The sequence below is a fragment of the Embiotoca jacksoni genome, unplaced genomic scaffold (assembly GCF_022577435.1).
Source record: "Embiotoca jacksoni isolate LCO1_2020_lvr unplaced genomic scaffold, fEmbJac1.0.p SCAF_22, whole genome shotgun sequence".
Classification (NCBI taxonomy): Eukaryota; Metazoa; Chordata; class Actinopteri; family Embiotocidae; genus Embiotoca; species Embiotoca jacksoni.
In genome coordinates, this window is record NW_027185363.1 from 8,978,367 (window position 1) to 9,032,531 (window position 54,165).

The 54,165-nt window shown below is 42.1% G+C and overlaps 3 protein-coding genes across 6 annotated transcripts; 1 reads left to right on the plus strand and 2 right to left on the minus strand.

The window, feature by feature from the left end:
* Positions 1-4,908: 4,908 nt before the first annotated feature.
* On the minus strand, positions 4,909-32,919 carry prkci (protein kinase C, iota). The gene is made up of 18 exons (XM_069157778.1): positions 32,602-32,919; positions 24,564-24,685; positions 21,712-21,801; positions 19,739-19,789; positions 18,346-18,431; positions 17,439-17,576; positions 17,270-17,324; positions 15,795-15,850; positions 14,654-14,830; positions 13,338-13,435; positions 12,008-12,094; positions 11,750-11,885; positions 11,525-11,612; positions 8,859-8,984; positions 8,273-8,352; positions 7,853-7,942; positions 5,444-5,559; positions 4,909-5,359 (listed from the first exon to the last, which is right to left on the minus strand). Exons 1-18 carry the CDS (start codon positions 32,682-32,684, stop codon positions 5,272-5,274), a joined length of 1,767 nt encoding a protein of 588 aa, XP_069013879.1. The 5' UTR covers positions 32,685-32,919; the 3' UTR covers positions 4,909-5,271.
* A 1,701-nt stretch (positions 32,920-34,620) lies between these two features.
* On the plus strand, positions 34,621-45,878 carry phc3 (polyhomeotic homolog 3 (Drosophila)). Of its 3 annotated transcripts, none has more exons than XM_069157780.1 (15): positions 34,621-34,706; positions 36,001-36,187; positions 36,930-37,085; positions 37,168-37,245; positions 37,336-37,488; positions 37,659-37,748; positions 37,915-38,137; positions 38,452-39,083; positions 39,168-39,285; positions 40,188-40,474; positions 40,708-40,870; positions 41,033-41,150; positions 41,791-41,920; positions 42,883-43,174; positions 44,696-45,878. In XM_069157780.1, exons 2-15 carry the CDS (start codon positions 36,032-36,034, stop codon positions 44,848-44,850), a joined length of 2,751 nt encoding a protein of 916 aa, XP_069013881.1. In that variant the 5' UTR covers positions 34,621-34,706; positions 36,001-36,031; the 3' UTR covers positions 44,851-45,878. The 3 variants fall into 3 exon arrangements, with proteins under 3 accessions (XP_069013881.1, XP_069013880.1, XP_069013882.1); XM_069157779.1 differs by having other exon boundaries at positions 34,621-34,702; XM_069157781.1 differs by having other exon boundaries at positions 34,621-34,702; positions 40,714-40,870.
* Positions 45,879-46,697: 819 nt separating this feature from the next.
* On the minus strand, positions 46,698-53,942 carry dapk3 (death-associated protein kinase 3). 2 transcript variants are annotated; one of them, XM_069157783.1, is made up of 10 exons: positions 53,819-53,942; positions 53,161-53,312; positions 52,915-53,016; positions 51,215-51,575; positions 50,023-50,152; positions 49,824-49,872; positions 49,694-49,720; positions 49,421-49,573; positions 49,095-49,140; positions 46,698-48,797 (listed from the first exon to the last, which is right to left on the minus strand). In XM_069157783.1, the coding sequence occupies exons 3-10, from the start codon at positions 52,974-52,976 to the stop codon at positions 48,261-48,263; spliced, it is 1,365 nt and encodes a 454-aa protein (XP_069013884.1). In that variant the 5' UTR covers positions 52,977-53,016; positions 53,161-53,312; positions 53,819-53,942; the 3' UTR covers positions 46,698-48,260. The 2 variants fall into 2 exon arrangements, with proteins under 2 accessions (XP_069013884.1, XP_069013885.1); XM_069157784.1 differs by lacking the exon at positions 53,161-53,312.
* Between the last annotated feature and the right edge of the window lie 223 nt (positions 53,943-54,165).

A 54,165-nucleotide genomic window follows, 5' to 3' on the forward strand; every position in this document is an offset into this window, starting at 1 on the left:
GGGAGACTGGATTCGTAGACAAAGTGTAGCAGACTGGCACATTGATAAGCATCTCCATTAGCCGAGAGTCTAACTGTTATTGGACCGACTACTAAGTGGACCCTGGGGGCAAACACCTCACAGTCGTTTTCATACATCCTGTCCGGGGATCAATGGGAGATACTGAAATATGTCTGAAGTTGTTCGGTGGATGTAGGTTTAATTTGGGGGTAATGATGCTGACTGAAGTGCTGGTCTGAGGTCACACGCCTTCACCACAGAGTCTGAGGCGTCAGACAGTTTGAGGAGGACACTCAGAAAATCTTCTGCTCTGTGATGTGTGCGTCATCTGGTTGCATCAGGTCCTTATCGTGTAACCACATTTAAAAGCATGTGTCATATTGTCAGCGTCTGGCTCCAGACAATAAATCTGGTTTGTTACTAATTTGAAAGGGTAGTCATCATTTGGCTCTGATAATTAAACAGGAGGTAGACAGAAATGATGCAAAATGTCTGCTGTATTCAGTTATCGGCGCTGCTATGAAGGTGGTTCGTGTTAAATGACAGTGAGTGTGAACTAGTTATTCATGTTTTTTGGCTTCTCCAAAGGGGGTTTTTCTTGTTTTTTTCCCAAAACCATGATATGCTACCTGGAGCACTGATGGAAACTAGGATACTGTGGCACCTTATCCTGGTTTCTGGACAATGATGAGCTGCAACAGACGAACAGCAACGAGGATACCGTTTACAGTAATTAAGATCGTGAATGTTTAGTCGACGATTAATGGTCATACAAATAATTGCGATGAACAATTACATTTTTTTTGTTCATCTTTTTGCTGCAAATGATTTGCATCTGGCTTAAAACCAAAATGTGCCTACAGCAGTATTGTGGTGATCGACTTTGCGACTAAATCATTGTTGTTGATGTCATTAGATGCCCATCGGTCAAAAAAAGAGTAAGTTAATAAACAGTTAACTCTCCGCTCATGTGCTGTTACAATAGCAGAAGGGGGCCCAATGAAATGATGTCATCAAAAGAGCACCAGTCAAATCTTGAACTGTGGAAATTGATGTGTAAATAGTAATGAAAATATGTCATTTCTGTTCACACCAGTGTGGATGTAAACATACTCGCTTAGTAGCGTTTAAGAGCTATTGAATATAAGAACTGTTAAATATAAAAGGTACTCAGTAACAGGTACTTTGAGTCTATAATCAGAATAGGTATTCAGAGATGTTGGCGTATGTGTGCCGTCATGAATATGACTGTAGTGACCGATAGCTGCCTTGACGTACACACAGTGTGCTTTATGTATAAAGGAAAGATGTTTTGCATAAAAAAAAGACAACGCACACTAAAATTACAGTGGAAAAAAAAATGCAGTTGAAAGCAGTCTAAAATGTGACAGACACGTACATCATAGAGGGGATTTCCAAACGCTTCAACCTGTCACGTAGCCTAATATGAGCCACATCTGTGGCTTTATGATCGCACCTTTCACCCAGTGTCCTTGTTGAAGTTTTTATTTTGTATTATCAAGGGTGCATATGTTTGTATTTCTGCTCCCAAAGTGAGATCCCTCTCCCGTTACGCTTTAATAGTCGTGTATTTCACTGCATCGGTGCTCCTTCGTCACTCCACTTGTTAAGTCCCACTCGTTTATCTACATTATGGAGATGTGTCTGAGGTGGTGGTCCTGAAGTGCCGTCTCAAGTGTCTGCTACTCAGTACTGTAGTCAAGAGCACCACTAACTGCGACGTGATAGCGTGCAGACCGTGCCAAGCAGAGCACGAGATGCACCTTAAGTTGCAGTGTGTTTTACAAAGGGAATACGTTTAGCACCAAGTATGATTCTAGTGCTGCTTAATTAATCCCTTCAGGGACGAAATAAAACGCCCAACAAGATAAGTGCAATTAGAACCGGATGTTTTTTTTTTTTCAGAACCTCCACCGTTTTACATCATTAATTATACAAGGTTAGTCTTCCCGGTGTCTTCCACGGGGTGATGTGGTGCCACAGTGCCTGGGGAGGCGCACCCCCATCCTCCACCACAGAGGGCACGGGAACAATGTCAAACATGCCATCATGGGAATACAGAATTATGCAAAGACATTTATCCTCGTCCTGCGCGCGGCAATGATGTATTTGTCTCGTGAAGTCGTACAAGGGGAGTAGTTTTCCACCGAATCTGGTTCAATCGAGACAATATACGATGGTTTAGTGGAGCAGCATGAGGAATAAGCCTCACTCGAAAAGTTTCTATCCACCACTGTGTGAGTTATTGAAGCGCACAAATCAATCCATTATTATTATGATTTTCGACACATCATTTCCATGACCCTTTTTTTTTTTTCTCCACGTATTAACGCTGAGCACTGTGAGGGCATAGGGGAGCTCCACGGTGTCAATGACCTCTTCACCCCTGGGGACGTCAAGGCCCTTCTAAAAAGCCAGGCAGGAGTCGCGCGACCCGCGGAGACGCAAGCAGCTGGAGTGGAGAAGCTAAAGCTTAACATCCTGTGGGTGAGAGATCAGTTTTGGTCCCAGCAAGGAAACTACGAGGACTGCTATGTGCTGAATGAGCCCAACAGTGGACCAAAAAAAAAAACAACAACAACAAAAAAAATTCTCTTTTTTAAGAGTTTGTAAAGCAATTCCAATGCGAGTCACGTCTTTTATATTTCAAAACTTTCCCACCACTTTCAACGGATTTGATTTGAAAGTTAGTACACAGACACATTCATGACCCTAAAGGATGAATCCCAAAGACTTTGTTGATCCTTCAACTTTTCCGCCAAGAAGTTTAATATTCAAATTTTTAGCAACATTTCTCAACAAATAGAGGACGGACTGCCAAGTTTGGCACAAACATTAATATCCCCCTCAGAATAAATTGTAATGACTTTGACAATCTCTTTCGTTTTTATCAAGGCCATCATCAGATCAAAGATTTACCAAAACTAATGACATCCCATCGGCGGCTAATGTTAGCATGCTAAAATTAACGGGATACCCTCTGAGCATGTCGAACATTGACAGCCACAAGTGCAGCTGTGGACCAGTGTTGGGAAAATAGTGACCTGTGGACCAAATGTGGTCCTCCACTAAAACTATTTGCCTCCCCCCCCCCCCCCCAAGCAAAACCTAAAATCCAAAGTTTTTTTTACTTTTCAAAATTCTACTACAGCTAAATAAACTGTAAATCCCCCCAAAACCAAGTAGTGGCCGATTGTAATCAATGACATGCATGTCAAACATATGGTGGAAAGCTGATGAAAAAAAAAAAAAGCAACCGACAGTAGCTATCATGTTTTGTAGTTCAACACGAAGCTCACATTTGTCTCTATAATGACATGAAAACTGGAAGCCGACTAGTTCTCCTCACGGAGGACGAAATGATCCGAGTTCCCTCTGAAAGACAAACCCACTCCGACACAAACACATATTACCACAAGAAGAGAAATAAAATGTTTATTTTACCATCTGTGTTGTTTTTTTTCTTGTTTTTTTTCTTTCTTTCTGAACACTAATAATAAAGTTCACCAGAGTCCTGTGGATGGTAAACATCCTCAAAACACAACAATACAACAAATAAGTGTTTCCATTGGGCTTACCCAGTAACATTTTGGAATCAATGTAGTGATAATAAAAAAAAAAAAAAAAAAAAAAAATGAAAAATTTAATTTGATTCACAAAAAAGTAACAAGAGTTGTAACAGATGAATTTGTTCCTCCGGGCACCACATGAGCCCAAACACATGATCTGAGCAGGGAGATGCTTCGACTGGAAGTTCATGCACCATCACTTAGTGTTGTTACAGTCGGGGAGGGGGACAGAAAGTCAATCTTCAGGGCTTTTATATGATTTAAAGAAGAAACCTAATTCGGAAAATGAACTGCGGGCAACATGTGGTTAAAAAACAGCAGAAGACAAATTACAGATTTAAAGCCACATTTCAGCTGCACTGCACTGCGTCGTGGGGTTTGGACTTCTAACTGAGCTCTCCTTTCAACAATAACTTGTTATTTTGATTTACAAAACAAAACAAAAAGTCACATGGAATGAAGAAAATACAAAAAAAGATATCAAACCATAAGTTTCAGAAAGGCGTAGTATTAAAAATGAGCAAAAAAAACCAAAAAACAGAATATATAAAGTCTGAGTTAGGACAGCACATCCTCCGTGTGTATACTGTACCCTCGAATACGTACCAGCAAACCATTTTTTATTTATTTTTTTTTCCAAAAAAAACGGCTTTTTTTGGTCCTGTGTGAGTGTGTGTGTATTTCATGGATGGCCCGCACAGCAAAATGAAACCTGTGCTCCAGCATTCAGGTATTTTGTGCTATTCTTCCAGCCCATTTCCCGGCCTAGTGAGCGCTTTCATTCACAGTTTGAGAGCATGAACTCCTTATTAGTGTTACACTGCGGTTTAACTTCCTTCATTCTGGGAGAAGGGACCTGAAGCAAGACTCAGTTTTTCCAGATGTTGTGTACACATCTGGTTCTGTTACTCAGGCTTAACACTCAGAACAATATATATATAATGACTGGTATGTTGTTAAATAAAACATGAGAAAAATATATAGATTTTTTTTTATCTTCTTTTAAAAAAAAAAAAGGTTAATGTTATGATTCTTCTTTTCTCCACAGAAGGGGCGTCGCGACAAAGCTAGTTTCAAAATGACGATTAAGATGTCCGTTTTCTGCGACTGTGGCTTGAAGCTAAAAAGGCCTTGTCTAACGTTTATCCTCAATCGTTATTTCATATATATACAAATAAAATATGCTGAAGACACCCTTCCAGCTGGAAGGAGAGGATGCCCAGTCTGTCAGGGACCGTGCCTCAACTCCCCATCCCTCCCCATCCCTCCCCCCTCCCCCCCCCCCCCCTCTCCTCCCCCCTCCCCCCCCGCCCACCCCGTACGGCAACCTTGGAAGAACTCTGTAGCCACTTGGGCTAACGATATGAGAGAATTGATATCAGTGCAGATTGACATGATATAAAAATAATTAAGAAAGAAGGTAGGCTTAAGGGCAAGTGGTTATAAATGGCAGAGTGTGAGACTGGTTTTGGCAAATAAGCGTTCTACTGTGCATGTGCGGCCCTCGAACAGAAGGTTGAGGTCGTCGGGTTGTCTCGTAACCATGCAGCTTGAAGACACTGAGACGCCACGTAAACACGTGCATGAGTGTGTGTGTGTGTGTGTGTGTGTGCGTGTGTGTGCGTGTGTGTGTGCGCGCGTGTGTGTGCGTGAGTGCGGGTGGTGCGCCTGAGCACAGATGTCACACACACTCCTCCGCCGACATCAGCAGAGGGTTGATGTACTCGAAGCCTTCGAACTCAGACTGGTCGATCTTCTTGACCACATCCCTGAAACGAACGGATGGAAACAAGGTTGAGTACATTTACTGAGAATTACAGGTGGAAGTGAGGTGGAACGAAGAGGGAACTCACTCGTCATCAGGCGTGAGCTGGATGGGCTCGTTGGTGAACTGGGCGTCAAAGTTGTCCAGCCCGAATTCCCCTGAGATGTTGGGCTTGAATGGAGGGACCACCTGCTTCTGCTCCAGCTGAAATAACAGCAAAGGAATCAGACAGGAACACAACAAGCTTAAAACACATGAATATTTCACCTGGAGAGTAATGACCTCCAACAAATGATCAATTAGTTGGTTGAAAGAAAAATGAATCTGTAAGTATTTTGGTGATCAATTAACTGTTTCTGTTGTTTTTTTTAATGTAAAAAAAAAAAAAAAAGTTAATATTTTCAGGGACTGGCTTCTCAAAAGTGGACATCTGCAGCTTTTCCTTATCATATATTAGAGTCAATTAAACATCAGGATTGGTTGGACAAAACAAACAATATGAAGACGTCAATTTAGGCTCTGGGAAATTGTAATGTTTTTTTTTTTTTCACATTTCTTTTTTAAATCTTATGGACTAAATGATTGTTCAACTGAGAAAATAATCAGCAGATTGATGAAATAATTGTTTCTTGGTAGGCCTGGAGTAAAAATCTAACTGTAAACTGTCATTTTTTCTTATTTATTTTTTTAAAAACAACCAAAAAACCCAACGAAAACGCAGCAGACAAAGACTTCAAACTTGTTTCTCAACTCTTCAGGTGAGTACCCGACATCAAGTCTTTTTTTAAAACCACTTTAACAGAGACTGCAACCTTTATGAGTCACTTGTACTTCCTCCCACTCCTCTGCCTGATTACATTCATCTCAGTCTATTGGTAACTCACTGGGCCTCATCTGTCTCCTGATTGGTACTGTAGTAGTTTTGCAGCCAACTGCTGCTCCCCCTGCAGGCCAAAGGGTGCACTGCAGGGCAAACTTTTCAGTTGGGGTTGGGAGGGAGAAGGGGAGTCGGGATGGGAGGGGTGTAAAATGATCTGTCCAGACACTCTGACCGACTGCTGGGTGCTCCAGACCAAACAGGGAAAAAGAGGTCATGGTGATCCCTGGTGAGCTGCCCCGTCTGTCCACCAGCACATGTCTGCCTGTTTGGAGATTAAACGAGCCTCATCCTTTCCACGTGAACGAGTGTCGGAAGGTATTCAGCCAAACCTTGACCTTAAGCTGTTTATTTTTCAATGCATTTTGTTTCTGCACAAACTCTTCTCATCTGTCATTTTTTTAATGATCTAAATCTTAAGAAAATAGTTTTCTTGCCAAATGAATAAACATAAAGTGCTACATTAAACCCAACGGTCGTCAGTCTTGAAATGAAATGCAATCTGCTATTTATAGCAGTTTTGATCAAATATATTCCCAGCCTTAACCTGAATGCAATTGGTTTATTCACATATCAATCAGCACTTGAAATTAATTTGAACTACATCTTACTTCAGCCTGTGAGTCTTTTGACTCAACCGGTATCAGTTTCATTTTACGGTTCTGGGTGTCGTAAAACAGGAATCTCATTCACTCCTTAATGAAACCGTGTCCATTGCTGAACCTGAGAACAGGAAGCTTCAGAAATAACCGAGTATTTCCAGTCCGAGTTCAGATTTCACTGGAAATCCTACGAGTGTTTCTGAGATGCCAAACGAGTGACTAAAAGTGTAATTACAGGCCCAGATGTTGATTTCCGGCACTCTGCTCCACATTTGTGATTAAACTCAGATGGTTTTCCAGCATAAACAATATAAATGGATTACGCAGACATAAACGCCAGTCAAAGCAAGACGTAAGAGAGCAGCTGAACATGTGGTTTTCAGTGTCGGTGACCGAAACACAAACCGCAGCTTCACGCAAAGTAACAACAATCGCTGATTACTGGAAACTCGGCGAAGCTTGCAGGTAGTTCAGAGCTTCGCAGGAATTTAGTAATGGCTTCCTTATGAACACGAGTCGTCGTCTGACCACCCGGACATGCAGAGTTCAACATTTCAGCTCTATATACTCCGTCTCTATGATCTAGTTTCCATCCCATCTTTGGCTTCCCGTCTCGGCCCTCGTGTTATAGTCATCCTATCTGCTGTTGTCAGTCTTCTGCTTGGCCTGTTTGTTTTGAACCGCCTGCTTTCCACAAGGACACGATTCTCATCCCGTAGCCAATAACCCTCAGCTCCGACAGAACGTCTACGCCTGCAGGGCAGAGGAGAGAAGGTGACCTCCTGCACTTAGATTTGACCTTCTGCTGTCTGGTAGCAGCTTTCTGTTTTTCCTTCTCTCCGCGATCAATACACTGCATGGATTTATTTTGACCTATTTGGCAACCACCATGCACCGGTACTGATTTCCTTCATTTGACATTATGATGAAAATCTTGATTAAAAGGTGATGAACGAGGCAAGTTAAGAAAAGAAGAAGCTGGAGAGACCGGGAGGGACAGTAAACGTGAAGCACTCACAAGGTCCCAGTCGACGTTTCGGAAGAACGGATGGCCCATGATGTCGGCAAAGCCTGTTTGAGGGTGGCAGCCTAGACGCTCCTTTGGATCCTGTGGGAGTGAAGGTGAGAGGAGGGTGAGAGACAGCGGGAGATGATGGAGGAAGAGAACAAGTGAGATAACCGGCAAAGAAAGGTGGAGACGGTGAGAAGAGGGAGAACATTTACAAGGTGGGAAAAAAAAAAAAAAAGGAGCAGGATTTTGTTGAAGGGAATACAGAGGGATGAAAAAGGTGCCACAAAGACAGACAGTGAGGGAAGGAGGGAGGGAGGGAGGGGGCAGTGAGAGATGGCGGTCGACTCTAACAGAGACCATAATAATGTCACTCTCAGGAGCCAATACTGTTTAAGATTGCTGCAGGCCTGTCTGACCCTTTCTTACCTTGTTGAGGAATCCCTTGAGGACGCTGGCGGCTTTGACTGACAACGAGCGGGGGATTCGGATCTGTTTTTCCAATATTACTACAGAAGGTGAGAGGAGAAGGGGAGAAGGGGCACAAGAAGGGGGAGAGGTTGAGACAAACGGTCCCCTGAGGCTCAGATGACAGAAGATGGCACTGACACTGCTGCAGTTATGTCGGGTACACTTATGTCGAACATACATACAGCAGCCCTTCAATCAAATGTCTTTAAAGATAAGCTGTTCTGAAATCTGACTTTGTCTGTAAATCCAACACTTTGCTGGAAGTAAACAGGCACATTTTGAAACCATATTCACAACGAAATAATAACATGCTTTCACACATTTCCCTGTAACAGATGGCGTGTCCCTGGTACTGAGAGGAGCCATAAGAGAGGTGTCAATACAAAGGCGTCGAATGGCTCCACACAGCAGTTTTTCTTCCAGCTATAAGCCTTGGTGTGTGTGTGTGTGTGAGTGAGTGTGTGTGTGTGTGTGTGTGTGTGTGTGTGTGTGTGTGTGTGTGTGTGTGTGTGTGTGTGCGTGTGCGTGTGTGCGTGCGCGCTACCTTGGAAGAGGTAGTCTTCTGTGTTCTGGTCTGGGTTGTCGGAGCTGCCGACGATGTCGAAGGGCGACCGCCCCGCCATCATCTCGAACATCAGCACACCCAGCGCCCACCAGTCCACGCTGAACCCTGAAACACACATAATGTACGTTACAGCTCATATTTCTGACTGAAAGGCAACACAGACGGACCAAAGACATTTGAAATATGTTCAAAACTGCTATTCAAAACAAACAACACACCTCCTTTTATACAAATGCTTTTGCACGTTTAATTAAACTCGTGTACTTTAACTTACTGCCAACAACTGCACAAAGCATACTGCTGTTTTAGTGTTACTATAGCAACCACCTCCACCTTGAAAGCATCACGCTGTTTTTTTTCTGCATATTATCACAGCTTTACCAGCTATCACAAGCTTCACATTAATGCTACGGATTTTTCTAGGCAAGCCATTAGGGCTCACACGCAGTGAGTGACATGATAAAACGGTTACATTATTTCAACGGCTGCCACTTCAGTTGCGCCGCACCATTTGCAAACACAGAAATTGTGTACTTGTTTTTATTCCCCATCGCATACTTTAAAATGAAAACAGCATATAGGGATGGGGTTCAACGGCATTTTATTATGAATAGGTTCCCCTTGTAACATCTGCAGGTTATTTGTGGATACAATTACAATAACTCAAAGACATGTAATGGCCCTGTGTTGGCTGTTGTTAAGGTCAGCTACATTAATGTTCACACCCTAAAGATGAGGTGAGCTGAATAACATCGATATATTTTCTAAAAGCGACGGGAGATAAGGCTCATTATTGTCGGAGACTGAGGAATCCAGGGGATTTGTTCAACAAGTAAGATGACGTCATTCAAATCCAAATGATTTACAACGACGCTAGCGAACGAAAACACAACCATGTAACAGAGTCTTTTTTTTCTCCAATGACATGTGACCTGCTTCATGTGCTCATACAAGTACAGAAGCTGTTGTTATTAAATTACCAACCATCACTGTTTATTCAGTATTAAAATTTTAACCTGCCTTTAACAAACATTTCCAATAAGCCAAACATATTTGAGGCCTAAACGTCACCAGCTCAACAGAGAAGACGGGTCCATAAGAGTTTATCTACGAGTAGAAAGTCCTAGTTTTATGGACGCAAACAGAACAACGTTACGATTTACATGCTGCTACATTTCCAGTTGTGTTTTGTGGAGGCAGCTGTTTTTTTTTCTCTGCCCACAAAGTGCTCACTGTTCAACTGAAAAGTCACAAAGGTCTCGATCTATTATAATGAGTGTTTTGTTGGATACTAATTAGTCTCAGAATTATGGAAAGAAATGTTTGGGAACACAGTTCAGGTTTTAATGAAGACCGACGGGTTGGGGGGGGGAATCCAGTAGAACAAATGTTAAATCTACTCTACTGAAATCAATAGTACTTGCCTTTTTTTTTTTTTTTTAAATTAAGAGGCAAATTTACACTTTAGGCTTAACTTTTGCTGTTATACGCTAAATACAATAAGTCACCCATCAAACTCATCATTCTCCAAGTGATCGGAAACATACGTGTCGTTAAATGAGACTCAATCATGTCGTACGTCAGGTGAGCTAAACTGTTTGTCCTCAGGATGTGTGATAAATAACGCAAACAATAGCTCGTTTTTCATTTTCTGTGAGGCAATAAAATGGATCATGTGTTGCACCACTGTGGGTTTAATTACTGTGCATCGACCGGGAGTATTGTACATGTCTATTCAGGGATTTTGATGTCGAAACAATATATTTGTTCAGTCCTTTCCCACCGCAGCCACTGTGACATGTGTAAGCGTGAAAAGCCCAGGTGTTACTAAGTGGTGTCCCAGTAAGCCTCGACAGTGTGACAGCTGAGTGAGTCGGTGAATGAAATCCACCTGTCATTAATTTCATTATTTACACGTGTGCTTTTCTTTCAGTAGTCTGTCAAAATGTCTGTTATGAAAAACAGATGTGGTAAGCTTTTCTTTTTTCTTTTTTAAATGGGCACAATACGACTTCTGGTCATCCAGCGAGCAAGTTCTTTTTTTCTAACATTTATTGTATTCTGTGTGTAGATATCTGTTCAGTCAGCACTCAGGTCAGGATGTAGACACTGACATTTGATTGAGCACATGAAACTACACCGAACCTTTATTTTAAATGTCTGCAACACATTCAGTTTCGAGTCATAGATGTAGTCATCCTTCATCACATTGTTTTTAATACACTCTGTACTTTCCATAATGAGAACAGATTGAGCAGTATCTATTCAGAGGATGTTACGAGTGCCTCACTGTGCATATTTTCATGTTTTTTTTCTAATGTATTTGATCATATTTAGCTTTATTTTTTACTGATTTTATAGCTCGTTGGCACATTTTTAGCTCCTGTTTCTCATTTTCTATTCATTTTTCCGCTGTAGTCGCCCTGTATGCACAGAGATAAGTTCAAGCTTCCTCGTTTTTTTGGGTTGTTTTGTAGACTGAGTGTTCCCATTATGCAGATAAACAAGGTTCTGCTCTACTGTAGCATCCATAATCGTAACTGAAAGCGGCATCTCAAATATTCCTACATAATGCCTCGTGTATTTTATTATACCGAATCGTTGGATAGTATTTCTGCTAAGTGCCTCCGTGTTGTAATTCTCACCGTAATCCTCTCCTCTGAGTATTTCGGGGGCGATGTAATTGGGGGTACCACAGAAAGTGCTCGTTGTATCGCCTGGTCTCAAGCCCTCCTGCAAAAACAAAAAGATCATCAGCTGCGAGATCATCTCAGACGGCTGGAAACCCGACACTTCTGCAGCTCCGCAGGTGCGTTCAACCAAAGTGCACTGTGGTGTCGTCAGGACGCGCATGAATCGGTACAACGCACCTTGCACATGCCGTAGTCTGTGAGTTTGATGTGTCCCTCAGAATCGAGCAGTACGTTGTCCAGTTTCAGGTCTCTGTAGATGATTCCCCGCTCGTGGAGGTAGTTGAGCGCCAGACTGATCTCTGCCGAGTAGAATCTGAAAAGGAGAAAGGAAAGTTCAAGTCTTTTCAGAATCAGCCGTAGCTACATAAAGACATCAAATTACATCAATCGTATTCCTTTTAAATGAGACAGATGAGACAGAAAGCGCGACTGTACCTGGCGTGTTCTTCTGGGAGTTTCCTTTGTCTCTGCATGTGGAACATGAGATCTCCTCCGTTCACGTATTCAATAACGAAGAAGAGTCTGTGAAAAGAAGCAAATGTTATCCTGAGTTTATTATTTTCTCTTGAATACATAATGAAAACTTGCTTCATCATCTGTAAGACATCTGTCAGGGGGGCTGGGTGGGTTTAGAAAGCAGTCGTTTTTACAAACTCTGTTTACGTTTACTTGAATTGACCTAAAAACTCTTTTTCAAGGATTTTTCTCATTTCAAATTATATTTATTATTTAAACTCATAATTTAAAAAAAAAAACAACAACATGAAAGCACACAAACATCAACTAACACACTAAATCTAACTCTGGACACAAAATTTCCACGACAAAAAGAGTATCTCATTGATTGACTTGACGAGCACATTAATCAAACCTTTTCAAAACAACAACACTTTGTTCTAAATGTGCACGTTGCCTTTTTCGTCATCGAATGTTTAATGTCATAAAGTAAAGTAAAACTAAAGTTTTCGAGGGCTTTCATAATGACGGGGATTTTCCCTTAACTTTACCAACACCATTTCACTGACCTTAAAAAAGCGTTTTGTTTATCTCCACTTAAGCATACTTTGACCAGAGGAGCCGTAGGTGAGGAAACTTTGAAACACTCATGTATTGCTGTGAAAGGCACCGACGAACTAAAGTACATACAGTATTTAGTCATCTGGGTATGACTTTTTATGACGGCATGGCTTCTGTAAGCATCCTCAATATATACTTAAAAAACTTTTTGTTACATTTTCAGCTATTTCAATACTCATTCGATTTAAAGCATTTCACTCCTCTAACATCGTCAAAACATTTTAAGAAAAAGGATCCAATTTGATGCAGCAGAAGAGATACTTTCTTCTTTGTTCCACATATGAAGTCTTCCTTGTCAAAACCTGATGCCTACATTACCCACGATACCACCCAACTGCTACTAGCAGCTAAAGTGGCCTCGAGCTGTTACCCTTAAGCATAGATGATGAGCGGACTACAGATGTCTGCTGAGCGCAACGTAGTTATTTCTTACATTTTTACTTTACTTCAGTCTCAACCCGCGCTGCCTCCAGTCACATCACATGAGGACATTCATCAAACTTTGCAGAGCTCTGTCTGGAGCTACAAAAGTCTGCATAAATTTTGTAGTTCTAATACCTGTAAACAGTTTTTGTAAAATCTACAGAGATCTCATTTAAAGACGTCAAAATCTCGGTATTTTTCCATATTCCGGCAGAACCCCTGAAAAAACAACAACACGTGACTCATACTAGAGAGAAGCTCTCACCTGCTTTCTGTCTGGAAACAGGAGTGGAGGCCGACCAGAAAGGGATGATTGGAGGCCTGCTCGAAGACGTGCTTCTCTGTTTGGACCCAGTCGATGTCCTGGAAGAGAAACACACAAAGACAGCCGCAGGTGTCAATCAGAGATCACTCTCACCATGCTCTTGAATTATAAAAGCTGAATAAGCACAGAGCTCCATCGACCACGCGACAGAGCTTGAGGTTCTCTGGTGTGTAAGGTGGGGAGAAGAGGGCTGAGGCAGTAGAAGCAGAGGCAGGCCTCCATCGACTGCTGGATGATAATATGTCTGGACACGGATGCTGCTCACGCTGACAGGGCAGGGACACCAGAACACTTCACCATTGATCGAGAGCCACTTGTCAATTTGTCAATCACGCTAAGTGCGTCTAATCAAGGCTAACTACTCCTATTGCCACCGGCTGTGCTGCTACATGTGTTGGCAGAGATCAATTTTTGATGACATGATGGTTTATCTACACCTTCTGAGAAAGACTGATGGCTTCGAGGGGCTCTGTCAACCTGGCTCTAAGTGTTTCAGACAAGATACACAAGATGGATGTTCAGTCGCACGAGACAACCGTTCATTGTGCTGTGAATAACATCTCCCATTGATTGTGCTAATTATATTAATTATACATGGCGGTGACAGAAGACTGATGAGTTCAGTGTTAACCAACCTGCTCGCATCTCGGTAACGAGAGCCGTGGTGTTATTGTCACGCGGGTAAGACTTAAAGGGACATTCTGCTAATGAGATAATGTCTTCACAGAAATGCACCTGGAAACCTCTGAAGATGGCTGGTCTAAATAAAGTACAAGCCATAACATAGTGAGATACTGAGATACTATGATAGGCTAAAGATGTCGTATTTATTTAACTGATACCTGTCTCTGATTTATTTTTCATAACATTTTGTAGTCCGAGAAATTTGTTCAAAAAAAACAATAGGAAAAACAAATAATACAAAATCATCAGTGTTTTCAGTAATAATTCTGTATGTTGTTACGAAAAATATTTTCACTGGGTGGATTCTAATTTCACTCTGTAACACATTCAGACAGCATGTATAGACACAACAAATGCTCTACATCCCAGCACTTAAGAGTTGCGAAGCTTTTTTCAGTCTATCAATTTGATCAATTCTATATTTTTTGTATTCTTACAAGTTTCAATATTTTAAATTTTTTGCCTTTGTGTTTATATCCCTTCAAGTCCTGCTCTCACTGGTCAATCCTGTGAAAATAAACATTCGACAGGTAGGTGCGGTATCGGCATTGTTCACTTTTATTCTGGTGTACCTCGTCGTCATTGACCAGCTCCTTCTTGACGACCTTCATGGCGTAGATGCGCTCCGTCTTCTTCAGCTGCACGAGCAACACTTTGGCGTAGCTGCCTCGGCCGATCACCCGCAGCAGATCGAAGTCTGCCAGGCCGAGGCTGCAGGGCGATTTCCCCGTGTCTCTACTGCTCCGTGCCTGCAGGAGAGACGGAGAAGGAAAGAGGAACCACGGGGATCGAGAGAGCATGAAATACCAAACTACACACAATAAACAACTTAATGTGATGAACACAAAGTCAACAGATTTTTTTTTTTAAGCAGCAACCTTTCTCAAGATCATTTTTCCCTTGAACTATTGATGGAGGCGATGATGTGTTTTGGGAGAGAGGGTGATTTCCTTTGGGTCATTGTGTAAATGAGATTGAGAAAGCCAGCAGCACCACTTTTTGACAATACATCCAAGTAATGAGTTTCTTGTCTTTATTAAATACCATCGAACTGCCTCCATGAGAGTAAACCCTCGTTGTACTGTCGTCCCTCTGTGCAAACCTGACTCCCAGCTTCACTGTTTCCTCACCCATCTTCCTCCATCTTCCCTCCTCTCCTGTAATCTCCTCTGCAGTGACCCCTTTCGACTACCTATCCATCTCGCCTCCCTTCACGTGACAACCCCCATTCCCAGAGTCTGACATGGAAGTGGAGATAAGATCATTTGGCTTGCCCTCTTTTATCTGTCTATCTGTGTCCAACTCAATCCATTCCTTATCCATCTCCAGCTCTCCTGCTTCATCCAACAATCCTCCCCACCGAACCCAAAACTGCATCCCAAGCCATTAATCAGTCTCTGGTGTTAAGAGCTGTGATAAAAGGTTACTTTATTAGCTCCACCAAAGGAAATCAATAGCAACAGCACTGCAAGGGTGCCGACGTCTGCACACACATCACACATGCACAGCAGGTGAAAGCAGGATCAGCCAAATGCAAACTATTTACAAGTCGACAAAAACCTGCTTTCAACTGCAAGTGATCTTATTCTTTCTCCCTCTCGCACGGAGACATTTTCTGTCTCTGAAGAAACATGTACGCAGACGCATCAATCTAGTCGACATGACAGGTTGACAAGACTATGAATCATCAGCGTTTGAAAGGATTTCTCTCACCTCTTTCTCTTCTCCATCGTAAGTCAAGCTTTCTCTGGAGTCTTTATTCTGAGGGCCTGAGAGAGAGCGAGAAAAAGCGGGAGGGGGGGGGGAGAGAAAGTGACAGACAAACAGAAGGAGAGGGGGAGGAAGGAGAGGAAAAAAAAAATAGGAGAGAGGAGAGAAGAAGGAGAGAAAAAAGGTGAGAGACAGTCACAGGCTTTGTTCACAGCTCTGCAGTGCCAGAGTCATTTCTGTCTGCTCGGTTAGAAAAGAAAATACCCAGCTTGTGTAGACCCTCGTTTAACAACAAGATCAGATTACTTTGCAAATACATACATGAAAAAAGCAAATCGTCTTACAGTAGAAATAATTTCAGCTTAAAGTCGTGATATTAGCGCTTTGAATTAAAAATAGACACATTCAAAAGAGAGAAAAAAAAAACAGGCCAAAACAAAGACATCTGCATCCCAGTGTTTCCATGACTGCAAGGCACAACACCCCAGGTGGCCTGCGAGTATCTTTAGCAGGAGTTTTAGCTGCCTCTCTAACAATAGCAACTGGGATCCTAAGCTCTCTCATGCCAGTCAACCTCTCAACCACCTGACTGGACTTAAGTCTGGTGCTGTAGGTAAACACCCGAATGCAGCGGATGCAGCCTGTAGTCGGGGAGGCCGAAGCCACACTGAAGCCTGCAAGCTCCCGAGGTCGGAGTGTTTACTCCTGAAAGCTACGTCAAGTGTTATTCTTTATGTTGTCATTTAGTCAATAAATCCCTTGAAAAGCCTGAGACCAATATCGAAGTATTTCCGATGCATTCAAAGCCTCATGTAGCATTTCCCTCTGTGCCATAAACTGTCCAAACATTCTACAAGTACATCAGTGAGTCACTAGATCAACTGGAAATAACCCTAAATTATCGAAATAATCTTTTAAAAAAAGAAAAATTGATTGCCGTTTCCGTAACATCTTCTAAAAACTACAGTGCTCGGCTGTTTTACACTTTTTTAAGATATACTTACATATATATCTACATTATATATAAATCTTTAAAAACAAAGTGACCTGGGGGGTTTGAGCCACAGAAAAACTGAGAAAGTTGTATACTAACTAAAAGACTAACACACTGCTGGTTTTAGTCTTTCCCAGGTAAAAACAAAATAAAAGTTATCGTCGACATTATTCTTTTTAAGAATTCTTTTTAAGAATAATGGTCAAAGGCTGCTAGCAAATTGAAAAAAAAAAGAAGAAAGAAACACTTGTGCCCATATTTCAGGAGTGTATAAATTAACAGATGCATAGAGCAAGAAATAAACATTTAAGGCAGAGTTTCTCTCTGCGCTTCCAAACTATCAATTCATGCTTTTTTTTATACCACTTGTAAACACTGTGTGTGTGTGTGTGTGTGTGTGTATGTGTGTGTGTGTGTGTGTGTGTGTGTGTGTGTGTGTGTGTGTGTGTGTGTGTGTGTGTGTGTGTGTGTGTGCGCGCGTTACCTTGCTGTTCAGATGGGTCTAACTGGCTCGATTGTGGGCCGGGCATGATTGGTTCCTAGGCAGCAACGTTCACCGTTAAGTTTAATCAGCATAGAAACAGCGAGCAGATTTGTAGCGTCTGTGTGAGTCACGGATGGTGACGATTCACTACATTCGTCACAGATCTCACCTGGATCATCGGTCTGCCGCACTCCACTGTGACCAGTTTATGGCACTTTTTGTGCACCAGCAGCTTGCAGTTGATGCATTTGTAGCCTTGTCTTCCAAGACCCCAGATTCGGTCTGTGCAGATGGCACAGTGGGCTCGCTGCTCGAAAGGGCCGAGGGAGAAAAGTAATTACCATAAACAAACGCATCATATTCCAGAAAATGCTACCGAGGCAACAACGGCTGATGAAACGTGAACCTCTGCCGGTCCAGAATCAGATTCTATCAGCGCCAACTTTTCGTATCTCCTACGTCACGGCTTCTCAAACAAACAATACAAATGCAATTTATGTAAGGGTTGTAGATGTCTTCTTCTCCTTTTGTTACACAGAAAAAAAAGGCAGCTTTCAAATGTGCTTAGATTTACACAACACAGTAGATATGTCCACCATCACAAGAATTCAACAACAGTGATTGGAAAAATATGACGTACATGATAATAAGTCGGGGTCTCCCATACATAGGCTCTAATTGGGAGGCCCGTCCAGGTTGATTAAGTATTAGCACTGTAGTGACTGAGTGGGGACGAGATGCTTCTCTATTCGCAGCAGCTTAGTCTACCGATAGTCCGCCTGAGAGATGTTTAGGGAACATTTGTAAATTGTAGCGTCTATCAATAGCGCACATGTGAGGCATTTAAGGGCCAACTGTAAATTATGGCTACAAAAAAACCTTGGTTACACTCTCCCCCTATAAACTGCATGAGTCTCTGCATGACCATCAGTCACACCCACCACCACAGGTACATTTTCATCCTGTGGGAAACACTGTTGCATTTACGGTAGGAAAATGTTTAAAACCGAGAAAGCGCTTAGTGACGGCTTTACAGTGCAAAATACTGTTAAGTAAAAATCAGCATCATGTCTCACCCTGTTAAAGCGTTTGGCCTGAAACGCGTGACCACTGGCATAGTAGAGTTTCCTCCAGCGTCGGGCTCCACGACGATATATCGACTCTGTGCAGGGAGGAAAAAGGGCACTTGGTCCAGCTTTACTTGCATGAGTGCATTTGCATGTTTTGGTGTATTAAGAATTTAGGGTTAAAACCATTTGATCAAACAGGAAACTCAATTTTCTGCTAGATTTTTCAGGGGGGAATTAACTACCATATTCGAATCATCACCGTCAACACTATCTCTACAGTTTTTACATTAAAACAGATTTGAATAGTGTACACGTGACGTTTGATGGGCTCAGCAATGAGTCAGTAAAATTCTGCCTGCTTTGTGACATATGTTCAGAAATAATTTCAAAGGCTTTGGATTTGAAGTGTATTTTACTTTAACTGAAAAATGACAGGGATCGAATCACTTAATAGCAGCTCTATAAAACAGAAACACTCATATAGAGTATAGAAAGAAAAAAAAAATCTGAGTTTGAGCTTCTCAATCCATTGGTTACACTTGATTACTACATTGATCTGTAAGTGACAGAAGCCAGGCAGTGAAAGGGCCCCATGTACACATACTGTATATTGATCAAGCTTGTTCAGTAGAGATTATGTCATCGTCTAATATGCAGCCAATTTAGCTCATTCTTTGTAAAACAGGGACTTTTTTTTTTTTTTTTTTAATTTTTACTGTCTCTCATATGTTTAGCTGCTGTGAAACCCAAAATAAGAAATGTTCTGCCATAAGAGAAGTCAGAGGCCTGAAGTTTAGTAGTTGAGAAGAAACATGTCCAAAGAAGAATAGAAACATGATTCTGTTGACATCTCCAGAAAATCTAGTATTCGTTTTCATATATGTATCTTCTGTGGTTTCTCTGTATTATTTTCAATTGGATCAACCACACAACCACTCTTAATTGTTTTTTCTTTTGCCTTATGTTCTGATGCTTTTAATGGTTTTGTGTGAAGCACTTTGAATTACCTCGATGTTGAAATATGCTCTACAGATAAACTTGCCTTGCATATTTTTCCACATTGAACTAATGTTACTCAATTATGAATTCCGATCCCCGAGAGAAACGTTAAAATCACACCCAGATATGTTATCTGTTGTTTGTTTTTTTACCCAAGTCGATTAGTTTTTATTTATTTTTTTTTTTTTAACAACCAGAAGCAAGAAACATACTGGACAGGACAGTTTACTCCCTTCACAAACTTAAGATCTAACTGACCCTTATTTGAACCCACTTATCTGAACAACTGCCAGTTTAAAATCTTCCAGAAAAAAAGGCTTATGTGTTTAAAATTTAAAATCAAATGCAGGTTTGTCAAAATTAGGTCAAAATAAAAAAAAAAGGGCCCAGTTTAACTCACTGTCTTCTCCTGGGCAAGGCATGCCGGGTTTCTCTGGTACACATGGGAACACTGGAAAGAAAAAGAAAAAGACACCATTTCCTTTACAAAGGCTTTGATTCATCTATAAAGGCAGCGAGTCTGACAGCGTTGGCGTGAGGATGTTTACATGCTGCCGAGCAACGGTTAAAACTACCTGTAGCAAAGACAACCTCTCCTCAAGAAATTCACAATGAAATAATGAAGTTTTTCGTGAGCGTGTTTGTGTGTGAATCCGACAAGAGAAGTGAGAACAGACAATCTTACAGAAGTCTGTGAGGAACGAGACAGATTAAGCCAGACCGGGGGCAGCGCGAGTCAGAGGCGAGGCGTGGGCTACAGCCGACGAGCTCGTTAATGAGCAGACCTGGCGGCCCCCCGCGGCACCGTCACATCCTCAATACTCCCCTGCACCCCGCCCCCGCACATTCATCCTCTGTCCGTCACACTGGCAACCGCTGCACTCTTGACCCGTCACAGCTGATTTGATTAAAACTTTACATTAACCGCAGCCCTCGCCCCCGCTACCCCCAGGTTACACGCTTATACACACACACACACACACACACACACACACACACACACACACAGCCTGTCAATCAAATCTTCCATATAACTCCGTATATACAGCCCTCACCCTCAACCCCTGCATCTGAGCTAGCCCTGACCCCTGCACTTACGGAGTTGCGTTAAGATTAAGTAGCTTAGAAAGGGAAAGGAACTAGCTCAAGGGCCCACAGACAGACCAACAGACATCAACAGCGGAAGTAACGTTGTTTTCACAGGTCAGCGGAGCGTTAACCGTATGTTTTGATGCTTGTTTGCTGTAGCTAGCCATCTGCGTTCAGAAATGTAAGTGTGCACAGAGACATAGAAAAAGCAAGTCAAAGGAAGCTACAATCAACCAGGAAGATTTGTCGATTGATGGAATACCACATTTAATTATGTAATTTGCATTTTTGTGGCCCAAAAAAAAAAAAGAAAGAAAGAAATACCATTCACTCTGTTTTCAGATAAATAAACAGTTCCAGACTCGGAGTAATCTATGATGGGCCGTCTTGATTAGGTGGACTCTACTTAAAATATATATTTACAGAATGAACAGATACCATTTCTAAATGATGCTTGTTTGTATTTACTTATGAGTTTAAACTGTACAAGGTGGTACCAAGACTGAGATATTTCCTTTTTTTGTGAATTTAAAACGTAAGTTTGGAGCCTGCCTTAAATTCTCTTAAAATCCTTCTTTTAAAATTATGAAATTACACATTAAAATAACAGAATTTCTCACTATTTTCTTGTTTTGGTAGTTAAAACACAAGTTTACATCTGTACTGCTTGTAAACCCAGGAGTTAAGCACAGATATGCAGTATTTTTTCATTTTGACAAGCCAAAGAAAAAAACAAGACAGTAAAATACAAGAATACAGTGAAATAATAAAAAGGACAAATTCTGTAGGTTTCACCAATGCCTCAAAAATATATAGAACTGTCACTGAAGCAACATGACTAATTAATTGTATTTGGCTTTGTAACTAGGTGTTGATACTGGATATTTCTAAAATCAACAGGAAAGAGCGATTACTGGTCCTGGCAGGATGTTAACCACTTAAGTTTTTCAGCTACCCAAAAAAGATGATCTGTGCTGGCGCCGCTCGTCAGCGATGATCTGGGCCGGAGGTCTGACATACTGTCGCTCAACGACCAGAGATGGAACACACAGCAATGCTGCCAACGTGACTCCTCGAAAGGGCGGCGAGTGCACCGGCACAAGGGCAAAGACGGGCAGATAACAGACCTCTCCACTCATCGGCTTGACTTATTACTGCCCAACACACAGGTCTGAACCAACATCTTACAGGCTGCGGTGCACACGAACATCCCGCGAGTCAAATCCTCAAGAGTGTGTACGGTGTGTTAGAAATAAGGTCTGCGCGAAGAGCAGTACGACTCACCGTGGATAATGAGCTCCGAGTCTTTGTTGATTTCATAGAGGCGCAGAGCTTCCTCCAATTCCAGCTGAGACGACACGGTGCAGGGGTCACCTAGCAGCGGAGGACAGACCACATGTCATTTGCCACATTTACACGCGCACAAGAAACCAAGTTGCAGGGAGAAATCAAAGCAGAGAACAATTCCTTTGCGCTAAACGTGCCGTAGAAAAACATCCATTTAGTCATTCGATTTCTCTGCATTAATGTGGAGGCAAACATTTGATGGTTTCGGTACATTACTGAGATACAACGGCGTGGACCTGAAGACAACATTTCTTTTTAAATTTTTGTGACAGAACATCTGGACTCAAAGCACATTTAGAAGAACGGCTATGATGAGAGAGCACGGTTCTTTAGTGTGTCTCAGTTTTACAAATAACACACTAACTGTTCAGCTGTGGTAACAATTATTTTATTTTCAATTTTAGTCCGACCTTGTGTTTATTTACAATGTGAGAGAAGCTGCAAAGATTAGTTGATTAATCAATAAGTTTATAGAAAATGAATCATCAGCAACGATAATATATATTTTTATATATATATATATATATATATATATATATATATATATAAAATAAAGATGGTTTTATGTACATTTTTCTTGCAAAAATGCAAAACATTTGCTCATTGAAACAACTCAGATTTGAGTTCTCTTTTCATGCTCCTCATGCACGAGCTGCTTGTACTTGTGCACATATTGAGCATGATACATCCCACGCTTTTCTGTATTTGACAGCTCTGCTCCTTATTTCTTTCAATAATTACGTTTTTTTAATTTTCCACATGCTGTTAGAAATCTAGAAAGGGGAACCAGGTTTCTCATCTACGTGGCATTTAAGAGGTTACTGTCGCAGATTGAAAATGAGCAGGTTACAGAGACAATGAGGCAGGAAACACTTTGTACTTTCAGTTATCAGCGCAAACGGTTGGGAGAGTGATACAGAAGATCAGCATGACATGTAAAAAAAAAACAACAAAAAAAAAAAACTTGAGTTAAACCTTTATAGGTGTGATAACTTTAAAGTAAACATTGAATTAAGTGTGTGAGAATGAGCATGCGAGAGTCGATGCTGCCATTTCAACCCGTTTCCCTTTAATTGTACATGCCCGAGTTGTACAGCGACCAATAATCAAAATGTCACTCAGACACGGATCTAATTATCTCCTTATCGTTACCAGGAGTCGGCGTGACACTGGTGGAGAGGCGGGGAGAGACGACACTCAGGCCATCGATCCTATTCATAGTGCTCTACCTAACTAGTCACAGTGACTAATTGCTGATAGTATAAATAGAATGACGAGAGAAACTCTTGACACACAGTGCAAATTTGAAATGATACCAATGACTGGAGGTTGATGTTGAACTAGTGGGTGGACTCGGACATTCATCACGTCAATACAAAGTTTACCATCATATAAAACCACATAAATTAGGATATTAATTTATTTGAAAGGCCAAAACAAGCTTTTGTTTTGCATATTTCCTTAAAAAATGCATTGAATGTTAAATCTATTATAAAAACTATAGCTGAGGGATTTTCTGTTAATCAACCACCAATTAATTGCATGATTGTTTAAAGATCTATATGCAGTAAATAACAAAAATATACTGATATTGATGTTTATGCCTGGAACGACATTATTTTCACTGCTGACTTTACTTGAAATAGATTTTTTTTAACGCACATAATTTCCCAAATCTGCTTCTTTTATCGGACAAACAGACTAAAACCGAGATATTGAAACTATAGAAAGATATGTCAGTAGGTTCAGTAGCTCGTTTCCACTACATGGAGTTTTTCCTGTGAGGATGGTATACAAGCCAGCTCGTTTTGTCTTCAGGTACACACCCTGCAGGCGGTGTACTGTGTCCACGAGTCCGACTGAAAGAAGCATCACATCTGACGGAGGGGACACTTGGCCGACTGATTACATCAGTTTAACCCGCGGAAACTAAATGGTAAAAGCAGTTTTTTTGGGGTTTCCATAAAATTGTAGGAAGATGTTCATGACGCTTGACGAGCAGATCTGTGTGATATTCCTCTAACAGGGAAACTCATTTACAAAAGTTGAGCACTTTTGAAATAAATGTCAGCAGCAATAACACTTCATCAATGAATGCAGAGTACATTTTGTAATTATCGGGATAATGACTCGAGTTCACATTGCACAGTTGGTTGTGTGTGTGTGTGTGTGTGTGTGTGTGTGTGTGTGTGTGTGTGTGGTTTCCATGGATGAGGCAGGAGGAGAGACAGCCATCACCGAACAGAGTACTTGGTAACGACCATCAAGCGGCTTTTCTTTCTCATAGAGGCTAATGACTCCAGTGGTCGTATGTGGGTGGCTACCAGCACCAGCTGATCTGAGTCTGATGAGTTTGGGCGCGCTGACCTTATCTTCAGCAGAACAATGTGATGGTTCCATCTCTCCTGTGACAGCATGATTGCTGCCTGATTAACTGTCTGAAAAGGAACTGAGTGGCGGGGCTGTACACTTTCTGGACTGACAAGACGAGACTGAGCGTCACAGTCAAGTCACAAGGTCGCGTGTTGCTCATCTGCGCACATGTTCACTTCAACACGTGGCACCATCATATGCTGGCAAATTCAACAGGCGACCAATGAATGCGTTCCCCTCATGTAATCATGAGACTTTTGTTTAGTATGCCCATTTTTTCTGAAAGGTAAATTAGTAAAAAATAAAACAACAACAACAAAAAAAAAAACAGTAGCTTCTGAGGCTGTTCTCTTACACCTCTATATGGAGTACAGATGGTAGAAACAGTGAAGGGTGCAACGAAAGGAAAAACATACCTTCCTCGTCGATCCACTTCATGGTGAAGAGCTGGTCGTTGTCCATGGAGCACATGTCCCTCACCTCCCCGTACAGCCCCTCGAAGGAGATGGACGGTTCAAAATGTGTGATCATGATGTCCCTGCAGACGGGAAGAAATAAGTCAAGTATTTCCTTTGACTCACACAGCATTAGTGAAGATAAAACATGACAATGTTGTCGTTCTAAAATTGTGTGTCGTACATCGGTTTGTTCATTCAGTCACAACGTGACACCACATCATGTTGCCTGATGTGAAAAAAATGATGTATTCATATTATAAATCTGAAAAAAGGCAGCATCGGTACCGAGGCAGGATGTGATATCAGCAAATATTTTGAGTTAAAGATGGGATTCACTAGTGACAGATAAAAAAAAAGTCTGATTGGTGCATCCTTGTAATGCTTTAAATAGTAGACCAAGACCAAATAAATAAATACAAATACAGCTACCACATAGAAGTACTGTGCATGTTTTACAATTAATGTTGAAGGAACAAATGGCATCACAAACAGAAAAAAAAAAATCTATTGTGTTATCTATTATAGTTTATGTTATTGTCTACAGAACACTGAGTAGACTCAGAGACCAGTGACTATCACTTTACCAAAGTCCAAAGTGACATCAAATTTAATATTTTGTATGGCCAACAGTCACAAAATCCAATAATATTCAAATCAAAATTATATTCAACACAGAAAAACTCAAGAGGCTGAAACCATGACAAGCTTGGTAGTTTCATTTGATTATGTCAGCACTAATCATTATAAACCTTTAGTCAAAACACTCCTCCAGTCTCTGCCGCCCTCTCGCTGATGCACTCAAAGAAATACTCTGGAGAATGCAGACTTTTGATGGAGAGAAAGGAAGTGAGAGAGCGTACTCCCCCCCCAAACACTGCTGTATGTTAGTCACAGTCTTGCAGTCTGTCACATTTGTGTGTGCATTCATCTGCACAGCGTGATTGTGGGTGTGCGAAAGGGAGCAAAAAAAAAAAAAAAAAGGAGAATGAAAAAGGCTGCAAAAGAGTGAGGGAGACAGCCACGAACTAAAAACCAGAATGAATCACAGGCCATACTTGGATGCTGGCCGCTGTGGTGAAGGCTCACCACACTGTCCACCTCTGTGGTGAAGGCCATCAATCAGAGAAAGCCCCAACACTCGGCTTACTGCTCTTAATCAACAAGTACATCACTCTCTGCTTCTTCAAGCCACACACACACACACACACACACACACACACACACACACACACACACACACACACACACACACACACACACACACACACACACACACACACACACACACACACACACACTGCTGTGAGACGTGGATAAGGACTGCAGAGCATCTAACACGGTGGAGGGATCATCTGTCCCTCATAATTTCACGGCAGCGTTGGGACAGATGTCCAAAGACGGAGGATGGAGACGGTACACGGGAGGTTTTACAGGTCTGCAGGCGACAAGGGGTCTGAGCTCAGGCGCCTATATGTGTGCGACTGGGAATAAGAGGCGAGACTGAATGGGTAAACACGAGGGAAGTAGAGCGAACAGACAGGAGTAAAAAGGGGATAATGTGCACAATCTGTTCCACCAGCCAGAGACTGACACGAGAGGACAAAGACCTCTTCCTCCCTTTACTGCCGTCGTCAAAGATGGACGTGGCTTTTCATCAACTTGAGAGCTGTACAGCAGGATGATAAAATCCCAATACTTGGGAGTACGCAACACACTTTCAAGGACATCTACTGTACAAAGTCCTAGGACGGCGTGGAGCGCGTACGGTCCGTGTAGGGTCAATTATTGCCAGTAGCAAACTCAAATATCGAGAAGTCTGTGATTTATAGGCTGATAATTCAGGTTCACGTTAATGTTGAGCATCTGAAGTGACTCGTCATTGCTTCCGCACAGCAGGTACTAAACTGTCTGGACTGAAGATCACGCGTTCGGAGTACGATGCCCACTCCTCCCTCGCTCCCTCTTTTTTTTTCTCACCCTCTTCCTCCATCCCGCTGGTGTTAATCATTGCCCGTGAGAGAGAGAGAGAGAGAGAATGGCAACCACACTCCTACAGTCTCATCTCTCCTCCAGGAGCAGCATGGCAGCTCCACTTCCTGCTGAAAGCCCTGATCGCATCAGAGGACGGAGAGCGCATGAACACAAACGCCGCGCTGCCGTTCTCACACAGGTTGTAGGCGATCCGAGCGCCGTTTCAACGCCAGCAAAGTGACTTTAACTGTGTCACGTGTAACTTGACCCGAGCTGTGGGTGATCATTAAACAGAGTGTGTCTACGCTGCAGTTAAAGTTTAGCCATGTCTCAGGTGCTTCAAACAACTTCCTCTGTAACACAGATAAAAGCTCAGCTAATGGCTACAGCTGATACAGGAAGCTGGCTTACAACAAAGTGATAAAAATATATTCAAAGTAGGGCAGTGAAATACTTTTTTTTTTTTTTTAAAGGCGGCTTTGAGGCTTTTAATTGCTGTAGAGTGGAGCCAAAACAACCCCTTTTTTTTTTTTTTTTGACTAGTCTAGCAACAACAAATTCATTAAAAACTATTTTGATGATTGTTTAAGTTCTAGTTAATTCTTTGATTAGTGGATTTTAAAGCAAAAATACGAGAATTTGAATTAAATAAAAAACTTCCCAGGTTCCAGCAGCTAAAATGTTTTACAATGTTTTATTACACTAAACTAAATACCTCTGAGACTGGGGAAGACAAAACATGCAATTTGAATGCGTCACTGTTGGCTTTGGGAAATGGTGATAGACATCATTCACTATTTCCTGACATGTTACAGACAAAACCAATATGTAATCAAAAAAAACAATATATATATATATATATATATATATATATATATATAAACATATAAACAAGAGATTACAAGACATCTCCTTTAATTCTCAGCTATTCATTTGATTTGAGCTGCTCATTAATTGGGGAAAAAAAAAAAATCAACAGATTGATAATGAATAGAATCATTAGCTCCAGCTATTACTGACATTTTAATCGGTGAATTTAAATGATTGATTGTTGCAGCCTAACAATGACTGTACTGAATTTAACTTAAAATTGAAAGAGACAGGCTGATTAGCTGGCAGCTGTGTGAAGACTTATCTGTTGTGTTTTTTTTTGATTTGGAAACTTGCATTTTTAACATAACACAACGTTGCCTAATACAGTTATGAATTTGTTGTAGTACTGTGTCGAATCTGGTCAAATACATCTCTGTCTGTAAGAAATACACGACTCTGACATGGTCCCCGACTATGTAAATGTCAATTTGAATGTTTAATATGACTAACCTGTGGTAGGCAAAAGAAACACTGCTTTTGGGATTCCTGCGAGTGACTGAGGCAGAAGAATTGTGCAGAAAGCGACTGGGAGTTCATCACTGCTGACGAACAGTGAGGAAGTGGCATTCCACACAGACCTGGCATTCCTCCGCTCCGTACCGGCCTACAGTACAGCTAAATTAGAGGAGGAGGAGGAGGAATTAGCGGAGGGGAGTGCAGGGCTATGCTCCTGGCGTCTTAACTGCCGTGAGTAGGACTCAGCAGCTCCATCTGCCCAACGTGGAGCCATTCGTCACTGCCGAGCGCTCAAGCAGGACGAAGGGTCAGGGTGCCTCTCTGGGCTTCCATGAGCACCCGGGACCATCCATCTCTCTGTCACCACTGCCACGGATGGGTATGACCCACATGCACACACTCAAGACAACCACAACCACAACCATGACCACATGCCATCGCAGACACACGCTAGTGATCTGAAATTAAACCGACACACACTTGAAGCCGCTGCAGCAGGAGACCAGCAGAAGTTAACAGCCACCCAGACGCCGGCGCGGCCCCTGAAAGAAACACCTGAATCCTCCCAGTCCGTTCTCCCACCGTTAGGTCAGGGTGAATGAAACACAGCTTCTGCTGGTCTAGACCGCAGGATGCCGTGGTCTCCAGGCAACATGGCCCACCTGCGGTGCTGAACAAGAGAGAGTTTCACTCCTCGCAGCACACAATAGCACAAACCAACGCTCGCCTGCTGAGCCTGGGTACAAGGTCACTCACAGCGACAGACAGACGCGTGTGCGCCAACACTTGAGCTGTATCGCACACAATGTTCAGGACGAGCAGACATTGCAACAAAGTCAATAAGATGCATTTTAGCGGCAGCTGAGAATCTGAGATACTCAGATTCGTCGGCTACAATCGTGAGCGGAGATGTTGTGTTGGTGGGTGGCTGTACGACTTTGTGGTTCACCGCTTGAGGGGGCTTTCAGAGTGAAAGTAAACAGCAAGACAAGGAACGCTTCCCATATTTTAAACAAAGCTGGGCCTTTGAGCACTGACGCAGACGGCAGAGTCTTTGAAAAAGAAGAGCAACTCCTTTCAAAAGAGGAAAATAACTGAAGTGCTCCGTCAAGCCGGAGTAATCCCAGTTTCCTGCCAAACAACATGCCTTACACAGGAATCTTGAAGTTGATCTAGCAAATAAGAAGCCGTGTGTTAGTTGGTGTTGGCTATTCTGTTAAAAAAAAAAAAAGAAAGGGGGTGGGGGGTGTCTGGCCTGACATGGTGGCAGGAACATACAGAAATTTGTGATTTTTGTTGCGAAAACCAGCTCCAGTGTTGAGCTCCAGTCATTTGGAGACACAGGTCCACTTTTTCTGTAAAAAAAAAAAAGAGACTTGCAAAAAGATTTACTTTTGTGTGACAATACAGGACCAAGATATGCTGACTGATGGAACAAAAAGTGGCAAGTGCGCAAACAAGTGATCCTCTAAAGTGTAAAAATATTTATTTAGAAACCCGACCAACTCCTCAACAAACACACAGCATGCATTCTCTCTGAATCTCCTACTTGGCATAGATTTAAAGAGGAACAGTGTTGCCAAAATAAAATCTTTCATTCAACATATTATGACTAAACACTTGAAAAGAAAAAGTATTGCTTACTTAATTTTAATTACTTAGAGCAATATAGAAAACAAGTCTGCCATTTGTGAGCTGTGACACACACACACTCATACAAATAAAAGACTTCTGGAAACCATACATAATAATCCATTAGGGGGAAAATGTGATGTAGGTTTTATATGTTGTTAAAGGGGAGTTATTAAACTGCAAAAAAAAAAAAAAAAAAATCTATTATAGAAATAGAAAACTAATATAACGTAGTGATTAGTTAAGCGGATACTGTAAGAAATTTTAGGAGAGCTGTAACTAGACTGTAATACAACATACTATCTACATTTTTCTATAGACAGATTATACAAACCTCTTTAAATGTGACAATTTGTTGTTTTACATCATTGCAAAATAAATATCTTAAGGGTTTTAGACAAATGGGCAGAAGAAAAAAACAACCTGCAAGCAATGTCAATGAAATAAAAGCTTGAAAAATAATCATTAGTTGCAGCTCTACTACACTCTGTACTTTTAGTAGCTGTCAATCTACTACCATAGTACAGCCTCAGCATCACTGTCACCTTCTGGTCATGTGGTCAGTGCATTTGTAGGCTGTCTTTAAACTATCAGCCTGAATGAGAGCAACATGAAGACAAGTCGGTGACAGGCTGAGACTGCTACAGGCTGACACCAGTCTGCCGACGCTGGCACTGACTGGCAGCAGACATGCAAATAGGAGAGAATGGAGTCAGAGAGGCTGCTACACTGAAAATAAATGAGCCGAGACATTGCCAGTGAGGTCAATGAAAGAGTCTGGAGACTAGCAGTTCCCTGCAGTCTACATTTTTATGCACCCGGACTACAACCAACAATAATTTTACCATTATTAATGAATTTGCTGTCATCGAAAAAAAGTCCAACACCTCAACTGTATTCGGCGTACTGTTACATATGACAAACAGAAGGAGAAAACCCTGCTTTTTGAGAAGCTGGCATTCATTGCAGGATCGTGGACATTTACAAAATCGTATTTCAGAAGGTGTATAAAAGTTGTGTTGTTACATTTTTTATGAAAAAAAACCAAAAAAAACCTCAGGAAACAGCACTGACATGTCTGCCCGAGTCAATATATTGATTTTGTGCCTTACTAATGCTTCCATCTCTCATTCCTAACTTCTGCAGGATAATAATAACTGCTACGGCCTCCTGGCTTTAATGCATCTCGATAGCAACGCGATGAGCCCATTATACTGCATTCCCTCTTCAACGACATAGCCGAGATTCCTGGGCAGCAATGTCATAAATATTTCAGAGGCTTCGTTGGGTGCGATGACACCTAATGAACGACACACATCACAGAGTTCCTGAGGTGTGTCACAGAGCCAGTGAGAAATACAACAGGTCTGGCCGAAGTGACCTGCACTACATGTTTTTCAAGTCTAGTCTGGCCTCCAATCGCTGGCTCCATCAAACTGAGACGGTGGGGCGGGGAGTGTCGTAGAAACATCAGAGAGATCAATGATTTCCATCACAACAATAAAGTGTGAAACAGACAAACTGCAGCTGTCAGGCTAAAGGGGAACTCACTCCTTTTTACTGTCACAAAAATGCAATGCAGTCTATAGAGGAAACAGTCAATTAACTATATCTACAAGTCATCTATGAAAACACAAAAGGAGTTTGTGTTGACGTATCAGTGGATAACAATCCAAAAATAGAAGGTAATAGGGAAAAAAAAATAAAAACCTAGCTGTACAGGTGATAAAAATACGACTGCCTTAAAAGAGAATAAGTACAGAAATATACACAAAACAACAACAAATGAGCAAAACAAACAATCTGAAACATTTCTGATGACGTAAGCAAAACTGTCAGATATTTGCTACTTCAAGCTCCTAACCTCGTATGTAACTCTTTACTTATCTGTATTTTATAATAATATAATTTAACTGTCCTTAAGTTTAAGAACATTGGAGAAAAAAATATTTGTTGACTTTAACAGAATAATGCTGAAAATAAACACTACTTGCAGCCCTAGTTGGAGTTATGACTGGGTTAAAACAGACTTCAGCACAACATGAACAAGATGTAGTGACCTTTTAAAAAAATAATAATAATAATACTGTAAATGTTGTTTTAACAAGTACTACTTAAGTATTTCTGAACTACAGGAAATGACCATCTGAAATGTCAGATTTACTCCAAATTGGCAGGAAGCCTTACAAGATAAACATCAACCACACAACTTCATTTGGGTTTCCATATCTCCTAAATTATGTGATCGTGTTGTCAAATTGTCATAATCTCCTTTTGTCAAACGTCCCTAAATCATAACGATAAACTTTATTTACACAGCACTATACAAACAAAATATCAAAGCGCTTCAGGATTAAAAACACTGCAGGGCTGACGCAAATATAATCAGGAAGAAATAGTACAAACAATAAAGATGATAAAACAGCTAAGATGAGTTGGATGTAAAAAAAAAAAAAAAAAGAAAAAAAAAGTGTATTTAATACAAAGCTTGTTTCAAAGATTAAGTTTTAAGAAGGGATCTGAAAGATGTCCCTGATGTTTCAAGCCTCCGATTCTCAGGCAGGAAGATCCAGAGCTGACAGAACAACAACAACAACAACAACAACAACATTTCGTTCCCGGTAGGAAATGAAGGTAAATCTATCATTAACAACAAATCAAACTCGTATCAAACTGTGCTTCAGACAGGTAAGTGAACTCAGCCAGGAACTGTTAGCTGGCTGAGCTGACAGGACGAGCTCCACAGCTTTAAAACTGAGCCGGAATTAACTAGTTTCCTCAAAGTTTAACCATTTGATAACGTCGCTATCTGCCGGACACATTTCTACAATAACACAGGGGCCGGCTTTAAAACCGACAGACGCGCCTGGACAGCTTCACCTGTCTGCCCGGTCAAGTTTACCGAAACCTGGTCCCCAACATTAGCCAGACGTTAGCTGACTTAGCTCACTGTTAGCCGACTGGTTAGCCACATCCCCCCCCCCTCCTCCAAGTCTAAAACCGACACCGGTTAGTTTGTCGAGAGAGTCGATTGCGCACTGGAAGACGCCCTGTGATTTCTTACCCTTTGTAATAGGCTTTAACCCGGACTTGGTGGGAATTCTCCCCGGGGTGGGACATGGTGCTGTCCCGCAACGTCGGCATCATAAGCTCAGCCGCGGACAGTCCGTCTCTCACCGACACCTTCCTTCCTTCCTTCCTCGGCCCAGTACTTGTGCACCACGCCCCGAACACTTTGTTTTTGTGGTCCGTCGACAAACCGAATGAGTAACGAGGCAAATAATGATAATTATGGAGACTTTCGCCTTCCTTAACCAAACAAAAATAACACGTAAAGTAAAGAAAAACTTGCGGGGTTCGCCAAACAACTCCCTACTGCAAAGGCCTAACGACGGACGAGTCCATTGTCGGAATGTTTGGGGTGACGCATAACTTGGTGTTAAACAGACATGTACACTGGCACGAAACAAATATTGCATTAAATCATTAATTTACATTATTTAACAAAGATGTAAGGTTTATCAAGTATATCACCACAGTGAAACATGGTTAACATCTCAGTTAATAAGGATATAATTTGTCAGCATCCTGACTGTACCAACTCAAGCTCCTCACGGAGGTAAGTGCTGCATTCAGGTTCACACATCTAAGCTCGGAAATACCCTCAAGACATGTCGCGCATTCAAGTGCTTTGGTTCGGAAATAACAACAACACAGACCGGTAACAAAAGCAAAAGCGTGTGCTTTTTTAGATCTAATTTTAGAAACGGGTGAGCAACGACGGGCTGCTGTCCTAAAATGAGGAGGAAATTGTGAAACGGGCATTTGATTGATAAATAAAAGAGGTATAACGTCTGAAGATAATACTTTTTTTTTTTGTATAGACTAAAATATAACAGTGATTTTAATTATTAGCATGCATTTAATTTATTTAATTCAACGCAATACATGGCCATAAAATACACAGAAACATAAAATTAAATCAAATTGTCTGTGTTGCTGTAAGTAGCCTATTGCTCGTTCCACTATCAATCAATATATCATTGTGTCTTGCTAAAATGCACAAACCATAGCTTTGAATCCAGCCTAGAGTGTGTTTCTGGATGGTTGGATTCCCTGAACAGGGTGAAACTCCCAACAGGATGTGATGATTGCTCGTCCGGGGAAACTTTCACAAAAACAGTATAGGTCACTGTGTATGATTCATTTATATAAATTCCTTCCAGTTTCTTTGCTTGTTTCAATAATTTATGGCATATATGCATCATTAAGCATTAATATGCATTAGGTCTGGTGAGCATATAGGCTATTAAATCTATGTTCACCCCACCAAAAAGGTAAAACATCTCACCCGGGACTAATGCAACATTAATTTTGATTAGGAGTCCAATTTTTCATAAAATAGGCCTAATTTAACATGTCTCATAAATTCACCATGCATGCTTCTTGACATAGTTGCTGTAAATTATTTACATGAATTGGTAACTATATCTGATCCAATTTCCCTTTTCTCTGTTGCACACTGCTTTACTTAAGAGTCTTATGATGCAGTTTACAAATATCAGTGACTTTATGTCTGTAGAAGAACCTGCTGTGGAACATTTTGGGGTCATGTACAGTAAGAATATGTTTTCTTTCTGCAGAAAATGTATCTACATGTTCTCAGAGAAAACACCCCCCTTAAGGAAGGTGATAGTTAATTTTGTGTGAAATCAGCACATCAACGGGTTGTGTCCTCTGATGCATCTTTTTTTTTTTTTTTGCTGCTTCAGGGATTTCCCAGTTATTTATTTATTTATGTATGTATGTATGTATGTATGTAGCGTGAATACGTATTGAAAGCATTTCATTAACCTTAGTTATAATACATGATAATTAATGAACAGCTTCAAATAGGATAAAAGCCCACCTAAAAGCCGTCGGACATCCCCGGGACTCTCCTCCCCGGCTGTGGAAGGTCCTCCAGCACTGAGAGCGGTGCTGTGTCAAGGCTTTTTTTTTTTTCTTTTTTTTTCTGCTTGCTGTGTAGTCTACCGTCTGATTTTTTTTTTTTTTTTTTTTTAAATCTCCATTTTAGACAGCACTGACGCATCAGCAGGCTTCATGATTGGGACAATGTGTCGGGGTACGGTCAGTTCCTGATGGCCCGAGTCTATCAATACCAGGCAGGTAACGCCGACAGGAGGTGAATGATTGTGCATGCATTAAGCGCTGTGTGAGCGGTGAGAGGCAGACCGTCAGACACCCAGATTGGTTGAATGTGTTCTCTGAAGATTCATAGACAGTGTATTTAAGATATCAGACTGATTTTGTGATCGATCAGGGTTTGTCGAGAAACCTGAAATTAACCGGCTCTGCAGCAAAAAAAAAAAAAAAAAAAAAATCCCATCAATGGTCCAACTGCTTCAGACCATCAGTTATCACCCTCATGCAATATGAACAAAAATGTAAATTTATTGCCAGCTCTTTGAGGTTATTAAATTATTATTATCGATATATTTTGCTCATATTTTGCCAGGTTTATCAGTAATTTAATGATAGCAAACCCTCTGGCATTGTAGCAGCTTTGCCTGTTTGTCTTTACAGATGTGTGAATGGCAGCACACATCCTTTAGAAAAATCAATAAGGCTATGAATAATTCAGATTTTAATGCATATTCATGAAGTCTTCATGGTAAGGATTATTTTTTTTAAATTTTTTTTAACCTTATTGTGTTGTCATCATTAGTTCACTTAGTTTTGTGTTTTAATTTGTGCTGTGTGATTGAGTTATTGTCAGTTAGCTGCATTGAAATAGGCAAAACAACAAAACCTTAATTCTACCTAAGTTGATTTTGTTTTAACTGTTTTTAAAGCCTGTTTTTTTTTCCAAAAACATAAAACGAAGAAAGAAACCCGTAATAACGTAGGCATTATAGATTCTCTTGTGAATGTATTTCAATGTGACATGAAATTCTTTGTTTTAAATTTTTTTTAGTAAACGTCTTTCAGAAGGAAGGTTAAAACTGAACTGAAATGCCATACATTATATTTTTTTCACATTTATCATGCACAAATAAATGATTGGTCAGTCATCCTGCCCATAGACAAAATGTTGTTACCCTCCAAATAAGTGGACAATCGTTTTATTCAAGGGTCAACCTTTCAAATATATCAAAATGAAAGTGTTTCTATATAAGGTAGAGTTTAGTCATTTTTCCTGAATTCTGGTATTAAAGTTTACTGGTGTTTATTTTGTGAGAATGTTTGCATGGAGATAATCACTTGCTCCCCTTCAATTTATGTATTAAAGTAGTCTTTTTTGTCCAAATTATTTATATCTCTAACCATGTTCACATCTCTAGACCCTAAACGTTTTTGCAGATGACTTAGAGAAAACCATTTTCAGCGGCTCCTGATCCAGAAGAAGTTGCTGTTTAACCCTGTCCTGTTAATTATTGTCTTTTTTTTTTTAACACCACAGTTTCCCCGTTGCTAAATGTTTGACCTGGGAGATGGATCAGCAGAGCCCAGGAGAGAAGCAGGCAAACACTATTAAGACCACATCAGCTGCTGTCACCATGGCAACAGCCAGCTCCGGCAGTACCACATGCACCCAGGCACCCTCTACTTCCCTCAGCATCATCCCACCGGACAGACAGGCAGTCCAGGTAATAAGCAGTATGCAGGTACTGGCTAAATTGATCAGAGGGCCCAGGGTGGTCCAGGTAATAGACGGTACCTGTGACCTCTGCAAGAGTTGTTTCATTTAGTAGGCCTGCAGTCCAGGTAATAGATAGTACCTGTAAACTCTCTGTATATTGTTTTATTTATTAGACAAACAGAATAGGTAATAGTGTACCCGTGACCTCTGCAATAGTTGTTTAATTTACTCGGCACACAGTCCAAGTAATAGACAGTCTCTATGATGTCTGTACATTGTTTAATTTTCCAGCCAGTCCAGGTAATAGACTGTCCCACTTATGGCTGTAAATATTATTTGAATAGATTGAGATGTTGCTTGGATAAAAAGTTGCTAAATGTTTATCAGTATACAGTATCAGTATATATATATGTAGATAGATATATATGTATATATATATATCTATAGATATATGGATATATATCTATAGATATATATATAGTGACTTCCGCAGTATATAAAAAGCTGACAGCATTAAAGTGAAATCAAATTACTGATTTAAAAGCATATTTAACGAAATAAAAGTATTTTATACAAAGTAGTTCTTAATTTTTCTATCAATACTAATGAAATATAAACTGTTCTAAAATCTTATTTTTGTTTTTTCATTCAACGGGAATAAGTGAAATACAATTCCAGAAGTGTCCTGTAGACAGTGGACTAAAGTTTATTTGTAAAGAGCTTTTTGTGTCCATCATGTGATCCAACAGGTGATCCAGCACGCCATCCACAGACCTCAGAGCATGGCAGCCCAGTACCTGCATCAGATGTACGCAGCCCAGCAGCAGCACCTCATGCTGCAGACAGCAGCCCTGCAGCAGCACCAGCACCCCGCTCATCTGCAGAGTCTGGCCACCATACAGCAGGTCAGGTGCTATCCCTGTCCATGTGTAGGTCACGTGTCAGTGAAAGCTGTGGAAAGAGTAACGTGCTCCCAATGCTTTTCAGGCGTCAGTTTGTCAGAGACATTCACCTTCTTCATCCAGCGGTAGTTTGGTTCAGCCTGCCGGTGTTTCCCAAAACTCAGTAAGTATCTGTGCTACATCTGCCACCAACTGCTCTGCGCACAAATCTTAAACTCAGCATTTTTCCGTCATTGCTCCGCTGCAAATCCAGATCGCTCTTCCAACATCTCCAGTGACGGCCCAGCTGATCAGCCGAACTCAAACGTCCACTGCTGCCGCAACCACGATATCCCAGCAGGCCATGCTCCTGGGAAACAGACCAGCCAACTGTAACCAAGCTCAGATGTACCTTCGAACTCAGATGGTACAAACCTTTTCCAAAAAAAAAAGCTGCACTGCGACTCGCAGCTGTTTTGCGGGTTTACTCTGTTTCTATTTTTCCTGCATGAGCCACTTTTTTTCTGCCAACATGAGGTTTGTGGATTTCTAACCAACCTGCCACCTGAGTATTCTCTATTGCTTTTCTTCTGTCAGCTTATTCTCACTCCAGCAGCCACGGTGGCAGCAGTTCAGTCAGACCTCCCCGCTGTGACCTCCTGCTCCTCTCTACCTACCTCCTCTCAGGTACAGATTTCCCCCAGCAAATATGGAAATGAGAGTTAAATATCCAGCTGTTTATTTATGTGTTGTCCGTGGGTTAGGACAGTGCAGTTCGCTGGCTGTTAATCCCACAATCTCAGGGCTTTCATGAAAAGTTAAATGAAGTGACTTTCTCTTCGTGTATGTTCAGGTGCAGAATCTGGCTCTGCGTGCCCATTTGCCTGGTGCTCTGGCTACAGCCCACAGCGTCATCTTAAAGCCATCCACCCAGTCTCAAGCTCTGTCTCCGGCCGCCTCTTTGTCCAAGACGGCAATCTGTGCGCTGAAGACCAACCAACTGACTGACGCCTCGGCAGAAACGGGACCGCCTGACGTCACTCGATTGACTTCAGGACCCCAGATTATAACCCCGGGTGAGTTAATGTGTTCTGGGGCATTTTTATGGTGTAATGTGCAAACCATGAATGTAAAAACTTTTCCACATATTTTTCTCATGTTATATGTCATATGTTGCAATATGTGGTAAACATGTGTCATACATGTGACCACGTGTCGCACGTGGAAAAAAAATCGGAAACTTGTGTTTTTTTTTTTTTCCTTTAAGGGGAGAACAATACAAATAATCAAGTTTCTTTCATGTAATATCAAATCCCAAATGTGATAGAAATCATCAAAATCAGCTGTTTTTTTATTCCTCTCATCTTCCTCTTCATCACTCCTCCTGCAGCCTACTCTCCGGTGCATACCCACACTCTGGTCAAGCAGCAGCTGTCCTGTCCACCAGGCCAGCGGGTGGCGCACCACCAGCTCATCCTCCAGCAGGCCACAGGAGGAGCTCCCAGCCACAGACAGCTGCAGCCCATCGCCCTCAGAGTAGCCCCCCAAGATACCAGCTCCAGCCCTCTTCCCCTTTCAGTGAAAAGACTGAACACTCCCAGCACCCAGTCGCAACCAAGAAACGACCCCCCAGCCTCGTCTTCTTCTTCTCCATCGGTCACCAGTGTGCTTGAATCATCAGCTCAGACCTCAGTCCCAGCTGCCACCGTTCAGCCTCAGCCTCCCCCTCTGGTGGCTGCTCCGCAGCGTCGGACCTCGTTCCCACAAGTGCAGAACCAGCCTCCGCCTCCTCCTCCGCCTCTGGTTCTCCCCAGGCTGCCCCAGAACCCCCCGGCCTCCCTCCACAGGCTCTCCCTGCACTCGGTCCAGGCTCTAGCCGTCCAGTCGGGACAGGTGCTGCTCACGGAGGAGCTGCCTGTAGCCGAGGCTCTGGTCCAGATGCCCTACCAGAACCTGCCTCCTCCTCAGACGGTGGCTGTTGATCTGAAAGTGCATCCGGTTAGGCACAGCGGAGCTCCGTCGGTGAGTCACCATGTCCTGTTTGCAGAGCTTCTGTTTACACTACGTGCTGGTCGGACTGAGGTTTTGTTGTGGTTTTAATTTCAGTCGGGGGAAACATGCAAAGTGAACGGAGTGAGATCAGAGGAGAGGAAAGATTCTCCAAATCCACGAAGAGTCATGACCCCGCCACCTCGAACTGTGTCTCCTAAACACAATGATCCAGGTAAATGATCATAATGAAAGACAAGAATACCATAATATAAAAACCTTTCTAACCCTACAAACTCTCCTCACGAGCCATTAGGAAAACAAGGTAAACTCAGAGAGGTAGAGCTTATCGTAAAAAACCTGTCTTTAATAAACGTAGAAATCTGAACCAGAGTTAACCTGGTTTGAAGCGACTGAGAGCGAAGTCTGCTTTATTTAAAAAAAACTAAACAAAACCAAAAAAACACTAAAAGAGAACTTTTGGCCGCATGTAAATATCACATTGTGGGTTCATATCCTGCGTGAGAAACATGAACGTCTATACAGTAATTAGTGCTAAAAATAAATGTGTAGATGTATAGGATGCACCGACACACTATTTAAGATCTTCTACATATGACAAAGAACCTCTTCTGGGTATTTTTTCTTCATAGTGAGACAAGGAGATTGTTAGAAATTGAATTGTGTTTTGAGGTGAAGTACATGATGCCTTTTGTTACAAGAGTCTCCGTGTGGTGAAGATTCTGTTTAAATACCTTCATACTGGCTAGCTGACACGTTCCACATTTTTATGAGTTTATGGATTTTTAATTCTTTGTTGTGATGAAATTTCTCCTCCATGATCTTAGAGCCCGGATTAAAGTGTTTTGATAATTTATTTAAAATGCTGTGAATTTACTGGACGGATTATTTTGACTTAAAAAGATTTAAGATCACGAGACAATAATGCTCATCTTATGTCAATGGGGGCCAAGATTTGACATGCAGTGCAGACAGAGTAATGGCTATTTAGGATACGTTTCCATGGTAACTGAGGTCAGATTTATTTAAACCTAGGAAGCAAACAAGCCCAAATTACTGAAGTTAACGTGGTTAAGATTGTAATCTTGCTTCTGTTATCTTTTATGCTTTTCTCAGTGGTGAGTTCATCCTCCGTGACCTCCAGTCAGTCAGTGATCAGGTCACCACAGGTGGAGCAGCTGTCCCATCTCACCACCACCAGCAGCGGTAATAACAACAGCAGCAGCAGCAACCCTCCTCCACCTTCTCCTCTACCTCCTCCCATCCTCCCTGCTGCAGTAAGAGGCCCCAGCCAGCTGCCCTCTGCCCCAGCCAGCCTCCCAGGAAGCCCTGACAGGACAACCCACGTCCTCACACACCTGGTGGAGGGCTTCGTCATCCGAGAGGGCCTGGAGCCGTTCCCGGTATGTGGAGGTGCCATTTTAGCACTCTTTTTACTGCACCGCTGAATGTCAGTCGGACAAATGTAGAATAAAACATTTCCAGCACAGCAAATTCATCATTAGTGAAGTGTAACTATAATCCATAAAACCTGCTCATAAAATCCCTGGAATTCCATTAGCATGTAAAAATGTCACCCTGTCTATGTCCTTCTATATGCACACATAAGATTTTAAGTTTTCGAATGCACCCTGAGACGCAGGTGGGTTCGACCTCGCTGTTCACGGACCAGCAGGCTTCACTTCCTGAATCCCAGGAGATACAGACCAATGGGGACGCAGCAGAGGACAGTCCTCTGGATGCTGACCAGTCAGATTCAACAGACTCTGAGATGGAGAACGACATCCCTGCAGCAGATGGTGAGGACTGTTTCTGTGTGTGTGTGTGTGTGTGTGTGTGTGTGTGTGCGTGCGTGCGTGTGTGTGCGTGCGTGTGTGTGCGTGTGTGTGTGTGTGTGTGTGTGTGTGTGTGTGTGTGGATACGTGCGTGTTCACGTGAGACTAACAGCTGGCCCTCTGAAGTTGCAGAGCTTGGGGAGAGTGTGGCAGGCATACTGCAGTGTGAATACTGTGGAAGCAGAGGTTTCGCTCACACGTTCCTGCGCTCCAAACGCTTCTGCTCCATGACGTGTGTCCGAAGGTAAATAAATAAATTAGATAATTAACTCACTCGCAGATGAAGATGTGGTTCACACTTTTTGAAATGAACAAACAACAGGCCAGCTAACAGGAACCATCGAGACATCCAACATCAGCGTTGCTCTGTCAAATAATTTTGATCTAGTGACAAAGAAAATGGGCAGAAAACAACCACCACAACTGCCCTCAGAGTTAGCGTGCTGCCTCAGTTGACGTTCACCGCACTGTCTGCGAATGTAAATGTGGAGAGAATGAGTAACTCTCTGGTTCGTGAACTGTCAGCGGGGTGTTGTTGCTTGTTCTGCCAGACTAGAGAAGTAAACTAATAACACGCAATCCATATCAATGGTGGTGAAATACATCATCTGACATCTGGAGTCCACTGAGGTCAATTTGAGCTTCAAGAAAAAGAGAACAATCCCTCCTGGGCATCAAAAAGAGGACAGCTACGAGTCCCGACGCATACAAACAGTCTTTCTAACTGTCTACATTCATTAACACACAGGAAAATGAAAACCCAGATGGCTTTCAGGTTTCGTGAACAATATTATTTCATGCGCGCCTAAATACATCAATACCACTCAAATTTGAGGGAAGAATGCACCGAATGAATCGAATATTTCACGACTCTTTCCGTTCAGGTTCAGTGTGAGCTGCACCAAGCGTATCACGGTGCTGCGAGCGGGTCGCTGGGGTCACCGGCCGATGGGCAGGAGAGGACGACCCCCCAGCAGAGTCAACGGAGCCTCCAGAGAACATTTTCTGAGACAGGTCAGTTTATATTGTTGACCTGATGTATGTCGGGAGATGCAGAGGTGCTGCAGGGATCACTGCTCTCTGCGGCAGCTACAGTTGATTGGAGCAAAGCCTTGGAGGAAACTCTCGGCTTGTGATCTCATTTAGAAAAATTGCACAGGAGGCTTTGGATTTCTCTCAGTGAATACTATGTTTGTAGATTTTCATTCATCAACGGGTAGTTTCAGTCAACGACGAAGGCGGGACGACCGTTTTCTTCCCGCCTACAGACCAACAGGTGAGACAGGCCACCCAGCTAATTCTACAGATTCAATCTGATGCAAAATGTATCTGTATCTTCAGAGTAAACTTAAAGGATAATTCTGTTTTTCAGTTTGCTGTATTTTCCATTCAGGTCATGTTAACTTTGCACTTTCAACCTCCTTCGTAGAGATCATGTAAAAGTAAATTTTTTTGGAGAAGCTGCAGGGAGCTTGAGCCATTTACCCGGGTACAAACTGTTTTAAACGATTCTTTGTTTATCTTAATCTCTACTCCGGATGTGGAAAGTGCAAAGTCAGCATTACCATTAGAGCCACAATTGCCACATTAATGGGAAATACATCAAGTTTAAATAAACCAGAATTATCCTTTAAGCAACTCCAATACTACTACTGGTGGTACCAGTCAGTTATTAGTTTAGCTACTACTTATGTCTCATGTTACAAATGATTTACTATGAATCATCAAAGGGAAACAGTAAAATGTACAAAGACTCTTTTGTACTTATTTCCGAACGGGAAAAGCTTCTTTATACACCACTAAATGTGCAACAAACAAAAAATTAATTAGCAAATTTTTCAAACAGCTTTAGTCACATAAGAACCTAAATCCTACCTGAAATGATGAAGTCTAACACCTGGTTTCATTTTGTTACTGTAAGTAGTCTTACCCCCAAAATAACACAACAGACCTTTGATTGTTTTTGTGCTTCGCAGGCTCACAGGTCATTTGGCTCAGAGGAGACCCAGCACAGTTCACGAAGAGAGGAAGAGGAGGAGGAGGAAGAGGAGGAGGAGGAGGAGGAGCAGCAGGAGGAGGAGGAGGAGGAGGAAGAGGAGCCTCCCGTTCCCATGACAACCCGGCTCCGAAAGCAGGCTGAGAGAGAGCGAGAGAGGGAGAGAGAGCAGAGGACGACAGAAGCAATCACCGTTTCTGACGGAGAAGGCGACAGCTGTCCGTCTCAGTGGAACGTGGAGCAAGTGTTCTCTTATATCAACACCCTGCCAGGTACTGGTTCTGGTTCTGGTTCTGGTTCTGGTACTGGCACTGGTTCTGATACTACTACTGTTACTGCTGCGTTAGTACAGCTTTTGTCACTGATTAAATGACACAGATGGTTGCATACTGTGCATCAGAGTAAATAGTGCGTTAGGAACCTGACTTCCCACATTGTGGAAAACTTTGGAATCAAAACACGACAGAGAAAAAAAGCAATGAATGAGGTTTAGCTTTTCACACTAATTTATATGTTTATTCTAATGTTGAGTCCCCTTCTCCCAGGTGCGCAAAAGTAAGCAAACGTCTAACGGACGATCCGCTGGCAAAACTGAACGTATAGTGTCTTCGTAAATGTTCTTTCCAGCCTTCGACGCAGCGGCCGCCTTCGGGTGACGCTTGTCATTCAAGCCTCTCTTCAGTCTCCTCTTACGCAGGTCAAATGTTCAGTAGAGTTTAAATCTGCCCTCCAGTGTTTTTTTTTTGTCTCTTAAGCTTTGGTTGCACAAGCAATGTGTTTGGGCTCCTTGTCCTGTAGCTTGGTCTGAGATTTGAGGAATTGGTTTGTTCGTAGCCAGTTTCTGCACACTTTAAAATTCATCCCGCTGCTGCTGCTGCCGTCATCTGTTCCATCGTCAATGAAGACGAGTGAGCCAGAAGTAGCCAAACATGCTCAGGACACGATGGTCTGTCCTCCACGTTTCACTGAGGAGGCGGAACGGTTTGGATCACAGGAACTTCCCGTCTCTCTCCACACATTTGTCTTTCCATCAGTTTTGTAACAGTCAAGTTTGATCTCAGTTGTACACAAAACTCCAGAATCTTTCAAGTCTGTTCAATCAATCCTTTGGATACTTGCTGCTGCGATGCCGTTTCCAGTAAAGCTTCTGTAATGCTGCTGTTCCAGTCTTCTACAAACTGTGGATCGTGATAGATCTCTTCCTCTGCGACTTTTCCTCTTTTCTCTTCTTACAGATGAGATGTTTTTCTGTCACTTCTCTGGTCTTTATGTCGCCTTTTGCCTCGAACTGCAATCTGAACAGATGAAAACATAAACTGAGATGAATGCAGGACACCCGCTGCTTGTTATGTGTAAATATCCACCCAGAAGGAAACACATCTCAGTCGTTAACTTGCTTTTGCACACCTGAAAGTGGAGATGATCACAAAACGCAACCATTTCTGTGCTCGTGAAGACGAGCACATGAAGGCTCACAATTTCTACTTTTATTTCACAATCTTTTCTTTTATTTATTTCAAATCCAAACACTTGAGGTCAATGGGAGGACAAATATAATGAAATACTTTTGGAGGGCGGCGCGCTCTAAAAATAACAAGTGAGGAGAGCTTGATATTTGTGAAATCTTTAGGAGGATTGGGAGTGAATTTGGAGAACAGGGTGGGAAGGATTAGCCGGGCTGTGCCACCGGATTCAGTTGTCTTTGCTGTGATTACAGTGATGACGAATGTTTCCAGCTCATTTCACAACCAGTGTGTTTTCAGTGTGTTCAGTCGCTCTTCTCTGTCCCCCAGGTGGTGCAGATGTAGCCCAGGAGTTTCGATCCCAGGAGATAGACGGACAGGCTCTGCTGCTTCTCACAGAGGATCACCTGGTCAGCACCATGAACCTCAAACTGGGACCTGCACTCAAACTGTGTGCCCACATCAACTCTCTGAAAGATGCCTAAACAAGGAACATTTCCACTCTGAGATTGCGTTTGCGTTGATTTGGATCGGGTTGGAGAAAAACAGAAGGACGGTCTTTAACTCTGCGGAGACAACAAGGAAGCAGTGCTCATCCTCGAGCTGTTCATTTGGTCCTTGGACTTCACAAAGAGTCAAAACACAAAGCGGGTCGCCCTGAAGTGACATCACGTGCTGCAGTTTTTCCTGAGACCATGAATTTCTCTAGCTGTTCACACAGTCGAGGTTTCAGTCCGTTCGCCGTCTCAGCTGATTTAAACACAAACATGAGCTTCTCTCTCTCTCTCTCTCTCTCACCTCTCGTCACGTCATCGTAGTGATTGTAGTAGTTTGGCTCCAGTTATCCATCCATCCATCCATCCATCCATTATCTTCCGCTTATCCGGGATCTGGTCGCGGTGGCAGCAGGCCAAGCAAACTGACCCAGACTTCCCTCTCCCCCGCTACATTTCCCAGGCCAGCCCGGGAGATATAATCCCTCCAGCGTGTCCTGGGTCTCTCCTGCCAAGTTGGGCGTGCCCGGAAAACCTCCAAGAGGGAGGCGCCCAAGGAGGCACCCTGATCAGATGCCCGAACCACCTCAGTTGACTCCTTTCGACGCGAAGGCGTAGCGCCTCGACTCCGAGCTCCCTCCTGATGCCCGAGCTCCTTTCCCTCCCCGAGGCTGAGCCCGGACACCCTACGGAGGAAACTCATTTCGGCCGCTTGTAGCCGCGACCTCGTTCTTTCGGTCACGACCAATTATCCATTTGTTTCAAAATGGTTTTTAAAAAGTTCTTTGTATCATTTGTAAGCAAAGAGAGCAACATTGACATTTCCACGATTACGCATAAAGGATGCTGTACAATCTCAAAGTTTACAAAGCAGATTATTGCCTCTTATCTTGGAGAATTTGATACATTTATCATCAGCAGACGGTTGTAATATATTATGAAAGTTAACTGATTACAAGGTTATTTATTGTTATTTATTACTGCCATAATTAATATACAAATAAAACCATTTAAAACTATTGTTTTACTTTTGTCTTTGTGTGTATAGGAATAGTTTTATTACAGTCTGAAGGTGCTAGATGCACGACACACGAGGCAGGAAGTCAAGGAAAAGAGACCTTTACTCACTAAAGGCTGACTTAACAAGAAATAAGACTCCCTGGGATTACAGCTGCGCGACTCATCAGTGTAAGGCATTTGCTTTTATTCCTGTGTCACTATCACAGGAGGTTTGTTGAAATGTTCTTTCTAACATTAAAACCAAAGCCAGAACTGCACTTGTTGATGCTGTCGGCGCTTCCTCGGCGTTCTGAGAATAACCGCCGAGTCTCCACGATGGAGAACCATCCCGCCACTCGGGGACGCTCCTGCGGAGTCAACTTCACAGGTCGCACGTATCGTTGCCGTCTGCGATGCGCAGACGAGAAGCTTCATTTGTTGCGCGTTTAATTGTTTGTGGATGTTTTCTCCTCTTCTTGCAGCGTGAGAAGGAACTCCTGGGAACAAGAACGTCTTCTGACCCGAGTGCATCATCTGCGCATCGACAGGTCACTAAAAGGCATTTAGAACCACCAAAATCATCACTTACTATCATGGCATGCAAAAGCATACTTTTACTATAGATATATGCCAGTAAAATGATTCATAAAATAATGGAAACTTGTGTAAAAAAAAAAAAAAAAAAAAATGTGTATTAAGTTTTTGGTTGCGATATCTTCATGAGAGTGGCAGTGAGCTCCAGAGAGGTTATTATGCCAGTCTGAATAATAAACAGACTTTTACACAGAGTAAAGACAGAGTTAAAAAACAACAACAACAACAACAACACGTAAATCAGATTTGGTTTCAGTGACAACTTTGTTTATTTGAAACAAGTCTGGACAGTTATGTCTTTACAGCTCTTACTTACATCAAGAGACAGATTAAAATATATTTTGGAACGCTGCCATAATCATTTAAGTGCTAGTGAAAAATACTACGGACTATACAATATGCTTTCTATGCTACACAAAGGGAATGTGTTGGCTGGGTGTGAAACTTATCGAAGGAACGTTTCGAGTGTGCAGGGGGACGGTCTGAACGCAAACCGAGACACCGACGGAGTTGCAGCCTACAGACGGAGTTTCCATGCACACTATTTGGTTTGCAAGGCGACTGTGCAAAAGTTGTTGCGATTTTTAAGACTCTGAGCGATGTCAGTGTGACAGAAATGTCGACAACTCCATGACAGAGGCAATGAGGTCGATCAGTTTGCAGGCACTGCGAAGGCTTAAGTTTATACATTCCCGAATCTGGTGACGCTCCACTTTACAGGCCCAGACGTGATTTTCTAGGATGTTTCCTGGAGAACAAAAATTGTAGCTTGCAGCTGTAATTTTACCTCCTAATTGTAGGTAAAATAGAGAAAGATTATCAGACGATACGCTTCCTGTGAACTCCGAATGCTAAGCCAGCGCTTCCTTTAGAAGGGCAGGTGAGCTAAACATGTAAAATGTGTTTAAAAAAAATATTTCAATTTTCAGCGTATATGCATATATATGCATGTATATATATATATATATATTTATATATAATGGAATGATAATAACAATAATAATTTTGTTTTAAAATTTTTTTTTAGAAACTTTACATTTTTAATGGCTTAATAACTTTCTCTATTTGACCTAATATTAGTATTAAAAAACAAACAAACAAAAAAAAAAAAACCACTTTTTCTGGGAAACATTCAACAAACATAATATTAGGAAACAACAGATTGGAAAGTAGAGCGTTACCCTTTAAACTTTGTTTTCTGGGCTGAGGCGTTTTGTTTATTGCGTCCTTTACGGTGAGCTCTCTGTCCCGAATGATAAAAGAATTTTAACGTCAGCTCAAATCTAAAATGCGTGTTAAATAAGTGCATAAATAAATACCCCGAATGCCTCACAAACCTGCTTCTATCCGCCGGGTAGAAGCTTCCTCACACAGGTGGCCGGCGCGCCGAGGCAGGAACAAATGAGCGGACATCTAAGGCGTCTGAAGCACGAGGAAATTAAGATGAGTTTAAAAAAAGAAAAAAAAGATAACCGAAATAAGAAAAATAAATGACCGCATTTCGATCCGCAGAAAACATGGTTTGTAATGAAAAGCTGAATTACAGAACATAACGATGGTAAAATGATAAATTAATATATAAAACACGGGAATGATCCTTTTCATGGGGGAATGGCTTCAACATATTGCCTCTCTGCTTCTTGCTCGTTCTCGAAAGCCTGACGTACAAATAGTGGAACGTTTTCTCCGATGGGCGGCGGCGGCGGCGGCTTATGATGACAACTGACCCACTCCAACTCCACTGTGCAGCACACAGGCAGAGAAGACGGGCAGGAAGATACTTGAGAATGTCATCGCAGGCCGTCGGCTCAGGGCATGCCGCCGGGGCTCAGGCCGTCCTTCTCCGCGGATATGGACTTGACCAGCTCCTCTACCCAGCGGACCTCGGACGCCACCTGCTCGGCCAGGACCTCGTAGCGGTTTTCCAGGCGGCCAAACTTGCGCTTGAGGATGTTGGCGGCCTGCATGGTGAGCCGGGCGTCCTCCTGGCACTTCTTGCGCTGGGCCTGTGAGCGCTGCAGCTCTTGGCGGATGTGGCCCAGGTCGCTGGAGATGCTCTGGTTCTCCTCCTTGTACCAGCCCTCCTTCTCCTCGTATATGGACAGCAGCGCCGCCACGTCGTCCCGGCACGAGCGCTGGTTGCGCTCCAGCTCCTTCAGGCCCTCCTCGGCCACCGCGATCTCCTCCAGCACCTGGGAGAAGCGCTCGAAGTTGACGTAGGTGTTGTTGGGAGGCATGCTGGAGTGGGACTTGATGGTGTACTCCTTCAGACGAGTGGTCTTCAGGCGCCGGCGCTCGGTCTTGTGGTCCCTCTCCTCCTGCCGCACGTTTCGCCTCTTGATCACCTGGAGAGGGAAACGTATAAAGGTCTGAAATAAGGATAGTAATTTCATAGCATATCCCGATACTCATATTTGAGAGGATCTCCGATAATAATATATTGGATGACAAGACATTTTTAGACATAAATGCACAACAAACATTTTTCTGATGCCCGGCTTCAGAAATATGTCTTTAAAAAAAACAACAAAAAAAACCACACACAATCAAACTAATTCCTCAATACGAATGGACATCTAAGCGGCCGAGCACCTGGATATTAATGTGAAAGTAAATATATAAATGCTAATTAAAATACCCACCTTAATCCAGGGGTGTTCAAGGCTCTCATCAATTGTCATTCTCTTCCTGCAAAAGAAAATAAACCATCATTGAGAAAAAGATTTTCATATGTTGAAAGAGCAAAGATTTCTCTCTTTTTCTTCTGGCATTAAATAATAATAATCTGTATTCATATAGCATCTTTCAAAATAAAGTTACAAAGTGCTTTATAAAGGAGAACAAAATTTAAAATAAATTCCACAGCCGCGAAGAAGTTTTTTTTTTTTTTTTTTTTTTTTTTTTAAACTACAAACGAGTAGAAAACACGAAGGCGCTGAAGATGAAGAGGATGTGAGGATATTCTTACTTTGGATCTTTGACCAACAGGCGGCGTATGAAGTCCTTCGCCAGCTCGCTGGTGTTGCTGAAATACTCCTCATCAAAGTCGTAGTTGACAGCGGAGATGTTGGTCAAAGTCTCCTGCTTGGTCTCGCCCAGGAACGGTGACGCGCCACTCAACCTGACACAGACAAGAAACTTTCATTTTGACCAAACACCCAAACACACCCGCACACACGCCGAGGAGAGAAGTGACTTCTGTTCCTACCAACAGTCTGCGGAGATGAGAGGCGTTACTCACAGAATGTACGTGATCACACCGATGCTCCTGCAGAGAAAAGAGGATGAGTGAAAAGTGTGAGACGGGTTGGTACACGGCTTCAGAGGAGGGGGGGGGAAAAAAAAACAACAACAACATGTTGGCATCTTACCACATGTCGGCCTCCAGTCCCAGCGGCTCGTAGTTGACTATTTCCGGCGCTGTAAAGATCAGAGGAACGAACGCTTTGATTTAAACCGGGTGTGATCTTGGAAGTCCACGATCGTCCGCTTACGAGGTTTTAACCCCTGAACATTTGGGACAATTTAAACCCCCGAGTGAAATGAATATTTCGGAGGGCGCCGGCTCACCGACAAACTCTGGTGTTCCGAAGATGTTCTTGAACTCGTTTCCTGCTTTGACATGATGAGCGATCCCAAAATCGATCAGCTTGATTCTGGGGTTGGGCACGTTCTTGTCCAGCAGCATGATGTTCTCGGGCTGAAAGGGAAAACGATAGCTTTAAATCAAGAGGGGCGAGGGACGGAGAAATTTACAGATGAAATGATTGAACGTCCGACGGGAACGTTTTCCGTTCGGCTTTGATGCTTTTCTTCGTTTTGTGTGATAATAAACTTACTTTTTTGGTTTTAAAACTATTTGTTGAACAAGACGAGATACAAATTGTTTTTTTTTTTATTAATTAATGTTGCACTTTGCATTTTTTTTTCCCCCGGATGTTTTGGAGACACAAAAATGATTCATTGAGGACATTAACCGAAAGAGAAAATATCGGTGTCATTCACACATCTGTCAATATCTTCTGTTTGCTTCGTCTACAATAACGCTTTACACATAACTGTGGGAATTAATAAATGTCCGATACTTCTAACGCACCTCAGGAGGAGACTGTGGTTTGTCTATTTATGAGCATGTTGAAAACATAATATTGTCATATTTAACAAATCTGTGAGAAATAATAAACAGAATTACTTTCGGCCGCTGCAGTGAAATGTCGCACGAAGAAAGATGATCTCTGCTAATATTAATTGTAATTATGCTTAAAACAGCAGAGATGCCATTTCACAGAACAAACGGCAAGTATTTAAGGAGCGTAGCTGCTGTTTACGCCATCATCAACTAAATTAATACAAAGATAATCTTGATCTGTAAACTGACGTTAATTAAAGATGAAATAAAGTCTCTCTGTGATCTTACAATTAACACAACATTTTTTTTGTCAACATTGCAAACGATCAGTAGTTGTCTCTTGTATATCTTGGAACATACCCAAAGTACTTTTTTGTGAGATTGAAGACAAATATATTCAGCCCTAAATAGTTTTTAGGATGTTTGTTCCCCCCCCCCCCTCCACGAGCAGCAGAGCAGTTGCACGCGTCTCCTCCGTTTCGTGTTCTCGATGGAAAACCTGTCTGAACACAGGAGCGCCAGACGCCTGCAGCGCTCCGTGAACCGCTACCAACGCCTACACTGAACTTCTCACCGACGCGTCATCTACCGCTGTTTTCCCCACAAGTTTCCCCCCCCCCTCAGCCCGCTGACCTTGAGGTCAAAGTGAGCGATGCGTTTGGAGTGCAGGTACTGAACGCCGTCCAGGATCTGCTTGAGGAACTGCGTGGCCTCCTCCTCGGTCAGAGACTCCTTCTCGGCCAGGAAGTCGAACAGCTCCCCTCCGGACACCAGCTCCAGGATCAGTATCACGTCCGTCTTGTTTTCAAAGATGTCGTGCAGGGTGATGATGTTGCTGTGCTGGATCTCCCGCAGGATGTTGACCTCGCGCTCGATCTCTTCGCGGCTCACCCCCCGCCGACTGGACGACAGACGACGCTTCTTGATGAACTTGGCCGCGTACTCGACGCCCGAGCTCTTCTCCTTACACTTACGGACGATGGCAAACTGTCCGCTGCAGATGGGCGAGACCAGGATAGTGTTAAAAAAAAAAAAAAAAAAAAAACAACACGAGGATAACATTTTCAGAATCACCTTTTTCAATTTTGTTGTCGTTATAATGACTGAATTCTTGGCTGCTGGTTGGAGAAAACATCACTTTGGTGACTTTTAATTGGGGAGCGATTGTTGTTTTTAACGGGCTAGTCGTTGTTTTCCAACCTTTAAGGCTTGTGCCCAACGCAGGCGTGTCGTTAAATGAAGGGGGATCAATTAAGGGATTTTAAAAAGCCTGAAGAGGTGAAAATATATAGTAACTCACAAGAAAAAAAAAAAAAGAATTAATGTAAGTCAATACACGTTTAAAATATCAACTCATAAAGTGAAAAAACAAATCTGTTTTCAACAGAAATCAGCTCGCTTGAGTGTCTTTAAAAACCAAACAGAGGAAGATCAGTTCGGTAGAATGACGATTTTGGGAAATACTTGAAGCGAGCTGATGTAAACATGTGGATGTTATTGATATTGCACTGGCAGAATCTTTTTTTTTTTTTTCTTAACTTCTTTTAAAAAACTTGTGATGATGAAAATGTTTGTTTTTGTATGCAGAAGTTAGAAAACATTAAAAACTGAAATGTGACGCTGAAACTACTGAAAGCAACAACAACAAAAAAAGCATCTGGTCAAAACAAAAAAAGATAGTGGAAATATACAGGATGTTGTTTTATCACAAAATTACCATAACGAAATAAATAAAGAACATGGTCCGAAACGGCAAAGAATAAGAAACATTCCTGACACAAACATTAGGACGACGACAACATTTCACGGTGCATGACTCTGCAGAAAGTTGAATTATGATGTATTGAATGTCTGCAGACTTTGCTCAGTGAACACCAAAACACACTGCCCTCTCCTTCAGAGATGCTACACCACAGCAGAGGTGTGGAAAGGCACATTGAGAGGCGGTGACGTCACACTTTTGCTGCATTACTGCAGAAAAAAAAAAAAAAAAAAAAAAAAAAAATAGCTAAAGGTATAAAGTTCAGTTTAATTTCCAATAAATTCGATGACTCATTCACAAAGTAACCAGCACAGCGTAAAAGGACACAAACTGATACTTAATATGCCGCTGACACGTAAAATATTCGGGCCGTTGTTCAGACTACTACCTCTTACGGTCTTGGATGTACTGGGCAGTTCACACCCGGCATCAAAAATGCATCTCAAATAAAAATCTAGACTACACTTCATATTCATGCCTGTAGTTACTGACGGAAAATTAAAAAAAAAAAAAAAGAACTAATCATCAGGATAACATCATTTATACTGGTGCACTAAAATGCAGCACGTACCTGCCCAGCTCTTCTCCCATCTCATAATACAGCTCTACATCCTCTTGCCTGAAGGCAGCCATGAGTGTGTGTGCCGACTGTTGACGACAGCCTCGAGATTTTCTGCCGTGGGAAAAGACAAAAAGACACGAAGAAGACAGAAAAGACCGGCAGTGATTAAATTGGGACATAAATACACAGGACAAAATCCCAGGTGCCAAATCTAGTAGGTGTAAGCCTGAAACACGAGCCTGTAAAACGGCCCACCTCTTGCCACCTAAGGGGCTTCTTTTCCTCCTTATTTGGCCGCAGTCAACAACAGCTTTTTAGTTTTCAGAGACTTTCTGGCTGACGTCAGACCTCTTTGCATACCAGTCCTACTGACGTCATCTCATGTCCCCCGGACCAGATAAATCACTCTATTAAAAAAAAAAAGGGGGACGTTTTAAAACACGTATTTTATTGCAACTTATCTCTTAAAAAAACACACACAAAAAAAAAACAGTTTAGATAAGTTTAAAAAATACACCGAGAGCAACAGCAGAAGCATTTTTTATTTATTTATTTATCCCCCCCCTCGTCGGCTATCGTTCATGAAACAGTACGAAGGACGTTACCGCCACGAACACAAAAGGGAACTCAAGTAGCAGATACAGATAATGAACTAATTCACGATTAAAGGCATTTCAACCATTTTTTATTTTTTAAAAAGGAAGAAATAAAAAGGGAAGTCCTCGCGACGGGAGACAGCTAGCTTGTAACTAGCTAACGTTAACTTACTGTTATAAACACCGGCTGTCACTGTTTGTGTTACTTCAGTTAAAACAAACAAAAACAAAACAAAAAACCAGACTGTTAATAAAACTAAAACACTAACAGCAAAGTATATATTTAACCACGTACGTGTGAAGGTATTACTACTTACAGTACGGTTGGCTACGAGTGCTGCATTCCTCTCCCGAGTAGTTGTGTGAGGATTCCCAGACTGAGGAGGATGAAGCCAGCTGAGGCTAAAACACAGAGCTTCCGGTCTTGGATTTCAAAATAAATGTATGACCGATATTTGAAACAAAAAAAAAAATAAAAATAGAAAAAAAATAATGACATGTCATATTTACGGCATTCCTACGCGTTGATTTTGTAAAGCATCGCCACCGGTTGAGTCGAGTCAAATTTTAATCTGATATCCCAATATAACAAATTTGCAGCGGTGCAGCGTACAAACGCCTGACCTTTGACCTTTGAATCTATAGTAGGAAAAACTCTCTCCAC

Excerpts from the sequence above, each read along its gene's own strand:
- phc3 (XM_069157780.1), top strand. The coding sequence starts at position 36,032 with ATGGATCAGCAGAGCCCAGGAGAGAAGCAGGCAAACACTATTAAGACC. Across the intron at positions 37,246-37,335 it reads CCGGTGTTTCCCAAAACTCA|ATCGCTCTTCCAACATCTCC; the intron begins GTAAGTATCTGT and ends CTGCAAATCCAG. Across the intron at positions 39,084-39,167 it reads GGCACAGCGGAGCTCCGTCG|TCGGGGGAAACATGCAAAGT; the intron begins GTGAGTCACCAT and ends TTTTAATTTCAG.
- prkci (XM_069157778.1), bottom strand. The coding sequence starts at position 32,684 with ATGATGCCGACGTTGCGGGACAGCACCATGTCCCACCCCGGGGAGAAT. Across the intron at positions 8,985-11,524 it reads ACTCAGAGGAGAGGATTACG|GGTTCAGCGTGGACTGGTGG; the intron begins GTGAGAATTACA and ends TGTGTGTTTCAG. Across the intron at positions 5,560-7,852 it reads GAAACGTCGACTGGGACCTT|CTGGAGCAGAAGCAGGTGGT; the intron begins GTGAGTGCTTCA and ends CTGTTATTTCAG.
- dapk3 (XM_069157784.1), bottom strand. The coding sequence starts at position 52,976 with ATGGCTGCCTTCAGGCAAGAGGATGTAGAGCTGTATTATGAGATGGGA. Across the intron at positions 49,873-50,022 it reads CGGAACACCAGAGTTTGTCG|CGCCGGAAATAGTCAACTAC; the intron begins GTGAGCCGGCGC and ends TGATCTTTACAG. Across the intron at positions 49,141-49,420 it reads CTGTTGGTCAAAGATCCAAA|GAAGAGAATGACAATTGATG; the intron begins GTAAGAATATCC and ends TTTCTTTTGCAG.